Source organism: Carya illinoinensis, chromosome 10 (genome assembly GCF_018687715.1).
Source record: "Carya illinoinensis cultivar Pawnee chromosome 10, C.illinoinensisPawnee_v1, whole genome shotgun sequence".
Taxonomy (NCBI): Eukaryota; Viridiplantae; Streptophyta; class Magnoliopsida; order Fagales; family Juglandaceae; genus Carya; species Carya illinoinensis.
Window position 1 is genome coordinate 29684198 of NC_056761.1, and position 72089 is coordinate 29756286.

Here is a 72089-nt window from a genome sequence, read left to right on the forward strand (position 1 = left end):
CCTATTTTTTTCCTCTTTCTTTTTCCTATTTTCAATTTTGATTAAACTATAAAAGTAGAGTCATACATTTGGCTTCAAAACTTTTGTTTCAAAATCAAATATGCATTAAAGTTAAATCATAAATAGAAATAGAAGAGGATGCGGTGGTGTGATACCCCGTTTTTACGTGTATTTTCACTGAAGGGTTGTTTTTAATTTAAATAATATATTGGTTTATTTATTTTAAATTAATGTGTTTTAATTGGTTTTAATTTATTTGATGTGTTTAATTTATTTTAGTCGTTTTACGGTTTTTAATATCGTTTTCGGCGGATCGGTTTTTGGTCTCCGGAGTGAGAATTGGATCTCATTTCTTTTCTTTCCTCTTTTTCTTTTTCCCTTTTTCCTTTTCTTTTTCCTTCTTTTTCTTTCTTTTTCTTTCTTTTCTTCTTCTTTCTTCTCCTTTCTCTCCCACGTACGCCCAGCTGCCCCTTTTTCTCATTCCCGTCGCCGCCACTTTGACCGGCCAGTTCTCCGCCGTCCGGCCACCGTTTGGTGCGCCGTCACCACCATTCTCTTCCCCTTCCACCAGAGATCATCTCCACCAATTTTCAGAGCTATCGGACCAGCCGTTAGCTTTCGAGAGCCGCCGGAAGTCGCTGCACCTGCTCTGTTTTTGCCCCTGTCGCCGGTTGCTTTCGCAGCCCAAAACCGCCGCTCGCCGGTGGCGTGGCCGACACCACCCACCCAGTTTTCTTCCCCTCTCACTGGTGAACATCCCCACCAAGTTTCACCTCCATCCGAGCCACCGTTAGCCGCCACGAGCTCCTCCAAGCCATACAGTTTTTCACCGTTTTCGGCGCCGTCGCACCACCTCCGGCCACCATCTTTTCACAGCTTCTTCCCCTACCTCTTGCCGACCTAAACCACCCATTTCTGGCCTCGATCCGTTGCCGGAGCAGCTCCCACGAGCTCAACTCCGTTCAGCCCCTTTTTGGCCTTCGATCGCCATTTCCACCACCACCCACTGCCAAAACTCATTTCCCTTAGCTTCATAAATATCTCAAGACCATTCCCTATCAATCCCGAGCCTTGGTTTGTCCCCGTTCAAAAATTGGTAATTTATTACCCACGACAACAGTGTAAATTACACTGTTATGTTGCTTTTTCTCCGCCGTTTGCAACGCTGGGTGTTTTCTAAAATTACCGTATAGCGCTGTAAGTATTTTCCAAACCCTATTTTCAGATTTAAAAATATATTGCTCATTCAATTATTTTATTTGTTGGTTGGCTGATTCCGGACTGAGTCCGAGGAGTTCGGGGGTCGGATGGATGGAGGACGGAGTTGTTTGTTTTATTGATTTATGTTGTTGGATTATTTTATTGTGCATTATTATGGCATTGCATGGTGCATGCACGTGTGTTTTTGTTTATGTGTGAAAAGCCTGTGTATTGGCGTAAGTGGTCTTACGGGTGCGTGTGTATCACGACCCCAAGCCGGGATGGGGTATTATCCCGATGGAGCTCCTCTGGTCACTCGGGAGTGGAATAAACTGAGTGATGTCCCCTGAGTTGTCGCTAGACGACGGGAGCGGGGGCTAGGGGTTGCTTGGCTACGAACGCGCCGGGCGCGGAACCGGGCATCGCTCTACGCACCGACTTCGTGGCCCTTCGCTGGTGAGGGCTAGAGGATGCTTGGCTACGAACGTGCTGGGCACGGAACTGGGCATCGCTCGTTAGGTGTCACATGCGTGGTGGTACTCTGCGGTGTGGCACTGGAGTCAGGGTGTGCGGATGACCCCTAGGGGAGGTCATGGTGCATACGGTTAATATGGATAATGGTTTGAGACGGATAAAGGCCAAATGTGACTTTTGGCGTGTTTTTCGAAAAGGATGTGTTTTTGGGCCAAATGGGTTTTTGGCGTGTGTGGAAAATTATGTTTTTGGGTTTTGTGCATCGGGCATGCTTCATGCATTTTGTTTGAGTTCTATGTGTTTTTATCTGGTAGTGTTTGAGTTTTACTTACCTGCGGTACCATTTTGGTTCCGTAGCTTTTGGTGCAGAGTTGGAGGACGAAGACGAGGAGGCTGAGCCCGAGGATGCGGCTCTGCCAGGTTGCTGATGCTATGCTTTATATTTGGTTTAAAACTGTATTTGTATTTTTGTAATATTTTATCTATGTATGTTTTAAACAGCTTGTATTACGTTGAGAAAAATTCTGGTACTTAGTTATGACTTTCGTTATCCGCTACGTGTTTCTTTGTACACTTATGTTGCCTTGCACACACTTGGCACCCGTCGATAGGATGGTGACCCGGGTTGCCACCATCTGGACATCTCGATTTCCCCGTGTTCGGGCGTGGGGATTTGGGGGCGTCACAGGTGGTATCAGAGCGGTTTGGCTCTGGGTAAAACCATATGTCCCATAGGTGGAGTACCAGAAAGTTTTAAAAGTTGGTGTTAAATTTATTTTAATTTATTTAAGTTGATTTGTTTTTCTTTAACTTGATTCGATTTTATTTGATTTGAATTTATTTTATTTAATTCCATTTGATTTGGTTTGGTTTGATTTTATTTTATTTGAATTGCAAGTATGTTGTTTATTTGTTTTATTTATTTTGTTTTAAGTTGTTTTGTTTTGTTTTGTCCGAAGTTAAAGTGGGGTTGAGGATTGTGCTATGGCAGGAGGACAGTACTATTGAGAATGTCGTTGATAGGAAAGAAAAAAAAAATACTTAGTGAAGTAGGGTTGAATTTTATAGAGGTGGGTTACTTTTATAATATTGTGGTTAAAAGGGAACGACATGGATTAGACAATTTCTTGGGAGTAGGAATGTAAGTTGCAACTAAGGAGGGGAGTTAGCTTTAAGTCGCTTAAGATGGTTGAGGTCTTAGGTTTTGTAGAATTTATGTAATGAAGCTATAGAATAGGAGAGTGTAGGTTCAACGAACTTTAAGGATTGGTTTAAGATAATTTTATCTAAGGTTTGAGGCCTTATAGATTTTAGGAAATAAGATTTTGGTAATTAAGGTTTTAGGTTCGACAAGCTTTGGAGGAAATAATTAAATTTCAAGTTTTAATTTCGCTGATTCGAATGAGCAATTTGGTGGCAATTTGGGTTTTAAAATTTACAAGCTTTTAAGGTGAATGTTTTGGATTAAAGCCATCAATCTTGAGGATTTCAGAAAATGATTTATTATCTATTAATGTTTTAGAATTTGAAAGATTTGGGAGTTGATTTTTTTTTTCTATTATGGGATGTAAGTTGTTTGATCTTAGAAGTTCCGGAAGATGATTCTTATTTGATTTAAGGTTTTAGAATTGCAGAGTAGAAGGATTGACTTATAATAAGAATTGAGTTCTTAGTTTTACAGACTTAGTGTTGTAGCTTGATCTACTCTGGTGAGTGATTAGTTTGTAACCATTAAAATGGGGTTGATTAGAGTTGAGTTATTGATATGAAAATTTTTCTAGAGTAGATTTCTTTGAGAATGGAAGGTAATGATCTAGCTCATATACTTCTTTGAGGATTGTAGATATTGACTTAGTTCAGAAAATGACTATTGTTAACTCGAGGTTGTAGTAATCGATTTTAGGAAATGATTTTTGTCGGTTCGGAAGAAATAGATCCATTGAGGTTTTGGAAGCAATAGTTTAATTGTTGGTATTGAATTCGATTGAAGTTGAGACCTCATATTCCGGAGACTTTTGGGAACGGATTATTAGCAGGTTTAAGGTCATTTTCAGTACAAAGCTTTAAGCGATAACTATTTGCTGATGTTAAGGGTATAAGTTAAGCAGATATAGGAATGATTCATGTTGATTTGCAGATATAAGTCCAGATGATGGAAATAGTAGTAATGGATTACTTGTACGTTAGAATGACTATTGGTTTCGGCTAAGGACGTATGAGATCGACACGTGATAGTGATGAATCGATTGGAGTGTTCAGTCTAGGCGTGTTACTCAATGGAATGTAGGTTGGCAATAATTGTTATAGCTCGAGGTTATAGTGATAAGTTTTAGGATTGATTCATACCGAGTTGAGGATAATAGATGATGCAGGTTTTGGGAAATGATTTTCGTTTATTTTGACGATATAGGTACGGATGTTGGAAATGGAAATAATGGATCACTTATACGTTAGAATGATTATTGATCTTAGCTAAGGGTACATGAGATCCATTTATAGTGGTGGTGAGGGTGTATGGATTTCGGAGAGTACAAATCCTAGTCTCTTTTTGGCTTGAGAGAAGTGGCTTTGGTGAGTACTGAAGTGGATTAGATGTGATAGTATTAAATTCAATAGATCATAACTTCGAGTTCTTGGTGAGTTGATCGGAGTGTAGAGTTGAAGTGGGTTACCAATTGGAGTGATGGTTGGCATTAATTATTGAGACTATCTCTAAGAATTAATTGTGACTTGAGGTCACATAGGAATTTAAATTTTGAGGCTATACTTTCCTTTGGAGTTTGAGTGTCCAGTTGGGAGAGTTATAGACATTTTATTTAACTTGAGAGATTGTTAGGTCGCAATGTGTAGTGGATAATAAAATCTTGAAAGTGGAAGCTGAGGAATCAACGGTGATTAGCCTAAGCAGGTACGTGAGGTAATAAGCAGTAGGAGTTAGGAGGGTAGTGCAATAGTTTTGATGGATTGGAGATATGAACAGCATGGCCTATCTTGAGATTTAATTTTGTATGCAATTGAAGGAAATAGTCGTGCTACTACTAGGGTTATGAGAATGGAAGTAGGTAAGTGAGTTTTCAAGAAGGGTTCATTAAGGTTATGGTGAATTCAATCGTGGTTCGTAGTGTATTTAGTCATCTCTAAATTTAGACGATATTCAGATTTTAGGTGATGATCTTGATAGTGGAAGTTGTTGGGTAGGAGTTATAGGTGCTTTATTAGTTGGTCGGGATGGATTCGAGCCTTATGTTCTTTATCTTAGATGAGATTGGCGTATTTTGAGATAATGTTACTTGTTTTTAATTTGGAAGTTGCAATTGATTGATATTGTCTTTTTGTTGAGGATCATGGGTGTCATTGAGGAATCTTGATTTGATTAAGGTAGCTAGAGATAATTGAGGGATAGGAGTGATGATTCATGATTTTGGGAGATTTTATTTTCTATCAAAGTGTGGTAAAGGATTTTCTTGCTTCCAGGTGTTAGAGTTAGCTTGTACTCAAGGGTGTTAATTTATGAGGATATAGTCTTTTTGTATGTTGGTGAGTTATCAGAGTGCGCGCGAAAGCATGATTTTTGGAGATTCTTAGAAATTCAATATTTTGTGTTGATTTTGAAGGATTAGTAGTGATTCGAAGTTTTAATGGGAGATTAATCTTTTGATTGTGCAATTTGGTTTATGGATGGTTAACTTTGGAAGTGGCTATTAAGTTACCAAAGTTGGAATGGGATGAAAGTTTGGAAGGTAAAGCAGAGACGTCGTGGATATTAGCAATTTATGGTGTGAAGATAATAACCATTGGATTTATTGGGAGTTGTCGATGATATGTATCTCTCAGTTATATTCAGAGTTGTATCCTGTATCTTTTTGGCGCTGGTGGTTGATCTTGCAAATTTCGAGGACGAAATTTATTTTAAGGGGGGAGGATGTGATATCCCGTTTTTACGTGTATTTTCACTGAAGGGTTGTTTTTAATTTGAATAATATATTGGTTTATTTATTTTAAATTAATGTGTTTTAATTGGTTTTAATTTATTTGATGTGTTTAATTTATTTTAGTCGTTTTACGGTTTTTAATATCGTTTTCAGCGGATCGATTTTTGGTCTCCGGATTGAGGATTGGATCTCATTTCTTTTCTTTCCTCTTTTTCTTTTTTCCTTTTTCCTTTTCTTTTTCCTTCTTTTTCTTTCTTTTTCTTTCTTTTCTTCTTCTTTCTTCTCCTTTCTCTCCCACGTACGCCCAGCTGCCCCTTTTTCTCATTCCCGTCGCCGCCACTTTGACCGGCCAGTTCTCCGCCGTCCGGCCACCGTTTGGTGCGCCGTCACCACCATTCTCTTCTCCTTCCACCAGAGATCATCCCCACCAATTTTCAGAGCCATCGGACCAGCCGTTAGCTTTCGAGAGCCGCCGGAAGTCGCTGCACCTGCTCTGTTTTTGCCCCTGTCGCCTGTTGCTTTCGCAGCCCAGAACCGCCGCTCGCCGGCGGCGTGGCCGACACCACCCATCCAGTTTTCTTCCCCTCTCACCGGTGAACATCCCCACCAAGTTCCACCTCCATCCGAGCCACCGTTAGCCGCCACGAGCTCCTCCAAGCCATACGGTTTTTCACCGTTTTCGGCACCGTCGCACCACCTCCGGCCACCATCTTTTCACAGCTTCTTCCCCTACCTCTTGCCGACCTAAACCACCCATTTCCGGCCTCGATCCGTTGCCGGAGCAGCTCCCACGAGCTCAACTCCGTTCAGCCCCTTTTTGGCCTTCGACCGCCATTTCCACCACCACCCACGGCCAAAACTCATTTCCCTTAGTTTCATAAATATCTCAAGGCCATTCCCTATCAATCCCGAGCCTTGGTTTGTCCCCGTTCGAAAATGGGTAATTTATTACCCACGACAACAGTGTAAATTACACTGTTACGTTGCTTTTTCTCCGCCGTTTGCAACGCCGGGTGTTTTCTAAAATTACCGTATAGCGCTGTAAGTATTTTCCAAACCCTATTTTCAGATTTAAAAATATATTACTCATTCAATTATTTTATTTGTTGGTTGGCTGATTCCGGACTGAGTCCGAGGAGTTCGGGGGTCGGATGGATGGAGGACGGAGTTGCTTGTTTTATTGATTTATGTTGTTGGATTATTTTATTGTGCATTATTATGGCATTGCATGGTGCATGCACATGTGTTTTTGTTTATGTGTGAAAAGCCTGTGTATTGGCGTAAGTGGTCTTACGGGTGCGTGTGTATCACGACCCCAAGCCGGGATGGGGTATTATCCCGGTGGAGCTCCTCTGGTCACTCGGGAGCGGAATAAACTGAGTGATGTCCCCTGAGTTGTCGCTAGACGACGGGAGCGGGGGCTAGGGGTTGCTTGGCTACGAACGCGCCGGGCGCGGAAGCGGGCATCGCTCTACGCACCGACTCCGTGGCCCTTCGCTGGTGAGGGCTAGAGGATGCTTGGCTATGAATGTGCGGGGCACGGAACTGGGCATCGCTCGTTAGGTGTTACATGCGTGGTGGTACTCTGCGGTGTGGCACTGGAGCCAGGGTGTGCGGATGACCCCTAGGGGAGGTCATGGTACATACGGTTAATATGGATAATGGTTTGAGACGGATAAAGGCCAAATGTGACTTTTGGCGTGTTTTTCGGAAAGGATGTGTTTTTGGGCCAAATGGGTTTTTGGCATATGTGGAAAATTATGTTTTTGGGTTTTGTGCATCGGGCATGCTTCATGCATTTTGTTTGAGTTCTATGTGTTTTTATCTGGTAGTGTTTGGGTTTTACTTACCTGCGGTACCATTTTGGTTCCGTAGCTTTTGGTGCAGAGTTGGAGGACGAAGAGGAGGAGGCTGAGCCCGAGGATGCGGCTCCGTCGGTTTGCTGATGCTATGTTTATATTTGGTTTAAAACTGTATTTGTATTTTTTTAATATTTTATCTATGTATGTTTTAAACAGCTTGTATTACGTTGAGAAAAATTCTGGTACTTAGTTATGACTTTCGTTATCCGCTGCATGTTTCTTTGTACACTTATGTTGCCTTGCACACACTTGGTACCCGTCGATAGGATGGTGACCCGGGTTGCCACCATCCGGACGTCTCGATTTTCCCGTGTTCGGGCGTGGGGATTTGGGGGCGTCACAGGTGGGGTCCCAGATACAAAAACTCAAGGACAACACTAAATCGGCTTATTACGCCCAAAGAATAATGCGGTAGTTGTAGCACAGTTTTGAGGTATCGATTCCACAAGGAGACAATTTAAAAGAATAGCAGAAGAAACAAAGAAACTAAAGAAAAATATTAAATAAATAATGGAGAACAAAGATTAATTTTAACTGTAAATTAAAGTGAAGCAAATTAATTAATGGAAAAAAGTACTCAAATTTGGGTCCTTCTAGCTCTCGCTGAGAAGGTGCTGTCTTGCTATAGGCAAGGTTGTCTGTGAGGAAAATAGTGGAAACAGAGGAGAAGGAAGGAAGAGCAGAAGGGTGAGATGACAGAAGCCATTCTCGAGCAATGGCATACACTCAAGTTGACGGAAGTTGAATAGGAGGAGGTTCAAGTGGAACTTAGCATGGATGGTGTGGCTTCCCAGAGGGGTAGGAGGTGCTTACTGGGGCTACTAGTAATGGACAAAATGTTAAACCAAGAAGCCTTCAAAACAACCATGCTAAGATTATGTAGGCCAAAAGGGGAGGTACACTTTAGAGTAATGGGAGATAACATGTTCCTGTTTGAATTTCATGAGGATCAAGATTTGGAGAAGGTCAAGAAGGGTAGACCTTGGACTTTTGACCGTAGTCTAGTCTGTATCAAGGAGTACGATGGAATGGTAACAACGAAAGGGGTACATTTTGAGAAGGAAGTTATCTGGGTGCAATTGCATAACATCCCCTTGGGAGGGATGACTAGAGAATTTGGTCAACAGATTGGCTCCAGGCCACAAGGAAGAAGATGATGATGTGGCAAAACTGAGGGAACAGGCTGAGCAGATATCAACCACTCCTGAAGTGATGGTGGACTCTCAGGGTTTTCAATTTGACAGGCTACCATCTCGGGGTGTGGAGGGACGCATAGGTACTCAAGCAGGGTTGGCCATGACCTACTCTGAGGCTCTATCAAAGGACAAGACAGAAGAAGCTATACTAAAAGGTACGTGCAACTACACAAGACCAACACAGCCAAGTGGGAAGTCAAGTACAACTGGAAGACAAAAGGAAATCTGTACCCCTACTCCTGATGTAGGGACACTCAAGGACCTGGGAAGAAAGTCAACAAAGGAGGCTAATGAGAAAATACACGTGCTACAGGAGGTGAATTTGAACATACCTTTGGCTAGCCAAAGTAGAACCTGGAAGAGAAGAGCACGACAACCCTCTTCACCTGCAGTACCAATTCAGCTAAACCAGGAAAATGCAGCAGGACAGAACAATGGTGAAACTGACCAAGTAGCTGGAAGAAAAGGGAAAAGGAAGGCAGTGAACAAGCCATCGACCAAGAAAAGAGGTAAACTCTCACTAGTATTAGAAGATGAAAACTCTATTGACATGGCAGAGGCTGAAATTCAACCCTACCCATCCTCATGAATCTTCTAAGCTAGAACTGCCAAGGGCTTGGGAACCCTCAGGCAGTTAGAATCCTTAATATGATGATTAAGGATAAGCTCCCAAGTTCGGTTTTTTTAATAGAAACCAAGTGCTCTAAGACCAAAGTTGAAGCTGTTAAATAGCTGATTAAGTTTGATAGCTACCTAGTAGTTGATAGTGTGGGGAGTAGTAGGGGGCTAGCCATGATGTGGAAAAACAATCTTGAGATCCAATTGATAAACTTCACTAGATGGCACATTAGCGTGATGATAACTGATAAAAGACATAATGCTCCTTGGATGCTCACGGGTTTTTATGGCCATCCTGTTACATCCCAAAGGAAAATTAGTTGGAATTTACTTGGAGCTTTAAAGCCTTCTTGTGGAATTCCATGGCTTTGCATAGGTGACTTTAATGAAATATTATGCCAAAAAAAAAAAGTAGGGGAAGTACCTAGACCCTATAAACAGATGGAGGATTTTCGTTAGGCTATTGAGTTATGCTTACTAGATTCAATCCCCACCAAAGGCAACAGATTTACATGGTCCAATAATAGAAGTGGTAAAGGGTTCATCAAGGAAAAGCTAGATAGAGCTCTAGCAAATGTAGATTTGAAAACAAGGTTCCCAAATGCCATATGCCAGGTTTTAACAGCAATGAAGTCTGACCATGCTCCACTTAATCTCCAATGGGAAGGACCCCTACCAGCAAGGAGGCACAAACAGGCCAATTTTCAATATGAAGCAGCCTGGACCCTTTCAAAAGAATGCCATGAGGTTATTAAAAAGGCTTGGTCCAGAGTAGTAGTGGGGGAACATGCAAGCTCAATGTTGAGATCCAAGCTGACTAAATGTGCACAGGCTCTAAAACAGTGGAACTCAAGTAGAAAGAGAGAGGCAAATGCTACCATCAGACAGAAAATGACCAGAATTGCAACTTTCCAAGAAGAAGAAACTGGTGACCAGGTCCATGAAATTAAAGCAGTACAGAGGGAAATGGAACATCAACTGGAAGAAGAAGAGCTAAAGTGGAGGCAGCGGGCAAAACAACATTGGTTGAAGAATGGGGACAGGAATACACGGTTCTACCACACGCATGCCAACCAGAGAAGGAAAACTAATGAAATCAGGCAGATTTTGGACCAATAGGGAGAAATCCACAACAAACCAAACCAAATAGCTGGTATCTTCTCTGATTTCTAGACACAACTTTTTTCTACCTCCTATCCTTCTAAATTCACTACATGCCTCCAAGGCATGGACAAAAAAGTCACTAATGATATGAACAATAAACTCTTGCTCAAGTTTACTGAGAAGGAGGTCCATGATGCTGTCTCACAAATGAATCCCCTTGGATCTCCACGACTTGTTGGTTTCCCAGCTCACTTCTACCAAAATCACTAGGAAAACATTGGAAAGGAGACTAGTAGCTTTGCCCTTAAAATCCTAAACCAAGGAGGCTCATTAAAAGGGGTTTATGACACTTTTATCACACTGATTCCTAAGGTTAAGGACCCCAAAACAGTTTCTGATTTTAGGCCAATCAGCTTGTGTAATGTTAGCTATAAAATTGTAGCTAAAGTTCTGGCAAATAGGTTGAAATTAATTCTGCCTGACATCATCTCTATAAACCAAAGTGCTTTTGTTCCAGGAAGATTCATAATAGATAATGTAGTTGCAGCATACGAGACCGTCCACACAATGAACTCTAAGATCAAAGGCAAAGTTAGATTCATGGCCCTAAAACTTGACACGAATAAAGCTTATGATAGAATGGAGTGGAGTTTCCTAAGGGCAGTGATGGAAAAGTTGGGATTTGCACCTCAATGGATCTCTCTTATCATGAATTGTATTACTTCAGTCACCTACTCTATTTTAATTAATAGAGAGGTAGGTCCCTCCTTCACTCCCACAAGAGGTATCAGACAAGGGACCCCCTATCCCCTTATCTATTCATCCTGTGTGCTAAGGCTCTCTCTAATCTATTGAATCAAGCTGAAATCAAGTGGATCCTAACTAGCATCCCTATTGGAGATGGTCAAATCCGGGTGAATCATCTGTTCTTTGCAAATGATAGCCTCCTTTTCTGCAAGGCAAACTCACTAGAGTGGTGTAGAGTGCTTCACATTCTGGAAACATACGAAATTCCTCAGGACAGATGCTTAACAAAGATAAAACCTCAATCTTTTTAGTAGGAACACACCCAAGGACATTCAAAGGAACATCCTGAAAATTTCTAGGATCAAGTCCTCAAGCTCTTTTGAAAAGTATTTAGGCCTACCAACCCTACTTGGTGGATCAAAAGTTGTTGCTTTCCACTCCTTACTAGACAGAATTTGGTCTAGGATCCCAAATTGGAAGACCAAGTGCCTCTCAATGGGCATATTCCTCCTTAAGGCTATGCTTCAAGTTATTCCAACCTACTCAATGGGCATATTCCTCCTTAAGGTTGTGCTTCAAGTTATTCCAACCTACTCAATGGGCATATTCCTCCTTAAGGCTGTGCTTCAAGCTATTCCAACCTACTCAATGGGCATATTCCTCCTTCCTTTGTCCATTTCAAACAGACTTAACAAGCTCATGAAGAAGTTCTGGTGGGGCTTTAATGAGGATCACACCAAAATGCAGTGGATGAAATGGGACAAGCTAAGCCAAGGTAAAACTAAAGGGGGTTTGGGTTTGAGAGACTTCAAAAGTTTTAATGTAGCCATGCTGGCCAAACAAGGGTAGCGGATACTTCAGTCACGCCATTCCCTGTCTGCTCAAATACTAAAACAGAAATACTTTCCTAGTGGGGAGTTCTTAGAAGCTAAATTGGGTTATAGGCCATCCTATGTCTGGAGGAGTATCATGAGTGGGATTGAGGTACTGAAAGAAGGACTAGTTTGGAGAATTAGAAATGGTAGACAAGTTAAAATCTGGGAGGACAAGTGGATCCCTAAGGCCCACACATTCAAAATCCAATCTACCAGAGGGGAGAATGCAACATAGATGATGGTGTCAGAATTAATTGATGAAGATTTGAGAAGCTGGAATGAACCACTTCTGGCTAGGCTTTTTTCAGCCCAGGAAGTTGACATAATCAAATCGATTCCAATAAGCATAGGGGGTAGAGAAGATCAACTAGTCTGGCACTACACCAAAAACAATCTTTTCTCTGTTAGGAGTGCATATTTCTTACACAGGGCTATGCTAACAATATCCACAGGAGAAAAGTCCAATGACAAGCTGGAAGATGGTTTTTGAAAAGGAATATGGAAGCTTCCAATACCTAATGCAGTTAGAAGCTTCATGTGGAGAGCTTGTAATGAAGCCTTGCCAACAATGGTAAACCTGATGAAAAGGAAGGTAGTTGAAAACAGCAGGTGTCCTGTCTGTCAAATGGAACCTGAAACTTCAGAACATGTTCTATGGAGCTGTGGGGCTACTAAAGATATATAGAGCCAAGGCAGTCGACAAATCCAAAAAATGAGTACCCTTTGCTCATCCTTCAAAGAGGTTTGGAAACACTTGAGTAAGAATCTGCAGGATAGCAGCCTCGAGGAAGTGGCAATGATTGCAAGATTAATCTGGACCAAAAGAAATGATTTCATCTTTGGCAAAGGCTTCATGGATCCGAATCAAATAATCAACAAAGCCAAAAGAGAGCTTGAGTTGTTCCAATATGTTCAGAGACAACACGAAGGTGGTTTACAGAGAACAAGGACCAGGTTACTGCTAAATGGCTTAGACCCCAAATAGGTTGGTATAAGATGAACTGGGATGCAGCTATAAGCAAGGCTAAGGGCCAGGTTGGCATAGGGGGCATAATCAGAAACAGTGATAGTCAGGTGTTGGCTACCATACAAGCTCAGAGACAATTGAAATTGGAGGCTTTTAGTGGTGAAGCATATGCAATGATGATGTGTATAAGTTTTTGCAAAGAAGTTGGGGTGAACCAGTTTATGCTTGAGGGTGATGCCTTGCGGGTTGTGAAATCACTAAATGAACCACAGAAAGATTGGAGCTGTGGAGGCCTTATAATTGAGGAAGCAAAGGTGCTGTTGAACAACTTTGTAGAATGGTAGGCAGTTCATACAAAGAGGTGAGGCAACAAAGCAGCCCATGAATTAGTACAAAATGCTTTATCTCTTAGTGAGGATGTGTATGTTTTTGAAGAAATTCCTTTTTTTGTTCAACATGTTGTAATCTCAGATATGTTGTAAGGACTTCTTAAAGTAATGAAAGTAACTTATCTTTCAAAAAATAAAAAAATACTCAAATTTGATGAATAGTAGAGCGTCGGAAATCCCTTGCACAAATCCGGTATTTTAATTATTCTTCATTTATCGGATAACTCAATTAGGAACTCAATTCCTGAAATTCACAATCGGAAGGTATAGATTCATAAACCAAAATTAAATCAAATGTAACCCTTTGAAAAATCATTTACCACTTTTAAAATATGTAAATTACTATCCCTATTGAGAAAATCCAATGACGACAACATACTTAAGGAGTGATCTTGCAGTAAAGAACTAAATTAATATAGATAAATAATTGATCCAAACATAATCAAAAAACTAATCCATTCAATAGAAAAAGCATGACTGAATCCATAAACAGAATAAATTTTATGATTATTCAGAGAAAAACAAATAACGATAAATTGAGAATGATAAAAAAAAAAAGTTTTAGTAATTGAAGATCAAATACATAAATTAAAATAACATCTAATGTACAAGTTCATCCCTATCCCTACTTGAGAATTTAGTTATCCATAAATATACTGTACAACAAAAATCTCCAAAGAAAACTAAAGTGAACGATGGCCATGGAAGTGATTTTCTCATCTCTTCAAATCTGTCTCTTGTGCCTCTCCTCCCCCCTATTTTGTGCTAAGGATATGCTTATATAGGGTAGGCAAGAAACCCTAATGTCTTCTTAATTTCCACATAAAAAAATCGCCTAAATTTTAGGACTCATCTTTGCAGTCACGTACGCCCTTCAGGAGTTCGAATTTGGAAATCCTTATTAGAGATAAAGTTATATCCCTTTAAGATAGCTTTCTAATACATCAAAAATAGCATCAATCCGATATGTGAGTAAAAGGTTACAATCAAAAGACTAAAATATGTTCAGACTGTCTCCTAACGAATTTTAGACTTAGACTTCTTGTGGTTTCCTTTTGTGATTTTTTTTCTTTTTCTTTTCTTCCAAATTGCTCTCAAACCCCATGAATATCCTACTTTGAATTTGACTGGGCTTGATTTTCTCTTTTATAAACTTTGAAATTAAACATAAAAAACTGCTTAGGAGTATCCCAATGTAAATAGAAACTCAATTTAAGAATACACATTAATTCATATGATTTCTATTCAGATTTTAACATTTTAATCCAATAATAGGGTATTTAGAGTGCACTTTTGCACACTCGTCACACCCCCATTTTAACATTTTAATCCAATAATAGAGTATTTAGAGTATACTTTCGCACACTCGTCACACCCCCAACTTACTCATTGCTAGTCCCTAACAATTTTTATGTCAAAACAACGAAAGAGACCAAAGAAAATCACATACAAAGGCCATCAAGTCACACTTTTCATATTCATATATCAAAGCAATCTCAGGAATTCAATAACCTTACCACAAGCAATCCACTTATAGCCATCCACAGAGTGTGTGTGTGTATGTTTTCCAAGTCATAACCATCTTACCACTAATCTTGACACATGCAACATTAAGAATATCTCAAGCAAAAGGTTCAACTCCATAACTCACGGGTATAAAAGTGTTTCGTGTGAGGATTCTCTTGATGGAGTTGACAAGGAGTGTATACACACTCTCATAGGGAATTAGACAATTATGTACAAGCAACAAGCAAACATTGATCTTATGATAGAAACACTAACAAATGATATTTTCACCAGTTTTTCCAAAAACTTACTTAGGATCAGAATGGTCAACACAAAAGGTTGTACCATGATTTGGGTTCGGGGCTATATACCAAAAAAAAAAAAAAAAAAAAAAAAAAAGATGAAAAGGGATTCAAAAACTTCCAAGTACATACAAAAGAAATTTTATTAAATATTTCAATAGACCACACTTCTTATTTGATGTACTCTCCAACTTTTCAGATCATCAAATAATAATACTTTTCTTTCTTCTTCCTCTTCTCTTTCTTTTTTCAACAATTTGATGGACAAACACATGCCACTCTGGTATTCTTTCCATTTCTGCCAACCTTTTCATTTCTTTTCTTTTTTTCTTTCGGAGCTCACTCAATTGAACACTTTGCAACTTGTACTCTTCTCTTTTTTTATGTCTTCTTCTTCTTCTTCTTCTTTTTAATTGAAAATGATAAAATAAAAGAAAGAAATTTCACACCTAGTATACACTTGGAAGTAAAAAAGGTAGAAAAATTAATATATAGGTTATACTTCAATGTTGAGAGGTATGGATGATATGGGCATATGAAAAGAAAAAACTACATGTGTTTATTGGCTCAAAATTGGCTACTAGGGGTCTATGATGGAAAGGGTTAGCTTGAAAGGCTCGAACATTGATTATAAGTTGACATTCGTCATATCCCTAGTATATCCACCATCTTACCACAAACCAGGTAATGATATTCTCAAAAGAAGTGTCCAATTCAACATATCAATAAATGTTTATCACAATTTACTACATTTGTATGCTCTCAATCCTCTCCAAACTCACACGAATACTTAAGCAAAAGAGTTCTCTACCTACATGTGTCAAACCACCATCTTACCACAAAACTTGGATAAGTGCATCAAGGGTTCTATGAATGCTTCAGCAAAAATAATTATAGTGGGCTTGGTGAATTCATGAAGATGGCTATGAATGAGAATGAGTACACATGTGAAAATGATGCACGTGTTATGCAAATTAAAAAAACAATTGACACATGAAAATATGCCACAAAGTTCCAACAGGCATTTTCAATATTGAATTTGCACCACCAGCCCCTAACTTAAATGAAACATTGTCCTCAATGTTTAAGAATCAAAATTGAATGGGGAGTAACTAAAAATGGTAAAATACACCTGATGAGTGACGTTGATAACTCACTAAGCACCAAAGATAGTAACCTGAACTGACAGAATGAAACTAACCTACAAACAAAGAAAAAGAAAACAACAGCAAACAAAAAAAAGACAGAGAAAATAAAAATAAAACAAAGCAAAACAAAATAAATAAAGAAAAACATAAATGGGTGATGTGGTCAAGGTTGATAGACTGGATCCACAAGTGAAATGTCTTCTACTTCCGGAACTTGCTTATCAATTAATAGTTTAAGGCACTGACCATTTACTTTAAAGATCCGACCATCCTTAGGATCTTTTATTTCTACTGTCTCATTTACAAAAACATTCTTTACTACAAAAGGGCTAGTCCACCTAGACCGAAGTTTTTCTGGGTGCTTATGGAATCTAGAATCATATAAGAACACTCGATCATTAGGCTTAAACGTTTTTCTCAAAATATTTTTATCATGAAACGCTTTCATTTTAGCTTTATAGATTCTAGAGTTCTCATAAGCATCATTTTTCAACTCCTCTAACTGGGTCAACTGAAATTTTCTAAGCTTATTAGCTTCTCCCATGTCAAAATTGAAATGCTTGATGGCCCAATAAGCTCGATGCTCGAGCTCTATAGGTAAGTGGCAAGGCTTCCCAAAACCAAGCCTATAAGGTGACATGCCTAAGAGAGTTTTGAAAGTTGTATGGTAGGCCCAAAGTGCATCAACTAGTCTCAAAGACCAATCTTTGCAATCTGGGTTGACCATTTTTTCTAAAATTTGCTTAATTTTCCTATTTGCAAGTTCTACCTGTCCACTTGTCTGGGGGTGGTAGGTAGTAGAGATCATATGTACCACCCCATATTTTTTCATCAAAGCCTCAAAAGAACGGTTGCAAAAATATGTACCCCGATCACTAATGATAGTACGTGGTGTACCAAATCAAGATAACACATTCTCTTTGAGAAATTTAATTACCGTCCTATTATCATTGTTCCTGCAAGCTGCTGCCTCTACCCATTTTGACACATAATCTACTGCTACAATAATATATTGATATCCAAAAGAATGAGGAAATGGTCCCATAAAATCAATTCCCCAACAATCAAAAATTTCAATCACTAAAATTGGATTTAAGGGCATCATATTACGACGGGATATAACTCCTAACTTTTGACACTTTTCACATAAGCGACAATAGATACTTGCATCCTTAAATATGGTAGGCCAATAAAATCTACACTGCAGAATTTTTGCAACGGATTTCTTCATTGAAAAGTGGCCCCCACAAGTTTAGGAGTGACAAAATTCCAAGACACTAGCAATCTCTTCATCAAGGATGCAATGCCTTAAAATTTGGTCAGGGCAATATTTGAAAAGAAAAGGATCATCCCAATAGAAATTACGTACCTCAGTTATAAACTTCCTCTTGTCCTGAGTGCTCTAATCCACCAGTATCTCACCTACAGCCAAATAATTCATAATATGAGCAAACCATAGTCGAGAAGTAATAGATAGTAAATGCTCATCGGGAAAATCATCCCTGATTGGCAAGTGGTCAGAGGTGTCCTCAAATGTTAGCCTCGAGAGATGGTCAGTCACTATGTTCTCCACTCCTTTCTTGTCTTTGATGGTGATGTCAAATTCCCACAAAAGTAAAATCCATTGTATTAATTGTGCCTTAGCATCCTTCTCTGTAAGAAGGTACCTAAGGGCTGCATGATCTGTAAAAATAATAATAGGAGAGCCAATCAAGTAAGCATGAAACTTATCCAAAGCAAACACTACGGCTAGCAACTCTTTTTCAGTGGTGGAGTAATTCATTTGAGCACTATTTAGAGTTCTATTAGCATAGTAAATGACAAAAGGCTTTCCCTCCCTTCGTTGTCCAAGTACAACTCCTACAGCAAAATCACTTGCATCATACATAATCTCAAAAGGTAAAGTCCAATCAGGTGGATGCATTATGGGTGCTGAGGTACGCTTGCCAATTAGCATTTTAAAGGCCTCTTGACAATCTTGTGTCCACTCAAATGGGGCATCTTTAGCTAGGCCGTCACATAGTGCTCTAGATATGGTGGAAAAATTCTGTATGAACCTCCTATAAAAGCCCGCATGACCAAAAAAGGACCTCACATCCTTTACAGTCCTAGGTGTAGGCAACTTAGAGATTAATTCAATCTTAAATTGATCAACCTCTATCCCCTTAGAAGAAATAATATGCCCTAAGACAATACCTGAAGATACCATAAAGTGACATTTTTCCCAATTCAAAACCAATTCCTTATCCTCCCAATGAGTCAACACCGTATCTAAATTCAACAAGCATGCATCAAAAGAAGATCCAAAAATAGTCAAGTCATCCATAAAAAATTCCATGCAATTTTCAACCATGTCACTAAAAATGCTCATCATGCAATGTTGAAAAGTAGCAGGTACATTACACAATCCAAATGGCATTCTACGAAAAGCATAAGTATCGAAAGGACAAGTGAAAGTGGTTTTATCTTGGTCTTCCAATGCAATTTCAATTTGATAAAAACCAGAATAACCATCCAAAAAACAATAAAAAGGATGACCAGCCACACACTCAAGAATTTGATCAATAAAAGGAAGAGGAAAATGGTCTTTCTAGGTGGCAACATTTAATTTTTTATAATCAATGCACATCTGCCACCCAATCACAAGTTTTGCAAGGACTAGCTCTCCCAGGTCATTTGCACCACAGTAATACCTAACTTCTTAGGAACAACCTGTGTAGGACTTACTCATTTACTATCAACAATAGGATATATGATTCATGCATGTAATAGTTTCAACACATCATTCTTCACCACTTCTTTCATAGTGGGATTAAGCCTATGCTGGAGATCTCTACGAGGGCTAGTTCCTTCTTCTAAATTAATTTTATGAGAACAAATTAGGAGACTAACACCTTTTATATCAGTAATGCTCCAACCTAAGGCTAACTTATGCTCACTTATGGTCCGAATTAATTTCTCATCTTGAGACTCAAACAATTCAGATGAGATAATAATTGAAAAAGTATCACCTAGACCAAGGAAAGCATGTTTTAAACCCTTAGGCAGAGGCTTCAATTCAACTTTGGGTGCTTCCACACTGGAATGAATTTGTTTTTCACTTTTCTCATGCAACTCATCAAACTTTGGTTGGCATGCTCGAGTGCCATAATCCTAAGTTTTATAAAAAAAAAAAAAAATAGCACAAATATCAACTACATAAGATGAATCACTGATAGAATCAAACTCAGAATTAACAAGAAAATACTTAAGGGGATCAAAATCATGAGCTAAAGAAACTCCCTTATCCATGAGTGATGACTCATGTATGTCTGTTGGCTCTCGTCATCGTCTTCTGGCTATTTTGCAATATGAAAGATATTCACCTCGAGAGTCATGTTTCCAAAAAAAAAAAAAAAAGCTTCATAAGCTCATTCCTGCAATTAATATGAGCATTAGTAGTGGCAAGGAAAGGCCTACCTAAAATCACAGAAATTTTAGAAGTAATATTAACAACAGAGCTAGTGTCAAGGATTAGGAAATCAACAGGATAATAAAATTTATCAATTTGAATTAAAACATCCTTTACCAAACCCCGAGGTATTTTGATTGAACGGTCAACCAATTGCAATACCACAGTGGTTGGTTTGATTTCTCCCAACCCCAACTGCAAATAAATAGAATATGGCATTAGATTCACGCTGGCTCCTAAATCTAGCAAAACTTGCCCAAACTCATGATTTCCAATGCTGCATGCAATGGTTGGGCAACCAGAATTCTTATACTTGGGAGAAATCCGCTGCTCAACTAGAGCACTAACTTGCTCTGTCAAGAACGTTGTCTTCTTCACATGGTGCTTTCTCTTAACTGTACACAAATATTTAATAACTTTTGCATAAGCAGGAACTTGTTTAATAATATGCAAAAGAGGGAGGTTAATTTTTACCTGCTTAAGGTTCTCCAAGATTTCATTGCTAGAATCCAAAATTCGCATACTAGATTTTAAAGTTTAAGGAAATGGTACCTTAACTGGACTCTTGATTACCTCGGCTTCCTTGGGGAACTCAGTGTTATCATTGTTTTGTTCCTCTTCAACATCCTCTGTCTTATCAGTTGTTGGGATGTGTAAAGACTTACCACTTTTTATCACAATGGCATTGACCTCTTTTAATTATTTTTTTTTGTGCCATATGCTGACCTTGGGGTGCGAATTGAGCTTGAGAATGAAACTTGTCATGCTCATTCACACTCAAGGAGCTCATTATCTTGGATATATGACTCTTTATCTTTTTGTATTCTTCAACAACCTACATAATCAAAGATTCAAATTTTTTATTAGTTTTATTCTGTGCCTTAATAAAAGCATGTAAAGTATCTTCTAAGGGGCTCCTAGAAGATAAAGGTGCAGGATATGATCTAGGGGTTGTGCAGGCTTATAGTTTTCAGATTTCCAATTAAAATTGGGGTGATTACGCCACCAATGATTTTAGGTATTAGAGAAAGGTGCAATGGGTTTCATTTACATACCTAAGGCATTACATTGTTCCTCATACATCTCTATCATCTCAGCAAATGTGGGATATTCTTGTGCAAGATGATATACTCCACCACACACAAAACATGGTCCAAAAGACTCTGCATGATTAGCCACATGTGCTGGCTTTAAGTCCTTAGTCTTTAAAAGCTCTAACTCCCTAGTGAGCATCTCAACCTTAGCATTTAGGTTATCCTCTTCCCTAAGATGGTAAATTCCACCACCATTTAGGTTTCCTACAGGTCGTGACATATTTGTGCTATCAGTAGCACTAGGCCCAGTCTAAGTGTGAGCTTTTTCAACAAACTCATTGAGATATTCTATGGCCTCATCAAAATCTTTTTGTAAGAACTCACTATTACACATCGTTTCTACAAATTGACGCTCTCTAGGTCTAAGTCCCTCATAAAAATAGCTCAGTAAACGCCAATTCTCATACCCATGATGAGGACACATACTCAATAGCTCCTTAAATCTCTCCTAAGACTAATATAAAGTCTCACTGTCCTTTTGTGCAAAAGTGAAAATTTATCTTTTTAAAGCATTGATCTTATGTTGGGGTAAGTACTTATAAAGAAAACCTGAGTCATCTCATTCCATGACCCAATAGATCGTGGTCTTAGCGAGTATAGCCAACTCTTAGCTCTATCCTTCAAAAAAAAAGGAAAGAGCGTAAGTCTCACAACGTCATCAGTTACATTTTTACTATGAAAAGTCACAACTACTTTCTCAAATTTCCTAATGTGCACATATGGATTTTCATTTTCCAAGCCATGAAAAGCAGGAAGTAACTGTATCATCCCTATTTTAAAATCCAATTGGTGAGTATTAGTTTGAAACATGATGTATGATGGTGTGGCTATGTGTGTAAGGTGGAGCTCATCCTGAAGGGTCTTAGTGGGTTGATCTCCGTGTTCACTCATTTCCTCAAAATTAGAAAAATTATCAAACAAATTATTAGAAAAATTAGGCTCTGACTCTAACTCTAACTCTAACTCTAACAAAGGTCTACAAGCAAACCGACCTAAGGCGTCTCTATACCTATGCATGCAAGGTAGAGAAAAACACAACACTAAAAAAAAACCAAAACTATAAAAAGAAAAAGAAAATAAAATAAAGATGCAGCAAGTTAAAAGAGGGAATGAAGTTACCGCCTTTACAAACTGCTGAAAAGAAAAACTATCTAACAATTCTTCTACCGTCTCCCAGGCAACAATGCCAAAATTTGATTATGCCCAAAGAATAACACGGTAGTTGTATCACAGCTTTGAATGTCGATTTCATAGGGAGACAATGTAAAAGAATAGCAGAAGAAACAAAGAAATTAAAGAAAAATATTAAATAAGTAATGGAGAACAAAGATTAATTTCAACTGCAAATTAAAGTGAAAAAATGATTAACGGAAAAAGTACTCAAATTTGATGAACAGTAGAGTGTCGGGAATCCCATGCACAAATTCGGTATTTTAATTATTCTTAATTCATTGGATAACTCAATTAGGAACTCAATTTTCAAAATTTCCAATCGGAATGTATAGATTTATAAACTAAAATTAAATCAAATGTAACCCTTTGAAAAATCATTCAAAACTTTTAAAATATGTAAATTACTATCCCTATTGAAAAAATCCAACGACAACAATATACTCAAGGAGCAATATTATAGCAAAAAACTAAATTAATATAGATAAATAATTGATCCAAACATAATCAAAGAACTAATCCACTTAATAGAAAAAGTATGACTAAATCCATAAATAGAATAAATTCTATGATTATTCGGAGAAAAAAAAACATCAACGATGAATTGAGAATGATAAAAAAAAAGTTTTAATAATTAAAGATCAAATACATAAATTAAAAATACCATCTAATGTGCAAGTTCGTCCCTAACCCTACTTGAGAATTTAGTTACCCATAAATATACTGGACAACAAGTCTCCAAAGAAAACTGAAGTGAACGTTAGCTATGGAAGTGATTTTCTCATCTCTTCAAATATGCCTTTTATGCCTCTCCTCTCCCCTATTTCGTGCTAATGATATGCTTATATATGATAGGAAAGAAACTCTAATGTCTTTTTAATTTCCGCATGAAAAGATAGCCTAAATTTTAAAACTCATCTTTGCAGCCACGTATGCCCTTCGGGAGTTCAAATTTGGAAATCCTTATTAGAGACAAAGGTATAGCCCTTTAAGATAGCTTTCTAATGCATCAAGAATAGCATCAATTTGATATGTAAGTAAAAGGTTACAGTCAAAAGACTAAAGTATGTCCAGACTGTCTCTCAGTGAGTTTCGGACTTGGACTTCTTGTGGTTTCCTTTTGTGATTTCTTTTTCTTTTTCTTTTCTTCCAAATTGCTCTCAAACCCCATGAATGTCCTCATTTGAATTTGAATAGGCTTGACTTGCTCTTTTATAAACTCTAAAATTAAACATAAAAAACTGCTTAAGAGTATCACAATATAAATAGAAATTCAATTTAAGAATACACATTAATTCCTATGATTTCTATTCACATTTTAGCATTTTAATCCAATAATAAGGTATTTAAAGTACACTTTCGCACACTCATCATCGGCCATCGAGGGTTTGTCTTGACAGTGGGTCTCAATAGATTTTTTTTTTACTTAATGATTAAATAAGTGTTTTTTTTTTCTTAAAAAAAATTGTGAATTTTCTTTTCAATGTTTAAGGATATAAAAAACTGTATGAAAAAAGAGTCAAAATAAATTCTCAGGAAAATTTGTTGAGCTACACCCTCGATGGGTCATTTACCAAACCCACATCCACACTTCAAGAAGAATAAGAAGAAATAGTGGGGGAGGAGAAAAAGAAAATGAGAGAGAACCGGGGCGCAACTACACCTACCAGAGGGAGAGAGAGAGAGAGAGATACAATGATGGAGAGAGAGAGAGAGAGAGAGAGAGAGAGAGAGAGAGAGAGAGATTTTAAGTTAAGCCTAACCCTGAGACGATGCGTTTACATCGTTTATTTAAAAATAAAAAATAAAATATTAGATAAAATGACATCATTTTATTAAACAAAATTATTATTTTAAAATTTTTAATGTGTCTATATGGGCTAGGTCAAGGGAAGGGGTAAACCCCTGGGACGCTTGGGCCCAACCAAGGCCCAACCCCAATTCCTAGCTAGCCCGCATGCCCTCCATCCAAGCCAAGCAAAGGCCATATGAGTTGGGGCAGGATGGCGAGTGGTGGAAACCCACCTCCTAGTATTAATTTTGTATTTAAGTGATATTTAAAAATAAAATATCATAAAATATTAAGACACATATTACCTTAAGGTCTAAACTAATCATAGCCTTCGGTACATTTCTATAGGTTTGGATTGGACAATTTTCTTTCTTTTGACATCACATATAGGTTGTAAAACGCCGAAAGCCTTGGGCCAAGTGGCTTGGCCCGTCTCATGGGTGGATAGAACATCTGTCTCGCAAGTCCCCGTAACCCCAAATCATATAGCCTAAAAAAGTGTAGTTGAAAAAAATGCATATGTTCTCTTTATGGGACGTTTGGATAGATGTAAGGAATCCTAATAATCTCAAATCATAGAGTCTGGTTTGGTTATATAGATAAAATTATCTCATCTCATTTTATCTAATATAATTATTATAAATTTCTTAAATTTTTATATAAAATATAATAAATAATTTAAATTTTTTAAATTTCAAAACAAATATAATATTAAAAAATTATATTATAATAATATTTTATTCAATTATCAATTTTTATTTCATTTTATCTGTGTAACCAAACGATATTTAACTGAAGGGATCAGATGCCCATGAATTTGAATTTCCTCTAAAAACTCTATAAAATTATATTATAATAATATAAAGAAAAATTGCTTCTTTATATTAAATTTTATTACGATTAATTTTTTATATATGCTATATGTGAAAGTGAGCAATTGTTTTATTCCATACAAAACATAAGGAAACATGTTTTAGTTGGTACTAAATAATATACAAATAAAATATTTCAAACAAGATATCCAGATTTATATATTAAAAATGTATAGAAAAACCATATAATATAGTTTATATATAATTTTTTATTTTCTATAAACTTTATTTAATTTTTAAATATTTTATACCAAATTTACGGCGGCTGTTATATATACATTTGGGATGAAAATATAAGGATATTTCGAGAATGATAAATAATTTCTATAGGATACCTAGGAAGAAATTATGCATGAAAATATCATATTCCTAGCAATGATATTAGAATCCTATCCATTTCCAAACTTGGGTTCAGTCATATTCCTAGAAGTTTCATATATTCTCCAGCATCACATTTATGAGAACATCACATATTTTATAGATTCCCGAACCAAATGATGCCTTAGTTTTTTAATCTTACCTTTTGGTTTCTGCTTAATCTTCATTATAGTTGTAGCCACTATAAGGATGCAGTTTGTGCTAAGTAGGGATGTAAATTGGTCTGGTGCAGAGGATGATAGACTGAAACTTTCGATCCATCCTTTTCCCGTACCGGACCAGATCGATCACTCCTAGTGAATCAGACCGGAACATTAGCTATCAGTCTGGCCGGCCCATATCAGTTCGGGCCAGTTTCAAATGGGAGTTGAAGTATACAAAAAAGTCCGCAATGTGTATTTTCGGCCCATTAGTATAAAAAAAAAAAAAATCACAATATTTATAATTTTGAATAATGCAAATATTTAACTTTATTTACACATTTTTTACTTAAAAATAGCTTAAAAAAAGTTGTTCAAATTATCAAAATTGATCAATATATATGAATTAATTAATATTAGTTAATTAATAATTATATATTTAACATTTTATATTGTCAATAGTCATACGCTAGATAAAAATTACTCAATAGTCTTGTTAATTCATATATTTAATCTTTTGGATTGGTTTTTTCAATATGGACCGAAAATTTTAATTTACGTAAGAATCTTGATGATGCTGCGTTAGCAATAAACGACTGAAGGAGGAACTAGGTTTGCTAGTCTCCTTGAATAGGGTAAAGGATATCTGACCTTCTGCTCACTTCCATAGATTATCCTTCGATAGCTATTTACCTAACTGATTTATTTCTCTAAGATAAATTATTCTGTGACATTCCTCTGCTGTAGTTTCTTCTTTGCTAAGAGTAACAAAGAAGGATATAACTATAAAGAATGGCAAGGTATGATATTCATTCAAATTGAACTCAGTATCATCATCACAAGAAACTTGTCTGATTCGCCCATTATATGGTTTACAACATAAGGTTATTGTAGATTGTCAATATTAGATATGAGTCATGCTAGGTTGCCCGCCCAGCAATAACCGTTGGGCATGCTGCCTAACACAATTTTAAATTTTTATTTTCTTGTTTTTTTTCTTTTCATATTTTTTTAATATATTTAAATTTTTTAAAAAATAAAAAAATATACCAATACGCTAAAAATTATTTTTTTAATAATTAAATAAAAATAAAATTTAAATTGATGAGCAGTCGTTTGGAGCAGGACACTTGGGACAGCATACCATCATTAGATATTTCAACTATATATCAAACACATTTCAGTACCTACTTGACAATATACTCTTTATTTTATACTATTTTTAATCTTCTGTTGTATTTCCTTAGGATGTAATTCCAAGCTCAACCTTTCACAAGAAATTGCTTGTTATACCCTATATATTGTCCAACTCCAAAATAAAAAATAAAATTCTCCCATTCAGATCATCACTCAGCAAGAAAGACAGCTCAGATATGATGGAATCCATCTAAAATTGTCATCCCTCAAGTTAAAAGAAGATAAATTATATTTACAATCTAAGGGTGTGTAAGTCTCATGTATTTCCTTTGAAAAAAATAGGTAAATATGAAACACATGAAAAAAATTATTTTTTTAACAGTGGACCCTATATTTTTTCAAAAGGAGTGTGTGGAATTTGTACACCCTAAGCTTGTATCTAGTAGCATTACTCTTAAAAAGAAAGCTATAAGCCAGATAAGCCAGATATGATGATTATCGTTCAGAAACTACAGTTCCTGAAATTGAATGAGCACAAACAAGCATACAATCTAAAACTAATCTCGACAATATAATATTGTTAAAAAGTTCTTGTTTTTTTATCTTTTCCTCTATCAAAGATAAGTAGTACAATGTATTTCTCTCGAGTAAAACATTAAAATCAATGGACTCAATCCATTCAACTATACCAATCAAGAAAGATGATAGAGAAGGTAAGTACAAAAAGAAAAAGAATAAGAAAGGTCCTGCTGCTACTATTCCGCTGAATAGCTTGGGTTAACTCTTTGTTACCAAGCTCTACATTCATTGTAGCTTCAACAGCCTGTAAAAGTAAAAGAGCAAAAGACATGACAACAAAAAAAAAAAACACAAGTTAGACTAAACGCCGCATCTAGAATAGCATGGGAAAAACAGCAGTCATCACATTTAGCCGTTACTAAAAAGAACAGTGGACGAAAGGCATGTTGCATTGTTGTGTACAGTTCCATATATTGCACCACACTTGCTGCCCTAGGAAGCTGATAATGCAGTGTTTGGGTGACAACCAAAGTCATGTTCAATACCAGCATGCCTATTCATGTCTTGTCGGTTTTAAATGTTCCTCAGAAGGTTTTGTTATCTATAAGAAACTTTTGAAAAAAAGGGTGGCTTGGATCAATATGTATAAACCTTACGAGGAAGGAGGATTGGGTATTAGGGATCTTCAAGAAATAATTTATAAAAAAAAAAAGTGATCTTCAACAAATAAAAATTGCTCTACATATGAAGCTTGCATGGAATTTTTTGTATCATAATTCCTTGTGCTAGAGCTAAGTACATTTCTGGGTCTCTTCCATTTCTGGCAATTGCCACTTGGAGGGATTCATCCCTGTGGCGATCAATCCTTTCTCTGATTAAAGATGTAATCAATCCTGTCTATGGATGGGTTCAAATGTTATCGCAGAAATGAGAGCCATACTATATGGTTTGAGATTGTGCATTTCAAGGAACATTTGTCCTATTGAATATAATTCTGATGTTGGTCTGGGTGAAGTATATTGGGAACTTTTGGATGTTTGGGATTAAGGGGATGTTTGGAAAAAGTTTCCACCTATCTCATCTTACCTCATTTCATCTCATTTCCTTCCCAACATCATTCAAACACAAAAACTTTTAAACTATAATTCATTACAACTTTTTCAAACTAATCATTACAACTTTCCCAAACTTTCAAACAAAAAATAAAAAATAATTCAACCTTTTCAAATTCCAAAACAAAAATAATATTAAAAAATTATATTCTAACAATATTTTGACTTCATAATATTTTTTATTCAACTTTTTCTCTCTCCCTTTCCGAAACCCAATAAATACTTAACTCAAACTATCTTACTACTATTCACAAACCATCATACTACTATTCACAAAATTCTCATCTCATTCCCCAAGCATCCCCTAGAGCTGCCAAAGTGAAGCTAAATGTTCAATTTCAGCATGTGTACAGAGAAGCTAACCAAACCAATGACTTTTTTTTTTTTTTTTTTTTTGATAAGTGAATACAATAAATGTGAGGAAGAAAACCAGACCAATGATTTTCTTGCAAACAGGGGTGGTAGGGGTTCCTATTTATCTGTGCTAAATGCACAACATGTTCTTAAAGAGGCTATAAGAGTCTTGAGGTTAGAAAGGGCTGATTTTGCCTACCTAAGATTAAAGGAGTTTTGTAGAGGTGTCTCTTGCTTTTATGAGACTGTTTTTGTTATGTCTGTGTAGGGGTTTGATCACACCCTGATGTAGGTTTGTTAATGAAAGTTATCTTTGTTAAAAAAATAGTCACGCTCAAGTATACTTGAACAAATTCAAAACGGCGTCCTTCCCGACTACCTGATACACGATACATGATATTAAGATTGGGCTATTAATAATTTTAACATAGAGGAAGAATGGAGGAACAAAAAGTTAAACCTGAGAGAAGTAAGTACATATTACCATACCCCTGACTGTAAAGCTAGCAATTATTAATCTGATCATATATCAGATCCTGAGCCTAGTCAGTCGAACAAAATAAACCCATGACTATGATTCATACTCAGGTCAGGTCAGGTCAGGTCAGGTATTGGTCTAAACATATCTAGAGTTTATATGATAAACTTGTATTTCAAAGTTTCATGAAAGGATTGATCAGTGGGCTTCTTCTTTGCTAAATATACAATATGACCTGACAAGAGAAGACCCGCAAGAGATCTAACAGAGAAATAAAGTTTGTCCTTCCCTTTTCTTTCTGTTTGGGGGCTCGGCTTGTTGATGAGTTTTTTGCCCTCTAACCAACTAAAACAGTTAAGGCTGACAGAGCAGCCACCTTGGCAGCCTTCACCCACAATGCATGATGTAATGTTTCGTTTCGGACCCAGGGCACCAATGTTTCCTCGGTTACCGCCTTGTAGCTTGATGGCATTTGCTTCTAATATTAGGGATGTCTTACCCCACCCACCCACCATATAAAAAAAAATATGGACAAAATATGCTCTAACCTGGTTGTATAAAAGTTCTATTTGTTGAGATTGTTGCAAAACATGTGTGGACATAAGGTGATTCAATGCCGACAATTCCACCATCTTAGTTTCAGTTTCATGAACAACATCAAGGAGACTTGACAACTCTACCTGCATAAGGAATAGAAACAAATAAATTTAGCCATACAAGGACCTCAAAGTCCAGAATTGAACAAGAGAGGAAACACCTGTATAGAAGCATCAAACAAAATGACATCAGAGAATCAATAAGCTCACTACCTGAAGGGCACGTGTTTCATCATCCAAATGCTGCTGCTGTAGTCTCAGAGGATCAGATTGAAGTTCATGGAGCTCCCTGAGCTCTATTGCATTTGATTTAGATGAATCTTCAGAATTTGAATTTGCATTACGTTTAAGTTTTCTTCTAGGCATTGCTCTACTAATGGCATCCTGAAAGCGTATGGCTCTTAGCTGATCAAACTGTATTGTGACCGAATGAAGTCTCTCACTTAATATTAAAACCTGCAAATCAACAAAGTGGAAACAAAATAAATCTAGCATTCATACCATGCAAAAAACAAAAAAAATGATAGGTAAGCAAAATTTTATTGATAATAGGGATAGGCAATAGCCCAAGTACACGGGACATTTCATCACCTATGCTTGAAGATCTAGTGATACAAAAAAAGAATACAAAGCAGATACTAGAAATTCTTATAGATTGATTAAAACTATTAGCCAGAAAACATATTTATATAAAATGGAAATATATGACAATAGGTCTCCCACATCTAAGTCAGTTAGAAGGAGGGTTTCCATATCAGAGTAGAGAAGCCAGTTTAGGTAAGCATATCAATGAAAATATGAATTTGAACTCACAAAAAGGTTCAAATAAACTAATTGGTCACTTCCAGATCGGGTATGACCAGACTTTTCAAATCCAGCCTTTTCAAGTTGGTCAATTGCTCAAAATCCAGTGGCGGAGGGCAAGGTGGCCATGGCCCCCCAAAAAATCAGAAACCTGCCCCCCTCCCTCAAATTTAATATTTATAAGGGTTAGATACAAAATTAATGCCATGGTATGCCTCAATTAAATTGCTCCCCATCTTTTTGTTTAATAGATAAAAGAACATGTTTTTTCAACTATTTTAATCCTAGAGGTTTTAAGATTGATCAAATTGGTCCCTCCATTAAAATCAGTTAGTAAACCATTAAATATGCTGACATGGCTGCCACATGTCAAAAGACAAAAATCAAATTTTAAAATTGTTTAAACTTAAATATTGTTTAAAAACACATTAATAAAGAACAAAAAGAAAAAGAAAAAGAAAAACTATGTGGCGACCCGATTTGGTGGCTCTCAAACCCACCCTTGTGCATCAGCCTGTGGCGGCTTAGGGGTGACCATCCCAAAGACACCCCTGATTTTTAAGCTATAATATTTTTTTCAGTTTCTGACTGATTTTGAGGGAAACTATAAGGACTAATTTTTCATTTAACCATAATTTTTAAAAAAATATCTTCTAACGCCCTGCCCCCCCCCCCCCCCCCCCCCCCTTCCCTTTTTTTTTTATTGGCACCGAGTGTCTGAGAACAAAGTCCATACTAATCCCAAGAGTGCACAGACCCTTGGCAAGGAGTTTTCTGCAAGTGCACTTTAGGTAATTCAAGGGGACGTTCCCCCAGTCCGATAGCCCTAGAAATTGTTTGCACCCAAGAGGAATCGAACCTTGGACCTAGAGGGAGCATTCCACCAAGACCAAGGTCTTTACCACTTGAGCCAACCCCTAGGGGTTCCCTCTCCCTTTAAACAATAGAAAAAAGAAATAACCTCCTTTGTCCTCCAAAAATCTATGATGACTACTAAAACTCAAAATTTAGCCTCAAAAAATTTCCATAAGTCAAAAGATATCTTTTCCAAAAACACATAGTAGATTAATTCCTTCAACCTCTCACGCATATAGATTAAATTTTTTTTATTTATTATGACATTAGTCCCCTTAGCTTTTTTTCCTGGATTGGGGAGAGTGGGGAGGGGGACATATTACAGCCAACACGAACTCCCATAAGAATAGACAAATTTTAGTAAAGCATGTACAAGAAGCATACCACGCCATGTTTGTGTGCTATGGTATCAACATTTGAATTATCAGCCCTTATGCCAAGCCATCCTTTAGAGTCTGATTCTTCACTATTTATGCCATTTTTTAAAATATCAATTTGTTCCTGGCATGCTTTAATGAAAGCACTAACCTGCAAAGCAGTAATTTGGGAGACAAGGTAAGCATTTCCTGATGACAATGCAGCTCATTACAAGAAATGACAGGTGGATTTACCTACTCAGAATGATAAGCAAAACATATCGTTATTCTGTTCTGGAGAATGAAAGCAAGCGAGACTAGACAATTAATCACTTGCAAAAAAAATTGAAATAGGATCAATGTGAAAGGAACTACAATGTTTCTTAGATGTACAGATAACATACTTAAGAAAGAAGTCATATTGAATAACTGGCAGATCTAACCATGGATAATATGAGAATTGTTTAACAAGTATGAGAAAATGTTAAGACTACTACAAAAACATTAACTTTGCATTTGTTAATGATGATATTAATATTTCATTAAAAGGGTTTCTGAGGACAAGTTTGACAACTTACTTCATGTTCAATGCTGTCTCTCTCCTGTTCAGTAGTACGATGAAGATCCACATAATCCTTTCGATGTTTCAACATAAACTGTTCCAAAGCTTTGATGCTTTCAAGCTTATAGATGACAAGGAAAAAAGTTAACTACAAAACTGTACCTAAACATTCACATGGCCCCCTTCTTTCAGAGGAAAAGATATGTTCTTATAGAACTATTATTTATGATCAAACTCTACTGAACTTATAAAAAGAGTGTGTACCGTCTTCAGTGCAGCTTTTGTGAAAGATGACCTTTGTAGAGGTTTATGAATTATGAAAGACGCCAAAATGGCTGCCAATTTCGACTGCAAAAGGAAACAACACTTGATTTAGAGTGAGAAAAAGGAAGGGTGCAAGGAATTTACAATGGTAACAAAATTGTACTTTGTGCAAAGCCAAGATACCGAATGGGAAAACAAATTATATGAAAAAAGATTTACGCAAGATGCATGTACCTAACATGAAAATAGTAGAGCAACAACATGTAGCAAAATTTCTACAGAATTACAGGAAAACCAAAGAAGTTACAACTTGTATATTTACCCCTACATCATACCAAACCATATTTTTCAGAACATTTATCATGCAAAGCTTCCACTCAAGAACGTCATATTAAACATAACTAGAGAGAAAATGGATCCTAAGTAACGAACCTCATCATACCCCAAAGATAGGGCAGTCTGCCGTACAACATCCTTAAAATCCTCAGTCCTATCTCTTATTCTTGACATTCTTCACTATCAACCAGCTTAGAACAAATCCTCTATAAGCTTGAACAGAACCCAAAGCACACTACAGAGAGCACAAAAAGGCAAATTCCCAGAAATTAATAATAACAATTGATCATAGATTTCACGATAAAGACCGCAGTTAAACTGGATATACGAACCCCACAATTTAATTTGCAATGAATTTGAAATTATGATTTTTGATCATTCGCCATTGCAAGAGAAACAATTCTGGATCAGAGAGAGAGAGAGAGAGAGGACCTTGGGTCGTTATGTCTCACGACGTGGTGGGAGGCTGGAAGCTGGGGACTGTGAAGAAGAGGAAGTTGAGAGAGGCGATCGCCGATGGGCAATGATTTACGGTTCGGGACTTTCCAGCGAGCAAGGCGTGAAATTTGGTTCTTGCCACTGAAACTGCACCGTTTTTCTCATATGGTTTTTTGTTTTTTATATTTTTGCGACCAAAAGGTTAGAACTTAGTGATGATACCTTTCTAGGGGGTTGAAAACTGTATCAACACCTTTGTTGGATTATTTGGACTCGAAATGCCCATATCTTTAAGGTATTAATGGGGGCAAAACCATACCCTTAAGTTTCAATGTTTAGGCTTTGACTAGGTAATGAGAATTGGAAACTTAATGGCTAGTTTGAGAATATAAGTGTTTTCAGATACTTTTAAATATTTTTGTATATTTTCTTTTCAAATATCACTTAAATATAACATACTTTTCAATTTTAAATATTCAACTTTTTCATTTAATCATTACAATTTTCTTCATCTCCCAAACAAAATATAAAAAATAATACAATTTTTTAAAATTTTAAAACAAAAGTAATATGAAAAACTTATATTCAAACAATCTTTTAATTTTATAATATTTTTATTCAATTTTTTTTCTTTTATTTTTTAAAATTCAATAAAATATCGTAACTTAAGCTATTTAACTATTATTCATAAACTATTTAACTATTATTATTAAATATTTGAAGATATTTTAATTGTCCAAACAAACTATTAATATTTTTAAATAAATAAATAGGCAGGTATTGGGCGAATGGGTTTTCGGGTTTTGGTAATAGTTTTTATTTTTAAGTCATTTGTAGATATGATTATTAATCTTTTCCATAGATCTCTATGAGTCGGTTTTTGATAATATATTTACTTTTCCAAGAAATGCCGTATTATTTTCCAACTAAATCCAACCTTTAAAGTTTGAGATCATGTTGAAGTGTGACTCAAGCAAGGGCAAAGTCACATTGTTACTTCCCCCCCCCCCTTTTTAATCTTTTGAACCCACTAAATATGTATCCTCAATAATGATAATCCCTTTTATAGCGCCTAGCAAAAACTCATGTGGGGTGAATTATGAGAACCCAATCTAAAGATTTAACCATTTTAAAGAATTTTAAAGAAAAATTTATATACTTAACAAGTGATCTGATATCTAAAGATAACAATAAATAACTAATCCTAGGGGTGGATCGAGCCCCACCACCCTTTGTCCACCTCCTCCACCTTGCAGCCTGGGCTATGTAGGCAACCCTGCCCGTTGGAAAAACACAAAGTAAGGGTGGGGGGCTATTTGGCCCCCTCAACACCCCAAGCCTAGTCTTAAGTCCAATCCAAAAATATATAATTATATGAATATACACACATATATATTCGTTACTAAACTACATCGTTTTGGGGTAGTTAAGTTAAACCTAAACCCCCAAGTCTCTCTCTCTCTCTCTCTCTCTCTCTCTCTCTCTCTCTCTCTCTCATCATGGCGGCATTGCCCACGTGCTTTTCATCTCATCCTCCTTCTCGACTGTCATCTTCTTCTCAAATCTTCTCTCTTCGAGTCCCTCTCACAGTCGCTATGGGTCCGTGACAGTGGCTTTTTGTTTTTTTGTTATTTTTCGATTTTATGTGTATTGTGTTGTAGATTTGATTTGTATTTTATTCATTGTTGTGGATTTTTAATGGATTTTTGTTGTGAATTTTATCTTTTCTTTGATTTTTGTTTTGTTTTTTTTTCCCGTTGTGATAGTCATGGATAGGCAATGGATTGGGGGGAAGGGGGCAGGGGCAAGGGTGAACTGGCCAAAGATTAGCCCCTACACCCCAACACACGGACAGGGGGCCCCGCCCCTTGGATATGGTGGTGGTTCCCCCTGGCCCCACATGGGCAGGGTGTGGGAATGGGACAACCCCGTCCCGTAAGATGCAAGTAGTAACTCTAACTGATCCTAGCTCTTAAAACACCATACCCAATTCATTCTCTACTAATTAAAAAATAAATCTCTACTCAATACAAAGAGTACCACTTAACACCTAAACCCAACATAAAAATTCTTCAACCAAAACATTTTGTTTTATTTTATTTTTTATTTTTTAAAAAAACTTCGATTTGTTAGTTATAAAGAAGAATAGGGAAAGAAAAAGGCTAAGAAGAGTTAAAATGAGGAGGGGAAGAATAGAAAAAAAAAATGAAAAAAAAAATAAGAAGTTGTAAAAATTCTTAAAAAAAACTCCTATAATCCTTTTTTTTTTTTTTTTTTACGTACGTGTGGTTTGGATAATGAGATAAGATGAAATAATTTTAGATAAACATTGAAAGTTAAATAAAATATTGTTAAAATATTATTTTTTAATTTTATTATTATTTTAAAATTTAAAAAAATTGAATTGTTTACTATATTTTGTGTAAGAATTTTAAAAAAAATTTAATGATGAGATAAGATAACATGGCCTAACCATTTTTATTATATATAATTTCTACCAACATACGCCTTGCACTTGTGAAACCTCAATATGCACTTTCTCCTTTTGTTATTACTAAATTCATTTTTATGAAGCCGCATCATCCCTTCCGTTATATTATTTCTGAATGGAAAATAAATAATATATGCAATTAAGTTAAACTTATTAAATAAACAATAGCACGTCAAACTAAATCAATAACTTTTATTTAACATAAATTTTTGAAACGGAAAATAATATATTTAATCAAGTTACAAATTTATTATTTAAAATTAGTAGTCTTTTATTTTTCAAAATGTGTTTCTTTTAAAGATAAAACCAAACTTGTCAAAAAGTATAGAGAAATGGTTACCTTCATTATCTAATTATAATACAAAAAATAAATGATTTCACAAACATGGATTCCTAGTAGGGGTGAACACTAACTTAGTCGGAGTTGGATTCCCTTCAATCCGAGTCTAACTCCGGCTTGTCAGAACAGAGTCGGATTTGAGTTTTGTTTGGGCATTTATTTTTAGCTTCATATTTAACCCATTAAAAAAAAAAATTCTCGGCTTTGAAATTTCAATTTTTTCAAAAGATTAAAAACTAAAACTAAATAATTTACTGCTAATTTACTTCTATACTAGTATCTAACTTATTTTTTATTAGACTTATATTATACTGTAATTACACGTTATCATACTATAGTATTACATATTATTTTTAGTGTCTAATTACATATTATTATATTTATAGTTGCATGTTATTATATTATTATAGTGTCTAACTAATTTATAACTTATTTCTACACTATACTTATTTCTAGTGTCTCATTACGTGTTATTATACTTTAGTAAATTAGTATTATGTATAATTAACTTATTATACTAGACTTATTAGTTATTCATATACTAGTTTCTAACTGATGGGCCCAAAAGCGGACCAAATCTTAAAGATCAATTACAAGATCAAGAGTTAGGAAGATCAAGGAAGTTATGCATGGATGGGGGTGCAATCCACTTGAGACGTGTTTAGCAAGAGCCCAACATTCAAGATAGGCTTGAGAGGATGAGATTCAGTTTTCATCCATGTGATATGCTACGGAAGACACGACTTGGATCTATTATTATTATTGAAGGCCTTGGACTTATGTATCTCATTAAAAGAGCTTATTTGATTAGTTTAGAATAAGTGAGCTTGAGGATGTCAGCCCACACATGTCTTATTTTTAATAAACTAGGATTTTTGAGAAGACCTTGTATTTTGGCCAAGGGCATATTTGGAAAGTTATTATTTTATTTGAACTAGGGTTTTAGAACTACTGTAGCTCGGCACTGTTCACGCTACAGTACCGCGGCACTATTCCTTTAGGGTTTTGGGGATTATTTATTTAAACCACTTGTAACCTCATTTGAGGAGGTAAGACATTTTTTATTGAATTTTCATTGTGAGTGAGTTTTCTCCTCTTGTTCTTAATTGAACTCTTGAACTTATCAAAGGTAAATCACAACTTTTGTGGCGTTCCTTCTTGTAATTTAGGTTCTTGAGACGGGATTTCATTGGGTCTAGATTTTAATATAATCTAGGTTCTTGGAACGAGATTTCAACGGGTCTAAATTCTCCATCCATAGACTTGAGTTTGGCGTTCTTGGGTTTGTTTTTCAATATTGTTGTTGGGTCTCAAAGCGAGTCGATTGGGATTCACATCACTAACGTATTTCTATATAAGACTTATACTATAGTATTTAATTACATGTTATTATATATTAGTATTACATGTTATTAGACTAAATGTCTAACTTATTTCTATCCTTAATTATATATGGTAGTAGCACTACAATGTTTACATATACTAAACTATCATTAGTCTATTTATATTATAGTATAAGTATATTATTTTATAATAATTAGCTCATATTAGTATCTTATTGAATTTAACTATATAAGTGTTAGTATATATGATTAGTATATAGATAAATACATATTTTTTTAATATATGTACAATATTAGACTCGAAGAGCAAAGTCGAAATCGGAGTTAGAGCATAAAGTCGAAGTCAGAGCGGATCAACACTATGAGGAGGGAACAAGATGTGGAGGAAAAGTAGGGTACTCATTCACTCACACTCTCCCTTGCTCACTACTTCTTTCTTCCTTTGCTTTGTCCGAGATTCTAACTTTGGTATTAAAGACTACAAAGTCGCATCCAGCCACCACTTCTTCCACTCTCGTAGGTACCAGGAGCGTCGTCACAACAGGTGGCTACAAGACAGACATTAACAAAGGCTCTAGGTTGCAAGAAGCATGACTTGTCCATGAGCTATATACATTAGATGCAAACTATATTATATATAACAATGTTCTGAGCTACAATTCTAGAATTTAGATATAAAAATCATAAACCATACTATATACAATCTTAAATTACAAGCAATAATTTCTATAATATATTTATATAATTATATCTTAAATGATATTTTTGATTGATTAATAAAGTTTATAACAACATATGTTTTTTATTAGACCTCACCATTCTACAACCAAAATAGCCAAGAGACGACCTTCGATAATGAGCATAAGCTCAACTCACTCTATGGAGAATTCGAGGTTAAGGCGAGCATCAATTTTAAGCGACATACCAAGAGGATCCATATATATTTTAAGAAATGTTTTAGCCATAAAAATATTTTACAAAAGTAAATTTACAAATTAATTAAACTTGATGTGGTATGGTAGATTGTAAAATTATTTTTATTATAAAATAAATCTAGCGTATCATATGAAGTTATTGTGAGGGGATTTCCCCCTTTCTGTAATAAGGCCCCTCGGTTACCAAGGACCTAAGCACTGGCCCATGATAACCCGAGTCAAGCAGCAAATACCCGCTTACGAGTATACAGCTGGAAAGGGAATGGATGTGACAGGCCACCCAAATATGATACAGCCTACCCCCGTTGGGGATTGAACCCAGTAAGAAAGAATCAAGAGAAAAGGGGTCATTGATCATTCTACCCTAGGAAACGAATGGACAAGAGAGGTAGTTCATAGTAGGGTCAGTCGAGAAGTGACCGCATTAATGATGGTTCCACTTGAGCCATACACCGCATTAATGGGGCCGCCATTGAGACACACCGTATTAATGAGAGTAAGCAAGGAATCATGAAAAGGGAAAGGGTCTCATGGAAACAGGCAGGATTGGTTCCCCTTTCTTTAAGGCAAATAGCCACATCCAGGTACGAGGAGGCTCTCTGACTCTCCCCATCTCTCTCTAAAAGCTTATTGGCCAACACTCTGCAACTCTTATTGACTTTGGCATTGTAGGATCCCCGGCCTCAAGTCACCCTCCTCAAACTTCTTTTTCTTAGTGTTATGAAGGCCCAGTAATGAAAGCCCAAGTCCCTAGAACCCGGCCAAGGGCGTATGAAACACAACGTTAACAATGGAGTTGTCTGTGGGATCTGTGGGGTTAAAGATCTAAACAGGTCTTGTGTGGACTTCGTATGCCCGAGACGTTTGGTTCCAGACTTCTCGAGTGTCGAAGGTGTCTGCACCTAATAAGCATGGAGGTACCCCTGCAAGGAAACGAGATTCTGGGAAGAGAACAAGGAGACACCTCAGGGGTGATTTCAGGCAATAGGATAGAAGCCATCAACCCTCCAGTCGAGAACAGCACATAAGAACCTAGATCCGAATGAGCCATTGGACCTCGTTCATATAGATCCTAACAGGCTAGAAGCGACCACAAGGATTGGAAGCGAGATGACACTGGAAACGCAAAACGCCCTATGGCATCTCCTTATCGAACATCGAGATGTCTTCACCTAGAGCGATGAGGACATGCCCAAGATTGCTCTCGAGATCGTCTAAAACTATCTGAGCGTGGACCCGAGGACAAAGGAGTCCATAAAAAACGTTGAAATTTTAGCATAGAAAAAAAAGTTACCATTGCAGAAGAAGTCGACTACTTGCTATCTGTAGGTTTATTCGTGAAGCACAATATCTAGAGTGGTTGTCCAATATAGTGCTAGTAAAGAAGCCCAGTAACAAGTGGAAGATGTATGTCGACTTCATCGACCTCAATAAGGCGTGCCCGAAATATAGTTTCCCGCTTCCTTGTATTGACCTTATTGTTGACTCCATGGTGGGCCAACGGATGCTAAGTTTCATGGACGCATACTTTGGGTATAACCAAGTTTGCGTGAAGCCCAAAGACGAGGAAAAAAACCTCGTTCATCACCGACCATGGTCTATATTGTTACACCATGATGCCCTTTGGTTTCAAAAATGCAAGAGCCACGTACCAACAGTTGGTCAACTGTGTGTTCAAAGGTCAGGTAGGCCGCAAAATGGAAGTCTACATAGACGACCTGCTGGTTAAGAGTGGAACCATGGAGCAACATCTAAATTACTTGAGGGAGGCCTTTTCTATATTGAGACAGTACCAATTGAACCTAAATCAGGCAAAGTGTGCTTTTGATGTAGGATCAGGAAAGTTTTTGGGATTCATGGTGTCCAAGCGTCGAATTGAAGCCAATCCCTAGAAGGTTAGAGCCATTCTCGAAATGAACCCACCCTGAAGCATTAACGACGTGCAAAAGCTAGCGGGATGGGTAATAGCTCTTAATCGATTTGTATCAAGATCCACTAACAAGTGCTGGCCTTTCTTCAAAGTCCTATGAAAGGCACAAATGTGGGTTGAAGAGTGCAACGTGGCCTTCACGGCCCTTAAACAATACCTAACTAGTCCATCACTTCTCAGTCAACCCTAATGCGTGGAGACGCTGATATTATATTTGTCAATCTTTCCCCAGGCGGTATCTTCTACACTAATGCATGAGGAGGAGGGGCTGCAAAGGCTGGTTTACTCTATACCAGCCGAGCATATCGTGAAGCCGAAGCCAGGTACCCCCTTATAGAGCAACTTGCCTTTGCCCTTGTAGTCACCTTGTGCAAGCTGCACCCCTTCTTTCAGGCTCACCCAGTGAAGTTCTTCACGGAGGCTCCCCTCAAGAAGATACTACAACGGCCAGACAAGTCGGGTAGACTCTTGAACTGGGCGGTGGAGTTAAGCAAGTTTGAAATTGAATATGTGTTGCGCACTGCTATTAAGGGACAAACATTGGCAGACTTTGTGGCTGAGTTTACTGGCATACCCAGGGAAGTTGAGAATGCACCACCCTTAAAGCCTTGGCAAGTTTTCATTGACGTCTCATCTTGTCGGGCTGGAGGGGGAGTGGGGGGGTGCATATTGTCACGCTAGAATGATAGGAGCATAATTACATCATTAAGTTGGCATTCAAGACTATGAACAATGAAGCTGAGTACGAGGCCTTGTTGTCGGGATTAGCAATCGTCAGAGCTTTAGGCGCCACAAAAATAGAGGTGCATGCCAATTTCCAAATAGTAGTAAACCCAGTGCGGCGGGAATTCACTGTGAAAAGTGACAAGTTGAGAAAGTATTTAGCGTTGGTGTAGACCGAGTGCTCCCACTTCAAGTACTTTCAAATTCAACAAATACCGAGGGCCGAGAGCAAGAAGGCGAATAAGTTGGCACGTGTGGCATCCGGGGCAGGAAGATCTCCCCCTACCAAAGTAGATGGTAATGCAAACGATCAAGATCCTCGTGGTGGGAATTGAGGTGATGAAGGTGCAACCTGAAGCTCCCGACTGGGCAAGGGACATCGTCAGATACTTTGGATAACGATGAATTACTCAAGAATCGAGAGGAAGCCAGGAAAGTGAGAGAAAGAGCCGCGAGGTATACGTTGATTGAAGGGGTTCTGTACCAAAATGGGCACTCGGCTCCCCTCTTGAGGTGCATCTCCCTAGAAGAAGCCCAGTATGTGTTGTCAGAGATGCACAAGGGAATTTACGATAGTCATTTGAGTGGGAGAGCTCTGGTAGGGAAAGCAATAAGGGCGGGATACCACTAGCCCCATGCTCTTCGAGACGTAGAGGAATATGCTATGAAGTGTTGAAAGTGCCAAGAATAAGCCGCGGTACCCCACTGCCCACCCGAGGAATTGACATCCATTACCTCACCGTGGCCATTTGCCTAATGAAGGATAGATTTGGTCGGCCCACTCCCATCGGGCAAAAGAGGTGTGAAGTTCGTTGTCGTGGCCATGGATTACTTTACAAAGTGGGTTGAGGCTAAAGCCTCAGCAACAATCATGGCCAACAGCATTACGCAGTTCCTATGGAAAATGGCAATTTTTCGGTTTGGTATCCCGCGCACTATCATATGGGATAATGGAAGGCAATTTGATTCGAAACACTACAGAGGTTGGAGTCGAAAATTGAGAACGAGTTTGGATACTCATCTCTGGGCCCCCTCAATCCAATGGTCAAGTGGAAGCCACCAACAAAAATCATATGGCGATGCTCAAGAAACGGCTTGATGATCGAAAAGGTGCTTGGGAAGAAGAGCTCCCAGTTGTACTATGGGCATACTGCATCACAGTAAGGACGCCGATGGGAGAAATTCCCTTTACCCTCGCATATGGGCATGAGGCGATGCCTCTGGTGGAGATTGGGATCCTTACATACTGGGTGCAGCACTTTGATCAACCTTCCAATGATAGAAAACTTGAAGAGCAGTTAGACCAGTTAGAAGAGGTCAGGTTGGAGGCCGCAGTAAGGCCAGTGGCCAGCAAGCGGAGGGCAGAGCGATGCTTCAACAAACGGGTACATCCAAAGACATTCGCAGTTGAGGAGCTTGTGCTTAAGGAAATAGGAACAATGATGTGGGATGAGGAAAAATTGGGATCTCGTTGGGAAGGCCCATACGTAGTCTCCGCCACCAACCGCTCAGGCGCCTACAGGCTTAAGGACTCCCAAGTTAGGAACGCAATTGTCATCAACGTGACTCTCTTCTAAGGAAACGTCTTTGAGTAATTACCTTCCTCGCAAGCGACAACAGGCAAGAGCGGGTCCAGTAACAAACTGCCCGAACAACTTACCTCACCATAGAACAAGGAAATAGGTTGAGCCAAAGGCCACCCTATTTTTCCTGCAGCAGAGAGAAGGATCAGCCCCACGGCCACCTAAATAACTTACCCCAACCTTTGCTATGACAGAGTGCGATCAGTGCCAGCCTGACCCAAACCTATCATTTCCTAAGATGTCAACGAGATGAAGCAGGTTTAGTAACAAACTGCCAGAACAACCTGCCTCCCGGCAAAGGATGATAGGTGGGCGCGAAGTCTGACCTCCTTGTTTGAGATAGTAGGACCTGCCCCATGGCGGCCTGAATATCTACCTCGATTCCCATCATGGCAAAGGAGCGGATCGATCGCAAGACCATTTGAATTACCTCCCCTACAGGGTACCAAAAGGAAAGGTAGGCCTAAAGGATGCCTTTTCCCTCCTGCAGTGGAGTGTGGATTAGTTCTCAGCTTCTCAAAGGAGTAGATTTACCTTCCTTGCAAGCGTCAACAGGCGAGAGTGGGTCCAGTAAAAGACTGACTGAACAACTTACTCCCCGTGGAACAAGGAAATAGGTTGAGTCAAAGGTCACCCTATTTTCCCCATGGCGGAGAGTGGGGCCAACCCCACGTCCACCCGAACAACTTACCCTGACCTCTGTTGCAGTGAAGAGTGGGATCAGCGACAGTTTGACCCAAACCTACCATTTCTTGCGATGTCAACGGGTGTGAATGGGTCTACTAACAGACTATCCAAACAACCTACCTCCTGACGAAGGATGATATATGGGCAGGAAGCCCAACCTCCTCATCCGAGAGAGCAGGACCTGCCTCATGGTGGCCCGAACACCTACCCCGATCCCCATCGAGGAGAAGGAGTGGACCGATCACAGTACCGTCTGAATTACCTCCAAGGGGAGAGTAGAAGGGGCGGTTTGGCTTGAGGCATTCCCCTCCCCAATGGAGTATGAGCAATCCTTAGCCATTCAAGGATGGAGACTTACCTTCCTTGCCAGTGTCGATAGGCTGGAGCGAATCCAATAGTAGATTGCCCGAATAACTTACCTACCCGCAAAATAAGATTGAGCAGAAGGCCTCCCTACTCTCCATTGTAGGAGTGCGGACCCGACCCGTCGGCCGCAAGGAGGAAAAATCAAGGCAATGGCATGACTGAGAGTCGCAGACCTCACCCCACTGCAGCCTGAGAAGCCCAAAGTAAGGCTGGGGCCTTAGTAATCCGGATAAAGGGAAGGAAGCATGCATGTCGGCCCGACCCTTTCCTTAAGGCCTCTATAGGAATAACCACATGTAGGGTTCGGCGACAGTCAACAACCAAGAGTTCCAAAGCCAACAGGGTAAGCCATGACACCCGGAAGGACGGCAGCTCACTCCCTATCCGACGTGAAATCCATGCTGTTCACTTCGCCGAAAAAAAAAAGAGCGACGGGGAAGAAAGATTTTTATTAACGAATAATGTACAACAAGAGAAGAAAACGTCAAGCCATGACACCAAGTTGCAAATTCTCTATACAACAAGTTACTACAGTCGACCAAAAAGCAACCAAAGACAAGATGACATGGCTAATCACAGGAAGAGGAAGAGTATGGTGTTCGAGGCCCATGATAGCGACAAGAAGGAAAGGCCACACTCATCACCTAGGGCTGCTAGTGGAATGGTTCCCGAGGGCACTCCAGATTAGATCCTTCCCAAGAAGGGAGCCCAGGCACCAGAGGCTTCTGTTGTAGGAACTTCCTACATGGCGAGGGAACTTACATCACACTGGGGATTCTGAAGGATGTACGACTTCATCCTCTTTAAGCCATTGATGTAACCCAAGTACCAAGCATCGTCACAGAGTCCTCAGACATGCAATAGCTCCTCCCGTAACCCCTTGACATTGGTGTCTTGGGCCTTTAGAGCACGCGTGACCTCATTGGCCTTGGCCTCCAAGTCCTCCCTCCGCTTTCGCTCATCATCCAGGGCACTCCTTTTCTTTGTCAGAGCCTTTGAGAGTCGGTCTTATTCCTTAGATAACCACTTGTATTGACGCTCCTTAGTTTCTCGCTTCTCGCGTACCTTGGAAAGGTTGGCCTACAACTAATCAATCTCTTGTAGATAGTTGTCTAGTGATCTCTCTAAACTATCCCTTACATTAGAAGCCATCAACAATTCCAGACGAAGAGCAATAACTTGGGCTGGCTCCAGCAGGTCGGCCAGTGCCGGCCTTTTCCTTATTCTTCCTTTCCACTCCAGCATAGTCCCAAGGTCGTCCATGCTAGCAAGTGGAGTGCCCTATGCTCACCCACCATCTCTTCCTGGGTGTCCACGATGATCGCAGCCAAGCATTCTAAACCTTGTTGCGAAATGCTAAGTTAATAACCTGGCAAATGAATTTGATATAGGGTGTAGGAAGCTTCAGAGAAAAGAATCACCTCAGCGAAGTTCTTCTCAAGTCGACCTTTGGCCTTGTGGAGGTGCCCCTCACGACTCTCTAGAACCGCCAGCTGGGTGTCTACCAGAACCACATCGATAACCTCTTTTACGCCAACCTCGTCTCCTGCCATCTCGTCATTAGCTGGAGTGATGGTCTTTACGGCACAATGCACCTGAGATGGAGGGGTTGCGGGCAACCCACCCTTACTCTGGGAACGTGACCAAATCGAAAGGACAACCTCCTCCACCCCCTGATTCAGCAACCCGGGATAGGGTAGAACCGCAATATCGCTTGGTCCTGTCGGGATGAATGGCCCAGGCCGAGTAACGAGTGTTATCATGGAGGGCTCCCCCAGGGGAATTGGGAAATCGTCAAAGTTGGCCTTAGCAAGGGACATCACCCTAGGTTTCTTATCTTTCCCCTTGATCAGCAGGCTTAGAGGTCGATCGCACACCGAAGGTCTAACCTCCAGCAACGGAAAACCTACATCAAAGCACAGATTAGCAGGAGGAGCTAAGTACCGATGGAGACTATCCTTGACCAGCAAAGCCTCTAATAAAATTTTAGTCAGGTGGGCGTTCGCCCAGGCCCAGACCACCTCGATTCGAAGAGATTCTTCCAGGGTCGCTTTGGGGCGGAGGCTCTCATTGTCACCCAACACCCCCCCCCCCCCCCCCCAAAATGGCTTGAACAGGGAAGAGATGCCAAACCGCTTGGCCCACAGAGAATTCCAATCCCCTACCGGACATAAAGAAAAACTCACAACCCCAATCCCTTGCTTGGCCACAACTTGCCTCTAGTTTAATCAGTGGAAGAAGGGGTCTAAAGCTACAGAGAGAGCGTCGTAGTCCCTGAAGCTCGTAAGTTATGAGAAATTCGCGCGCCATAAGATTTGGGTAGTCCACCCCAGCCTCCTCTAGGGCTCGATGCTAGAGAATAGAGCACGCCACAAGGTTCCTTCATGCCTTGGGAATCAGCTGAGACCTCGAGCATTGGAGGACAGAGGCAATCCAATACCTCGAGCATTGGAGGACAGAAGGGCACTCTGAGACCGTTGAAGAACATGGCTGAAAACACCGCCACCTTGTAGGTGAAGCCCTCCAAATCCACCATCCCCTCGATTGAAGGGGGCACCTCAAGCATAGCGCCAGGACGGATGTTGAAAGGTTTCCTTAGTGACTCCAATTCTTCTGAAGTCACCGTCGAGCACCACCAAAAGCTAGTGAAGTCGGTAGGAGCGCTATCTTCCCCCTCAGGGGGGGGCTAGAGAAGTAGTTGGAGGGCGGGGAAGTTTCTTGGGAACCATTAATCAGTTGGGAAGGTGACAGGGTATAACTCAGAAATGGTAAATGGGAAGAGACCTAGAGAAGCAAGGAACGAAATACAAGGGCTAAGGGATTGGAGAGACTAGAGTGTTCCCGCCTTGACGAGAGATATAGGCCAAGGAAATGGCTGTAAGCTTGAGGTAAAAGTAACGCTACTTGCGGTGCGTGACCTTCTGATGTTTCACGATTGTCTAGATCTTCGCAGCGAGTGACAAATGATGCGCCATAAGGGATTTGAAACTGACTGAGGTACATCATGGGAACGATACAGAGAAGGGCATCCCCCCCCACCCTCTCCTCGCGGGCACAATTTTGAAGAGTCACTCGGAGATGGCCAAGGGAAAGCAACAAGGACCCATTCTTGAGTCCACAAGAGGAGAGCAAGAATTCATATCGGATTCATTCGATTAAAATTGGTGGGGCAACTATGAGGGGATTTTCCCCCTTTCTGTAATAAGGCCCCTTAGTTCCCAAGGACCTAAGCACCGGCCCATGATAACCTAGGTCGGGCAGCAGATACCTGATTACGAGTATATAGCTAGAAAAGGAATGGATGTGACAGGCCACACATATATGATACAGCCCGCCCCCGTTAGGGATTGAACCCAGCAAGATCGAATCAAGAGAAAATGAGCCATTGATCCTTCTACCCCAAAAAACATACAGACAAGAGAGGCAATTCAGAGTAGGGTCAGTTGTACGCCACATTAATGGTGCCGTAGCTAAGACACGCTACATTAATGAGACTGATTAAAGAATCATAAAAATGTTAAGGATCCCACAAAAATAGGCAGGATTGGTACCCCCTTCTCTCAGGCACCAGTATAAATAGCCACATCCAGGTATGACGAGGGCTCTCTAACTCTCCCCATCTCTCTCTAAAAGCTTATTGGCCAACACTTTGCAACTCGTACTGACTTTGGCATTAGAGGCTTCTCGGCCCCGTCGCCCTCCTCAAACTTCTTTTTCTTAGTGTTGTGCAGGCCCAGTAATGAAGGCTCGAGTCCTTAGTACCCGACCAAGGGCGTACGAAATACGACGTTAATAATTATATCAATTTAAAATTTTATTTTTACCAAATCTTTTTATGGCCGTAAATATCTCATATTTCATTAGCAAAAAAAATCCAGAGGAAAAGAGGGCAAAAAATTATCCTCAACTCAAAATAAGGAAACAATTATACTTGTAGCATTAACCATAACTGTTGTAGACCAAAGGTGGTGCTAGTGTGCCCCCAACTTTGACAGTTGGGCATGCCCACTATTACAAACTTTTCTTTTTTAGTTTTTAATTTTTTAACATATTTAATTATATTTTAAAAAAATAAAAAAGTACAATAATATATTAAAATTCACTTCCTTAATTATTAAATAAAAAAATTTAATTTTTTTTAAATATATGAACAGTCAAAAAGGGGGCAAACTTAGGGGTATACTAGCATTTTCCTTTCACTAGAAGTAATTTCAAGATACCATTTGTTAAATAAGAAAAAAGATGAGAAGAGAAATTTTTAAAATTTTTCATAATTTTATTTCTAAATATTACACAAACACAAAATACTACTCAAACCTAAAATACCTTTTAATATTAAATATTCAACATTTTTTTTATAATTATTATCTAATCATTATAATTTTTACAAATTTCAAAACAAAACACAGAATAAATATAAGTGTTTTCTAACTTCAAAATAAGAATGATATTAAAAAATAATATTTAATTTTTTTTTAACTTTATAACATTTTTATTCATTTTCCTTTCTCTCATTTCTCAAAACCTAATAAAACATATTAATAATGGTGTAATTGATCCAGTTTGATCCAATTTTATACATTTTTTATAACTATATCGGTATATACCGGCTTTGATAATTTATGAACCGATACCGTACCGATTCACTACTGAAATCGAAACTTCTTATTTTTCTGATTTTAATCTGGTTCGATTTTTTCGATTAAATAAATTATCTATATTAGTAATAATATGATGTTTATATATACTAAACTTTTAGTCTATTTATATTATAGTATAAGTATATTATTATAAATATACTTGCATAATATTGAATTTAACTAAGTCTATATAACTTCTAGACTTTTTCTATAAGTGTATATGACCAAATGTATAAAAACATATTTACAAAAAGAATATAAATATATATATGTACATACAAAAATGCATTAATCATTGATACACACATATATATATATATATATATATATACATATATATCAAAAGTAAGTTTAAGATTAAAATTTTATGTTATATTATTCATTGATCATTACATTATTGTTCATAAAATTTATACTCCAAATATCCAAACTAGTCCTAAATCAACAATTTTATCTTTAATTCTTATTCATCTTGAGTTAATGCATTTTAAGTAATTTTATAAGTTAATTAATTAAAAACCATTTTTGACAAATAATTATTTAAATTGAAACTTAGTAAATTGAAAATAATAAAATTAATCAAGAACAGTATTTTTTAGTGCCGAATCTAGATACACGATGAATTGAGACTTTTTAGAATTTTTTAATATAAACATTTTATTTAATTCTTGACGGAATTTACTGTATTAAATATTTATCACCGTAAATCTCTTATAAAAAAATTTAGTTGTAAACATAATTTTATATTAATATGTGTATTAATTTAATATGATTAGTCAAAAAATAAATTTTATTAAAAATAATATTAATTTAAATTTTAAATATAAATAAATTAATATTAATATATGAATTAATATATCATTTTGGTTACAAGTAATAAACCTGAATGTTCATTAAATGCTAAGAAATCCTAACAGTGACATAAACGGTGGACCATTGTATATTCGGCGAGAACCAACTATAAAACGCTTCTTCGTTCACTTGAGAGTTCCGAACCGTAACGTTGCCGAGAACTGTAATCTTTGCCTCTCGGTAATCTCCTATCTCTAGTCCTCTTCATTGTCTCGGTGGCGGCGGCGCCAAAGTCCCGAACTTCCAGCCCTCCACCGCGTCATCGACCTCAACGAACCAAGGTCTCTTTCTCTCTCTCGGTCTCCGTCTCACTCTCTAAACCAGATTTGTTTCACTAGAAAATTAACTTATCCGGTTGGTGCATCAAGGTTATCTGATTTCTGGGATTTGATCATAGGCATGGGGAGTGCCAGTGAAGGGAAGGTCAGGTTTTGCATTGACAGAGGGGGAACCTTCACTGATGTTTATGCTGAAATCCCGGGTCAGCCTGAGGGTAGAGTTTTGAAGCTTTTGTCTGTTGATCCATCCAACTATGATGATGCTCCGATCGAAGGTATTCGGAGAATCCTTGAGGAATTTAAGGGAGAGAAGATCCCTCGGGCTTCTAAAATACCCACTGATAGGATTGAGTGGATTAGGATGGGTACAACTGTGGCAACAAATGCACTTCTAGAAAGAAAAGGAGAAAGGATTGCTCTGTGTGTGACTCGAGGCTTCCGGGATTTGCTACAGGTTGGTAACCAGGCTCGGCCCAACATATTCGACCTCACCGTATCAAAACCATCAAATCTTTTTGAGGAGGTCATAGAGGTCGAGGAAAGAGTTGAGCTTGTTCGCAATGAGGAGGTCGATATTCTCGGTTCTTCTGTACCATTAGTTAAGGGTGTTTCGGGTGAGTTTGTCAGGGTTGTAAAGCCTCTCGATGAAGATTCTCTAAAGCCTTTACTCAAAGGATTGTTGGAGAAAGGAATTAGCTGTTTGGCTGTGGTGTTGATGCATTCCTACACTTATCCACAGCATGAAATAGCTGTGGATAGGCTTGCTGAGAGTTTGGGCTTCAGACATGTTTCTTTATCTTCAGCTTTGACTCCCATGGTTCGAGCCGTTCCTAGGGGTCTGACAGCTAGTGTTGATGCATACTTGACCCCTGTGATCAAAGAGTACTTATCCGGATTCATTTCCAAATTTGATGAAGGGTTGGGGAAGGTCAATGTTCTGTTTATGCAATCGGATGGAGGACTTGCACCAGAAAGTAGATTTTCAGGACATAAGGCAGTCTTGTCTGGCCCTGCCGGCGGGGTTGTTGGTTATTCTCAAACTCTTTTTAATCTTGAAACAGAGAAGCCCCTTATTGGGTTTGACATGGGTGGTACATCTACTGATGTGAGCCGTTATGCTGGAAGTTATGAACAAGTTTTGGAAACTCAGATTGCTGGTGCCATAATACAGGCACCTCAGCTTGATATAAATACTGTTGCTGCTGGTGGTGGATCAAAATTGAAGTTCCAATTTGGAGCTTTCCGAGTGGGACCGGAATCAGTGGGTGCACATCCTGGTCCTGTCTGTTACCGGAAAGGTGGGGAATTGGCAGTTACAGATGCTAACTTGATTCTAGGGTTTGTGATTCCTGAATATTTCCCATCCATCTTTGGCCCTAATGAAGATCAGCCTCTAGATATCAAGGCAACCAGAGAAGAGTTTGAGAACCTTGCAAGGGAAATAAATTCCTACAGAAAGAGTCAGGATCCTTCTGCAAAGGGCATGACAGTGGAGGATATTGCACTGGGATTTGTAAATGTTGCAAATGAGACAATGTGTCGTCCAATACGGCAGTTAACTGAGATGAAGGGCCATGAAACAAGGAACCATGCTCTTGCTTGCTTTGGAGGTGCTGGGCCTCAGCATGCCTGTGCTATTGCTAGGTCTTTGGGTATGAAAGAAGTACTCATTCACAGGTTATGTGGGATTTTAAGTGCATACGGAATGGGATTGGCAGATGTCGTAGAAGAGGCACAGGAGCCATATTCTTCTGTTTATGCTCCTGAATCTTTCCTGGAGGCCTCTCGCAGAGAAACTATGTTGCTGAAGCAAGTAAAACATAAGTTGCAAGAACAAGGGTTTACAGAGGAGAACATTACGACAGAGACATATTTAAACTTGAGGTATGAAGGTACAGACACAGCTATCATGGTTAAGAGGCAAATAGCTGGTGATAAATCAGGATTTGACTATGCTGCGGAATTTGTGAAGCTCTTTCAGCAGGAATATGGATTTAAACTACAAGACAGGAACATTTTAATATGTGATGTAAGAGTTCGTGGTATAGGAGTCACGAATATATTGAAGCCAAGGGCTCTTGAACCTGCTTCTGGTACTTCTACAGTTGAAGGCCACTACAAGGTTTACTTTGGGAATGGGTGGCACAATACACCTCTATTCAAGCTTGAGAATTTGGGGCATGGGCATGTCTTGCCGGGTCCTTCAATAATCATGAATGGGAATAGTACTGTGATAGTAGAACCCAATTGTAGAGCTATTATATCCAAATATGGCAACATTAAAATTGAACTTGAGTCTATTTTGAACACCAGGAGTTTAGCCAAAAAAGTTGCAGATGTTGTGCAGCTATCAATCTTCAATCACAGGTTTATGGGCATAGCCGAGCAAATGGGAAGGACCCTACAGAGGACTTCTATATCCACAAATATCAAGGAACGGCTAGATTTCTCATGTGCTCTCTTTGGTCCTGATGGGGGGCTAGTTGCCAATGCTCCTCATGTCCCTGTGCACCTAGGAGCTATGTCCAGCACTGTTCGGTGGCAGCTCAACTACTGGGGTGACAATTTGAATGAAGGCGATGTTTTGGTTAGCAATCATCCTTGCGCAGGCGGTAGCCATCTTCCTGATATTACTGTTGTTACTCCTGTTTTTGATAAGGGGAGGCTGGTATTCTTTGTTGCAAGCAGAGGGCATCATGCGGAGATTGGGGGTATAACTCCCGGAAGCATGCCACCTTTTTCAAAGTTCATATGGGAAGAGGGGGCTGCCATAAAAGCCTTTAAGCTAGTGGAAAAGGGCATTTTTCAAGAAGAAGGAATTGCGAAACTTCTCCAGTTTCCCTGTTCTGATGAGGTGGCTTGCAAGGTCCCAGGATCACGAAGGCTTCAAGATAATTTATCAGATCTCCGAGCACAAGTAGCTGCAAACCAGAGAGGAATCTTCCTTATCAAAGAGCTTATTGAGCAGTATGGGTTGGAAACTGTTCAGGCTTACATGACGTATGTGCAGCTGAATGCAGAAGAAGCTGTGAGAGAAATGCTCAAGTCCGTTGCTATGAGAGTTTCATCTCAGGCTGCTAAGCTTGGAGATGGAAATTCAGTAACCATTGATGAGGAGGATTACATGGATGATGGATCCGTTATTCATTTGAAATTGAAAATTGATTCTGACAAAGGTGAAGCAAATTTTGATTTTAGTGGAACCAGCCCTGAAGTTTATGGGAATTGGAATGCTCCCGAGGCAGTGACAGCTGCAGCAGTCATTTACTGTCTTCGCTGTTTGGTGGATGTTGATATTCCTCTCAATCAAGGTTGCTTGGCTCCTGTTAAAATCCATATTCCAGCTGGTTCTTTCCTCTCTCCAAGTGATAAGGCAGCTGTGGTGGGAGGTAATGTTCTAACGTCACAGAGAATAACTGATGTTGTACTTACTGCATTTCAAGCTTGTGCATGCTCCCAGGGTTGTATGAACAATCTCACATTTGGAGACGATACTTTTGGTTATTATGAAACAATTGGAGGTGGGAGTGGGGCTGGTCCAACCTGGGATGGGACTAGTGGAGTCCAATGCCACATGACCAACACCAGAATGACTGATCCAGAGATTTTTGAGCAGAGATATCCTGTTCTTTTGCACAAATTTGGACTACGAGAAAAAAGTGGAGGAGCTGGACTTCATAGAGGAGGTGATGGGCTAGTGAGGGAGATAGAGTTTAGGCGCCCTGTTGTCGTGAGCATTTTATCGGAGAGACGAGTTCATCCACCCAGAGGATTAAAAGGTGGAAAAGATGGGGCTCGCGGGGCTAACTACCTAATCACAAACGATAAGCGGATAGTCTACCTTGGGGGTAAAAATACAGTTGAGGTGCAGGCAGGGGAAATTCTTCAAATTTTAACTCCTGGTGGTGGTGGATGGGGTTCTCTTTGAAGCTTTTTCTGCCGAGTTTCAATCCTTGTATTGCTTTTGCTATAAATGGCGATTTCTTCTTCCGAGCAAATGACATTGATCTACAATACGGATATATATATATATATATATGGAGTCTATGATGTATGGAAACCTGTTCTCTGAATGAATAAGAAATTTACTTGTTTTATTGAAATCTAATTGTTCTGTTAAAAAAGAAAATCTATTTGGTTTCTTCTGAAGAATAACACTTCTCCCCTTCCCCTATTTAATTTAGATGCACAGTTTTTGGTGCTCTTTCACGTTTTAGATTGCTTTTCATTCCAATGACTCAATGTTTTGAAATCTAGTTATGTTTGATCATCTTACTCATATAAATGGTACTAATCAGTCGCTACAAATCTCCTTTACTTTCATTTCTCTCTCTCTCTCTCTGCCCTCCTATTGCTTCTTCCCACTTTTGAACTTGTTTGTACTTTTTATGGGTTGTTAGGATGATGCCTAGGAATCAATGCTTCTACTTATTGCTTTATCAACACAGTTATTACATTGTTTATAATATGTTTCTTTCTGCTAAAAAAGAAAAAGGAAGTTCTTTCTTCATTTATGAAACTAGTTATTGCTTGATTCTATATATGAGTAGACTACTAGAAAAACTAAAAATTCACATTCTTTTCTCTTGATTTATGCGGAACTGCGTATAAACGAGGATGGTTCTTTGATTTAAATTTTTTTTGTTCCACTTTTTATTCGAATTCTGGAATGATTTTCACTCTCTTCTTCATGTTATTGCTATTTTACGCTGGGTTTATTGCTGCTACCAGGGGCCACCAACTCTGATTTACTACGGTGATAACCCTATATATTTTAGTCATTTGTTGGTATCCGTTTCGGTTTTTCTAAAATCACTCTATATTTGCTGGTTTGGGCTTTTCCTAAACAAATGTTTGTACCCTTCAATCAACAGCAAGAAATTGGTTTAATTGGAATTTGGAAGAGTGAAAAAAACTATCTCCATGATCAAAACAAACAGAAATAGTTATACAAAACATTGTATTCATGGTTAAATCCAACATAAGTTCTACAATAATCCTCGCAAGTAGGGTTTTCTATGACATGGGGGGTGACTTCAGGAGTGGTTAAGGGAAGTGCAGGTGCCTGCAGAAAACCACACGCAAATCAATGTAGTGCTCTACTGAATGAAAATGCAATATTCGGCAATTGTCTTGTTCTATATATGGCCCCAGAAGAAAAAAAAACACAAAAAAGCAAAAATCTAGCTCTTGTTTGGACTATGATTTTTTTCCTCTCTGCAAAACTAAAAGGACATGGCTTGAGATGTATGCCTCACTCTCCGACAACCATTTTAATGGCAGTCTGGATTTACAAAATCAAGGAATATGTGGAGGTGAAACACTTCATTCAATTGCTTGGTTTTAGTACATTCCAAAATCTCAACTGTGGTGGCTGGCTCACCAGACATTATCCCTGAAGTGATCTTAAAATACAGCCCCACTAGCATCCCTTGATTTACTTGTTTGGAGACAAGAACAGTTTTTTATTACTCTTCTAACTGTCATATTTTCTTCACAGAGATATAAACTGCATTGGGTTATGATTTCTTCTTAATTTGAATGAACCCCAAATTCCTCCAAGTTGATTAAGATCACTACAGAAACTATATGTACGACCATGAAGTGTTATTCTTGACGGTATTGTCATCCCTTGGGTTTACAAAAAGTGTATCTCTAAATCCCAACTCAGGATGCTAAAATCCAATACTAGAAAAATATAAAACTTGAAAAAAAAAAAAATTGAATAAGCAAAAACAAACCAGCAAAACTTCAACTCTTACAGCGCTGACAGTCTCTATACCTTGCATCCTAGTTGGGGAAACCTTGCTCAATCGACCTTTAGGGTGCGGTTTAGATAGTGAGTTAAGATGAGATGAGTTGAAATGAAAATTAAAAATTAAATAAAATATTGTTAAAATATTATTTTTTAATATTATTATTATTTTAAGATTTGAAAAAGTTGAATTGTTTATTATATTTTATATGAAAATTTGAAAAACCTGTAATGATAAGATGAAATACTTCTTATATCCAAACAAAGATCTAAGACATTAGGCTCGCTTTTCACTAAAGCCAAATATCCACTTGTGCCTACGCCATCAACTCCTAATCATGAAACCTCGTTTATTTTTGCAGATGAGATGAGATGAGTTGATATAAAAGTTGAAAGTTAAATAAAATATTATTATAAAATATTTTTTTAATATTATTTTTATTTTAGAATTTGAAAAAGTTGAATTGTTTATTTTATTTTGTGTGAAAATTTGAAAAAATTATAATAATTAGATAAGATGAGATGAAAAGTTTTTGTTATTTTTATGTTTCTCCAGTTTATTTTATTTTTTAAAATTTTATTTATGGTTATTTTTATATCTTGTATATAGGAGCTTTCTATGTTGGTTACATGCGTCACGCGTGCTTTTTCTTGTCTATATTATATTTTTATATTTTCTTTTTTAGATTTCATCAATAATTTTTACTGTCTTCGTTTTTTTTTTAAATCTTTATTTGTTAGTTAATTGTGCCTTTTTAATAACTTGTGAGCTTGTATTGATTAAATTCGAATTCGACTCAATTTATTTATTAAATGAGGCCTTAGCGAATATAAAGTTATATTCAAGTATTAAAATACACAAACAAAAGTGGGTTTCAATTAGTATAATTTCGAATAACTTCACATTTATTATTTATAGTATTATTTTTAAGTTTATAGCGAGCATATACCAAGTAATTAAAAAATTAAAAAATATTCCTAAATATATCTTGTTTGAATTCTTATATATAATTCTTGTTATATCAATATATAAAATTTACATTAAATCAAAGTTTGTTCTTAAAATTTATGGTTGAAGTCATAAGATATAATATAAATAATTTATGTTATCAAAATTAATTAGGCCTTGAATAATTTCCAACTCGCTTGAATGATAAATGAGCTATTTGTTAAACATAAAATGTAAAATAGCTCAATGATAAACTCGAGCTCGCCTTCTATTCAAATAAAAACTAAACAAATGAACTTAACACCTCGCTTGAAGTGGACTCGTTTATGAGTTACCGTTTAAGCCCCTAATTTTGGCCTTTTAGCTATTTTTGTGTTTTTATCATCTTATTAGCATGACTCTGTAATTTGCGAATTGGCATAACCATTCTTATTGCTTAATACTAGTAGTTGACAAGTAGATTAAGATTGCGTTTGGATGTTGAGCTGAGCTAAGTTAAGTTCTTTATAAATAGTAGTGAGTTGAGTTGGTTGATTGAGTTATATTGTATACATCTAAGATGAATTTAAATATTTTTAGATATTAATATAAGTTTAGAGATATTTATGGAAAGTTGAAAAAGGTTATGAGTTCCACGTACAAAGAGATGTTGAGCTAAAAAAGGTTCTAGGTCCACATGTATAAAGATTTTGAGTTGAAATGAGTTTAGTAATTTGACAGTAGGGTGTTTGAAAGTTAGACTCAACTTAAAATTAGACTGAACTGAGTTGACCTCAATTGAGTTTAACAACCAAACAGGACCTAAAAGAAATTTTAAAAATCCAGTGACTATTTTTAAGTCGGGACTATTAAATTATTTTGCCAACTTGTGATCCCCATTTGAAGAATGTCAGGAAGGTCAACTAGATTACTTGCTCGGGAGATGTATAGAGATACACATATATTCATTTAAAGGATAAATTTTTATCTTACAACATACCATTTGACGCTCAACTTTGAAGACTAGAGTTCTACTCTAGGCTAGCTTGATTCTCGACCACTTTCAAGAACCACAAACTGTAAAGGCATACGAGAAGCATAACAGTATAATAATGTGAAAACAGCACCTTAGGCCGATTCTTTCAACGGCTAAACAAGCAATTCTGTATATGCCACAAGTCCTTCACTACCGAGGCACTGCTTGAGCCTATGCAATGCTCGGGTCTCCAGCTGCCGCACCCTCTCCTTTGACAACCCAAACATGTTGCCAATTTCTGACAATGATTTCTGTTTCCCATCTTCAATGCCAAATCTTAGCCTGATTATCCGCCTCTCCCTTGGGCTGAGAATGCTTAGCAGGTTGCGCGCATGCTGCCTCATCAGCTTCTTTGCAACACTTACTTCTGGGATCTCGACCGTAGTATCTGCAGTTATCTCCTGCAGATTTAGAGGGATAATGAGTAGTCTCGTCACTTTGAGCATTTTTCAGAAAGCTTCTTTGCTAAACCGGTGGACATAAAACTAAACTCAAGGTCTACAGATGTAAAAACTTGATATCCTATTGACCGTTAGTTTTGGATTCATCTATATGCTTTCTGAGATAGAATTTCCTCCATAGCCAAAAATGACAATGTATGAAATCTGGAAAATGTAATATTCTGGAATCATAATAAAATGGCAATGAAATGAGCTTACAGAATACAAATCTGAAAATATGTCAAAATCTGGAAGAGTAGCAGAAAGGGAGAGAGAGTTGCGCATTAAATTTGAACAAGTAAATCAAAAGAGCAACCCAAAATCACTACTCATGACTACTTATTATTATTATATGTCGAAGTGATGGCTTCCTCTCACAAAACCTTTTAGACCTGTTTAAAAATATTCCCATTACTTTTCTGAAACTTTGTGGCAACCATTTTCTTCCAGATTTGTCTGCTCCAATATTTGTTCACAGCTCACAGAAGATGCAGAAAAAATAGGACACATCAAATTGAGCAATGAGACACTGCAGCTCACATTTTTAGCTGGCCAAAATGTACAAGGTTCTGAAATATTTGCCTCCAATATTTACATATAACACAAAGTGTTATATCTGATCAAAGGAAGCTGAAACAACACAAAAGCATTACCTGAAAAGTGGTATCTTGGTCCGCCCAAACTGGTCGTTGCATTGAAAGTGGTAGTCTGGTTGTATATAGCAATTTTTCTAACTTGTTGACTGTAATCCCAACATGTTGTGCTAATTCTTCTTTAGTTGGATGATGGTTTCCTTCCTGAATGAGTACTCTCTTTGATTCCATCATCTTGCCCAGTAGGGCATGTACATTCTCCTGCATTTAACATATTTCACAAGGTGCTAAATTTCTCCTTCACTTGGACACTTCAGCATATCACATATCTTCAATGAATAAGTCTATTTGCCATCCCCCAGCCATGTCATCCCGGGACATCCCTTATGCGCATGTGCATGGGGAGTGAAAATAGTTTATAAACACAGGACTTTCCTCCAATGGAGGTGTGCCACATCATGGGATGGCTGGGGTATGAAACAAGAAAGGCTATTGTATGGAAGTGATCATCTTCAATAACGTAAAAACGACATGATCCATACAACATCTATAGCATGTTAAAATCACCAATAAGCTATAAGAAATCAAGCTGTTAATTTCAATTACAAGACTTCTTTATTTGTAATCAACATCGAAAAGTTAGTGAACTTCCATCATTTCCAGAATTTAATTAAAATACAAGTAATTTTGTGCAAGCATAGGGTCATAATAATTGAAACATAGATGGATGCTCCCACAATATTCCAAGCACAAACATTTATTGAAAAACAGAAACTAGAGAAACAGAATGATTTACAATACCGGCAAACGGATTGTCCTGGAATGTTGATATATGGCCTTCCTAATTGATTGCCTTATCCACCAATAGGCATAAGTAGCAAACCGACAACCGGATTGGGGTTTGAACTTCTCAACACTTTTCATAAGACCCATACTGCCTTCCTACAGCAAAGATATCAGCAAACTTTTAGTAGAGATTATCATTATATTTTCACCCTTACAGAGCCATACTTCTGTAAATAACACTGGTTGATGCCCTACTGTAGATTGGAATGAAAACTAAATTCACTTTTTTTATATCTGAATATTTTGGTGAGCAAAAACATTTCTTCTATATCATATGAGCACTTGTATAGAGCACATGAAATGTATTTGGGACCAATAGATCTAAAACTCAAGATTATTCATCCAAATAATTGTAAGGCGTTGGGATACATAAAGCAGCCCAGCGGTACATATGGAGTATGTTAAAAACTATAGCATGTTGGGATCTTAATGCAAGAAACAATATTAAATTATCTCAAACAATGTTCAGTGTGGCTGTCTCAATGTGTCATGATACAGGGGCAAAGGGAAGGCAGGCGAAAAGGGGACCACCCCCTTTTGACATGGTTAGGTGGGATAGAACCAGCGCTTAGTAAGCAGCGGCTGCAGCCCGGTTGGAGCAACGAAGCTTACCTTATTATTATGAAACGGAGAAAAGAATTTGAAAATTTGGCACCCAATAAGTTTGAACAAAATCCCACTTGGCCCCTTCCACCTCCCAAAACTGTGAAGAACCACAGAAACGAAAAAAAAAAAAAAAAAAAAAAAAAAAGACCATAGCTCCCATAAAAGCTGAAAACCCTCAAAACTGTGTCACATTCTAGGAATAAGACATCTGGATTTTATTACTTTTTTTTCTATAAGCAAAAACTTTGGCCTAGAAACTGCTTTAAAGAAATATCTAGAATATTTTAACCCCTAGGGGTTGGCTCAAGTGGTAAAGGCCTTGGGCTTGGGGGTATGCTCCCTCCAGGTCTAAGGTTCAAATCCTCTTGGGTGTAAATAATCTCTAGGGGTCATCGGACTAGGGGATTTTCTCCTTAAATTATCCGAGGTGCATTTGCGGAAAACTCCTTGCCAAGGGCCTATGCACCCTCGGGATTAGTCGGGATGTTGTTCCTGGACACCTGGTGCCAATAAAAAAAATATCTAGAATATTGTTTTTAAAAAGAAAAAAAAAAAAAAATTTAGCCTCCAAGAAATTTTGAAACCCAAACAAAGGTATCTTTTCAAAACCCATAACACAAGGCTATCCAGCATCCTCCCCTAAGTCCTCTCACCCCTCCCTCTTACCACAAAAAAAAAAAAAAAAAAGAAAAAAAGAAGAAAAAAGAAAAAAAACAAACAAACAAAAGATTTGGGATAAAAGCATCTTAGTCTTTTTTATTTAAACAAGAACTTTTTTTTTGATAGGTAATAAGAAAGCTTTATTAATAAAAGATGGGCATAGCCCAGGTACACAGGAGGTATACATGAGCATACACTTAATTAAGTACTAGAAACAGAAATAAGAAAATTATGGAAGCTTAGGCCATTAAAATCTAGAGCAATAGCCCACAGAAATAAGGTCTTCCAGAAGAAACTCCTAAACTCTTCCGAGGATCGTTCATGATCCTTGAAAATTCTCTCGTTCCTCTCTCTCCAAATACACCAACAAATACAGATTGGAGCCATCCTCCATAAGGCTGCAATTTGCTGAGTCCCAGTAATTCCTTTCCAGCTTGCTATTAGGTCCTCCACCCTACCTGGCATTACCCATACTAATCCCATTTTGTTGAAGAAGTAGTTCCATATCTCACTTGCGAACTTGCAGTGTAGAAGAAGGTGGTCAACTGTCTCACTAATTGTGAAGTTTGCTAGATATCTTTTTTCTATACATCTAATAGGTTATGAAGCACTTCATTTGCGTATTTAATTGTTTTACTTTGATAAAAAATAGGCATTGCACTCCCAAACTGTTGCCCTTTTATAATGTGGTACTCAAGCTACCAATTTTGGCGCATTTACCCTAAAACTTTAAAAAATTTACAATATGCATCTTCTGTTAAAATCCAATTTGCAAGATTTTGCCACATCACCCATTTTCTGTCCACTTTAACAGCCGAAATCAGATGGAGGCTTATATTGAATGAAAAACAATAAATTTGAGGGTTTAATGTCTAAAAAATGGTAGTTTGAGTTCTACAATGTAAAACAATTGATTCAAAATCTATTTTTCCCTTACTTTTTCCGTATTATTTGTATTACAAAATGCATCATAATACATAAGAAGCATAAAGAATATCTAATCAACGACAACCCCCCCCCCCCCCCCCCCCCCCCCCCCCCCAAACCCAAAAAAAAAAAAAAAAAGAAGATACTTTTTGCTTTGAATTGGGTAGGAGATAGTTCAAAACCCTCAGCAATGGAAACTGCTGTAAGCATGTCCTATTCATTATATTTGACAAATATTTTATGCATTCTCTGCTCAATAATGTTTTTTTTCCCTGTTTTCCTTGGTTGACGCAGGGTGGGGGGAACTTTAAAATGAGGAAAGGAAATAGAAAAGTTAATTGTGTTAAACCTGCAATAAGTCCTGAAAGCTGAGACCACGCCCTGGATATAGTTTAGCAACGTGAACCACCATACGTAAGTTTGCATAAATCAGCTTTTCCCGGCTGCTATTACCAGAATACAGTTTTGACTTCAGGGCCCTATAACTGATACCCACTCCTTCAGCCCATTCAACCAATGTTGGTTCACGGCCAAAATGAGATTGGAGCCTAATCTTCACTTCTTCTAATTTCATTAAATCCTGTACAGTTTCAAGCCAAGCAAGAATAAGACCTCTATATACCAAACATCTCTCACCATCTTGAATGGAAAGGTTTTCGAAATACACCTGTACTTGGGCAATCAATTCAGACTCTTCTTCAAACGTCAAAAGTTGTTTTGTTTCAGGACCCCACAAGAACAATCGAAGGGGATCATTTGGATCAAAACCTTCACTAATCTTTCTTTTCACATCTACATTTCTAGAACTTAGAGTCTCGTGAACATTCGACTTTGGCACTCTTCTTTTCTTAGATCGCCTCTCTAAAATTCGTGTAGACCTTACCACTTTCTCCTCCTCGAGTGGTATATTCACAAAAATCCTAGACCCAAAACTGAAAAATATATTTAGGTGTTAGTCTGCGAATAGATTGCTTAATATGAGGACTGCATAATAGGGGAAGAGAACAGTTAAGATAATACTAACCCAGAAGAAAGTGACTCATCAAAATCAGATCCTATTAATTTGGAGTCTTCGGCTAACAAGGCTGCTTCTTGAGAGGCTGACAAAGCTTTCTTAGCAAGAGCCACAATATCACATTCTTCAACATCCATAGGATTCTCTGTACTAGCAGTATTAGGCTGCATAATCAAGGAGGAAGACATTGTTTTTCCTGTTTGCATAGGTGGTAACCTGCAACACAAAATTTCACAAAAGAATACATAGGATGCAGTTCAGGAATAAGATTAAAACAATAAGAAATCGAGGCAATAGCAGAACTGATTCGGCTTAAGATTGCCTGAACTTACAACTGTCCCAAACCAGGCCAGTGAAGCAACTGGCGCTCAAAGTCGTGCAGCAATTGGTTAGAGTTTCCAGGACTTTTCTCTTCATTGACTGAGGCCCCAGCCACCGTCCGGGTTCTCTCTAAAATTCCCTTTAACAAAACAGAAAGAATAGAAAGAAAATAATTGGTAATGGATCAGTTCGGAGTTGCAAGAGAGACGTAATGTGTATTTTTACCAAAAAATTACACACTCTTGAAGCATGAAAAACATTGATCAACAAGAATTTTATGAAAGTGATAGGATTTTCAATTAATGTATTAGAAATAAATTGACAATCGTAAAGTGAGGATGCATGTGCATTGTAGGCAAACAAGAAAGAGCCCAACCCAAGACGTTGCGGCTTCCTTAAATACGTGCAACAGAGGGTAATTTTCATCACGCTGCTCTTGCAATGGAATTGAGGCACAGTGACGTTGAGGTGTACAAGTGCTTAGCATAGAGGTGACAACAGAAGCTGCTTGTTCATGAAGCATCAAAGCTGCAAAATTATGAGCACAAGCATACATGACGAACGAAAACACAAACACAAGGAAATAAAATGATTATAAACTCTGGGCAACCTAGAAGATTTTTTCTTTTGTTCGATTGTGGGTTCAAAGAGTAAAAATTAAACAGCTTAAACATAGAGTACCAGATGAGACTATTGACAGGAAGAGTTCAATGCAAAAAGGGCTCGCAAACTCACTCACCGACAAATAACAAGTCTATAAAGACGGTAATATAACATATTATACAAATTAGTTAAATCAAAAAGTACTATAATACAATTCAACAAGTACATGCACACATTGCAGGATAGTAGGATACAACTGAACGGACAAAACATCAAACATTAACGGCGCGTCTAGGCTTCCATTCCGCTCAATCTAAATTCGAAGTATTGTTTTGTTTTCATTTTTAAACTAGAATCAGTCCACCAGAGGAAAAGTAACGAGGTCTGTGCTATAAAATTCACACTACCATTACGCTTTTGATATATTACAGCATACGGTACATTACAGCATTTGCAGCAAGAGATATATACAGAGGAAACCCGCTAGTCAAATGTGTGGTATAACCGCACTTCAAAGGAAGAAGGGACGAAAATAAGAATTGAAAGGCGTATAAGCTTACCTGAAGTAGAAGAAGAAGAAGAGGAAAGACAATTTTTAAGGTGGGTTCCTGAAGGAAACGACGGCTTTGAAGAAAGCAAATTCCTTCCAACTTCCATGGATAAATTCTACAGTAATTATACTGTCTGTACACTATATCAGCAGCTTATCCGTAAGGTTGTCTATGAAAATCGATGTGTCTCTTTGTAGATAAAGAATCAGAGATGGGTCTGCAATGCAGAGCAAAGGCACTATTTCACACCACAAAATTAGTAAACCCCTTCACCGAAATGGATTAGGTTGTTGTTACGGTGGGCTTAACTGCATGTCTCCATGTCTCCCTGACACCATTCTCGTATCTGTTGCCTGTCTGTCGACAGCGGTTCTCCCCACGATGTTCAGCCCAACTCGCTCAACCAAGCCCACATTTCACACTCTCAAGTCGATGTTTCTCAGACTCGGACAATCTATCATTTGGTGGACCGTGGGCCGAATGTCAGCACAATACATGGATGTCAAGACCGGCCGACTGCACTCGTGAATATTTTAAATTTATAGTTAATGGCAAAATTATTACAAGATTTTTACGTTTCTTTAATTCAATACCTCAAGTTATAACTTTTTCAAAATTGATAGATAAATGTAAAGAAACTTGCAATTCAGTATCTTCCTTAATTTTATAGTTAAAAAATTATTGAAAAATCACATTTCGATCTCTTATTAGTTGACACGTGGCATTAATAATTACGTCATCCAATAAAAGACTATCATGTTGTGTATGGATGTTATGTCTCAACTAAACAGTAAAATTAATTAAGATACTGAATTACAAGTTTTTTAAAGTTTAAGCATTAATTTATAAAAATTAAAAGTGACACATTGAATTGCGAAAATACGGAAACTTAGATATTAATTTTGCAATTAACCATAATTTTTATTAGTACTTGTCGCACATCTGCGCTATGCATTAGGAAAAGTCCTTAAAGTTTGACTAAAAAAGGGTCCTTAAATTCATTATAGAAAATAATAAGAAAAATATTTTTTTTGAAAGTATGACATGTATATTTCATTTATCAACAATTAATCATTACAATATTTCTCCCTCAACACAGCATTCATAATTTGTGGAGGGCCCTCCTCTATCCATACAATTTCTTCATCACAAGTAAGAGCCATTTTGGCTAATAAATGAGCTACATTGTTAGCCTCCCTATGACTGAAATTTACAGACCAACACCTATTATTCTTTAACAAACTTCTAACATCCTCAATTACTACACCATAATTTGCCCATATAACAGCATCACTGTTTGTATCCTTCACTACCACCTAGGAATCACCCTCCAACAACACTTTCTGCAGTCCCAGCTCCAAACAAAGAAATAATGCTCTTCTCAGTGCATATGCCTCAGCCACTACAGCCTTAACAGTAACAGAAAGTCTTGAGCATAGACAGGCAAGAATCTCACCCTCCGAGTCCCTTACAATGATCCCAATTCCCACTTGTTTGTTTTTTACATCCAGTGCAGCATCCCAATTAACTTTGCAGACCATAGCCTCAGGTTTTTCCCATTTAACCAGCCTCCTGTCAACTCGATCAGGTTTTGAAGAATTGTTTATAGTATTAAAATCTTCAATATTTTGCATGGCAGCAAGAATTAAAGCTTTTGGACTCTCAAACTTTTTCTCAAAAATAAAAGAGTTCGTTCTCAACCATATTCTTCTCATCATGCAAGTCACAAGACTTACCCCATCCTCCTCCAAACAGCTGTTGATTTGCTTCCATAGCTCCATAAAGTGACCTGCAGAACAAGCCCACTTATGAACTGGACTACCATTCTCTGCCCAGACATCTGAAGCAGCTGAACAACACCATAAAGCATGTGCAGTGGTCTCCTCTTCCTTTTCACAGATAGGTAATAGGCTATTTTCACCTATTTTCTTCCTTTTTAAGTTCAGATTGGTTGGAAGTAAGTCATGGCAAGCCTTCCACAGGAACTGTTTCACCACACCCTGCACCTTCAGCTTCTATATCGACTTCCATCCAAACTCATCTGCATTCATAGTTGAGGATTCACCCTTTTCAGCCCTTATCCTTGAGTGTTCCAGGTGATATGCACTTTTTACAGAAAATAAGCCATTCTGAGAACAGCCCCATCTCATTTTATCCTTTGTACCCATCTTACTTAAAGGAATATTACCAATGGCCTCAGCCTCTTCTTTGTTGAAAATCTCTCTAATAAGCTCTTTATTCCACTCACCACTGCCCTCCTTAATTAACTGCTTAATAGTTGCCTCAGCTGGAATCATTTTCACAGGAGATTGCAATAAATGGGAAGAAGATGAAGGTACCCATCTATCTTTCCATATTTTTATCACATTCCCATCTCCAACCCTCCATGATAAGCCATCTTTTATCAATCCAACAGAAGAAAAAAGGCTCCTCCAAATCAGAGATGGAGAGTATCCCAAATTGGCATCTAGAACACTCTTCCCCTTGAAATACTTCTCTTGCATTACTCTTGCCACCAAAGAGTGAGGATTATTCAGGATCCTCCATACTTGCTTGGCCAACATGGCTTTATTAAAACATTCAAGCTCTCTAAACCCCAACCCCCCTCTACCTTTAGCATCACCCATCTTTGACCAGCTCCTCCAATGGACTCTTTTATCATTTTGCATATGACTCCACCAAAATCTTGCCATTACAGCAGTTATTTCTTTGCATAATTTTCTTTGGAGTAGAAAAACACTCATAGAATACGTTGGTATTGCTTGGACCACAGCTTTTAACAGTGCTTCTTTCCCTGCCTGTGAAAGGAACTTATTCTTCCAGTTATTTACTTTCAACCAAACTCTCTCCTTTAAATGCTTGAAAGCATTATATCTTGATCTACCTACAATAGAAGGAAGACCAAGATACTTCTCAAAATTGCCACAAACAGCTACCCCTGCCACTTCCTGAATCTGTCTTCTTACAGCCATAGGTGTATTGGAGCTAAAGAAAATGGTGGTTTTTTTGTCTATTTAAGCACTGACCCGAGGCCCTTTCATATGTGCCTAACAGCTTTTGAATCTTGTACCACTCTGTCAGTTTTGCTCTTCCATAGATGACAGAATCATCAGCAAAGAGTAAATGATTTACTCTTATACCTCCTCTGGTTATAGCAACCCCCTTTATTTCACCATTTCTTTCAGCCATATCCACAAGTGAACTCAGACCCTCAGCACAAAGGATGAACAAATAAGGAGAAATAGGATCTCCTTGATGAATTCCTCTTGATGGCTTTATAATACTACTTTGCTGTCCATTTACTAAGGCAGAATATGTTACTGAAGTAACACAATCCATAACCAATTTAATCCATTTTTCTCCAAAGCCTAGCTTCCTCATCACTCCCTCCAAAAACCCCCATTCAATTCTGTCATAGGCTTTGGATATGTCCAGCTTCAAAGCCATACTTCCAACCCTTCCTTTTTGCCTTGTTTTCATGGTATGCAAAGTTTCATATGCAACCATGACATTGTCTGTAATGAGCCTGCTTGGGATGAATGCACTTTGGTTCTTTGAGATCACTTCCGGCAGCACCTTCTTCAATCTGTTAGCTAGCACTTTTGACACTATCTTGTATAGCACATTACATAGGCTTATAGGACGATACTCACTAGCTACAGCAGGTTTTTCAACTTTAGGTATTAAGGCAATATAAGTAAAATTAATATTACAATCAAGTTCACATTTGCCATTCAAAAAGGATAGGACAGCTTGACATACCTCCTGCCCAACGACACTCCAGTAGGTCTGGTAAAAACAGGCTCCATAACCATCTGGTCTAGGAGACTTAAGGGGCCCCATTTCTTTAAGTGCAGCTTCAACTTTTGGCAATACAAAGACCTTCTGCAGTTCTGAGTTCATAGCATCAGTAACTCTCCTTTCAACTCCTCTTAATCCCTCTTCAATATCTTCTGGTGATGGATTTGAAGAAGTGAAAAGGTTTCTGAAATACTGAGAGAACACCTCCTCAATGCCTTTTTGATCAGCCACCCTTACTCCATTTGCATCCTGAATTTCAGAAATACAATTCTTCTTCTTTCTCTGAGTAGCACATTCATGAAAAAACTTGGTATTTCTATCACCAAGTTTATACCAATTTCTTTTTGCCCTTTGCTTCCATTTTAAATCTTCCTTTTCAAGAAGTAAGCCAAGCTTCTTCTGTAATCTTCTTATGATCAATGCATTATGGGCCCCTTCACATTTCTGCTCTTTTTCCAGCAACTCACTCAGCTTTGAAATCTCCTTTTCCCCTTCAGAAACTCTTAGTGAGTTCCACTTAATTAGTTCACCCCTGCATCTTTTTAATTTTCCTTGGACCTCTTTTAATGGTGTTTGGCCTGCATTATCTCTTGCCCAAGCAGCTTCAACAACATTTGTTCCCTCTTCCTCCAGAGTCCATTTGCTTCAAATCTAAATAATCTTCTTCTGGGAGCAGCAAAACAATTAACCTCCTTTATTATCAACAAAATAGGCTTATGGTCAGATTGCCTAGCAATCAAAGTCTCCACCCTCCTATCTGAAAATAGATCCATCCATTGAGGGTTGGCAACTGCTCTGTCAAGCCTCTCTTTAGTAAAAGACTCATCATCATGTTTATTGGACCATGTGAATTTCATTCCCCTCCACCCCAAATCATACAAGTTGTTACCCTCCAAACAATGTCTAAACTCATCCATTTGTCCCTCTGGCCTTTCTTTCCCCCCCACTTTCTCAGATTGTGCTACAATTTCATTGAAATCTCCAATCACACACCATCCTTGATTATTCACTGGTTTCAGACTTGACAGCATGTTCCAAGTTGATTTCCATTTTGAGGTCTCGGGATGGCCATAGAAACCAGTCAAAAGCCACTTTGTCTTTGATACATCCTGCCCCACCATCACACTAATATGGTGCTGAGTGAAATTAGTCACTCAACACTAACATTCTTTTTCCACAACAAAGCCAGCCCCCCACTACTACCTCTAGCATCCACCACAAAACAACCCTCATAGTCTATTTTCTTTTTTATAAACTCAAACTTCTTTGTCAATAGCCTTGTTTCCATGATAAAGACTATCTCGGGCTTCTTTTCCTTTACCAAAAGGTATAGGTCTTGAATTGTCCGAGGGTTCCCAAGCCCTCAGCAATTCCAACTTAGTATTTTCATAATGATTGGCGGGGCTGGTTAACAGCCTCCGCCAAGTCCTTAGCAACCATATTCTCTCCATAGTCCCCCTCATACTTCCCTCTCTTCACCTGGTTTTCTTCCAAATCAGGATCCTCATCAATCAATTGTAGACCACGCTTGCCTTTAGAAGACACCACAATCCTGTCAGAGTTTCTGAGTACCCTGGCCCTTCTTTTCCATCTTCCTTTGTTAAATACACCACCACTCTCATTTACCTCCACATCATTCAGTGTATCTGATGGCCTTTCATTACTAGCCATTAACATACACAAACCTCCTTCACTTTTTTCATTTTCCAGCTTCTCAGTCATTTCATTAATTGTTTTATTGACCACAGGAATACTAGTCCTTTTTTCTTCCAATTCTGGCTTCAAAGCATGCTTACTCTGCTCTATAACCCCCTCACTTGCAACACACACCTCATCACTACCTGTTGGCTCAGATTTATCAGGATCTGATTCATCCTCCCCTTCCCCCTCATTCTTTTTATAACCTTTCCCCTCCCTATGTTCAGCTTCATGATTAACATAGCCAGAACCTATTTTATCATCACTTGGAATCCCACTCCTTCTCCCCATCAGATTGCTAGCCCGAAGCCAGGTTCCATACTGTTTTTCATTTACACCAACACCTGGCTTAGGACATCCTTCTCCCCCGTGAACAATCACTCCACAATTAAAGCACATTCTAGGCAGCTTTTCATATCTTAGAGGAATCCTGTATTTTTTTCCAAGCAGGTTCATAGTTCTTCCACGAGCAATAGTTCTTTTTAAATTTAATTCAACTTTGACTCTCATAATGCCCTCCCAACCAGATCCATCTCTCCACTCATCAATCTCCTTAACCACACCAATTGAATCTCCAATCTGTTTCCCTACCTCTCGGTTCATACAAACAAAATGTAGATTGACCAATTGGATCCAAAAGTCTTCACTGTCAAAATTCATTTGCTTCGGATGAGTAAATCCATCAAACACCTTGAGGACCAGGACATAACTACTGAATAGCCATGGCCTACCCTTCAATACACGTCGTGCATCCTCTTTACACTCAAATACAATCACAAATAGGTTTGTACTCACTTCTTGGAAAGAAAACGAGCTACTTACCTTCCAGATATTAGCCATAGTCGATCTGACCACCTCCTTTCCCACTCGACGATCAGACCACAACTTACAAGCCAACCTCCTTTCTTCCTTCTGTGCAGCATCCTCCAAGTCGATCGAGTCCACTTCTATGACTGAATTCTCATCTTCAGTCAAGCTGAATTGATCCCATCGAGTTTCCAGGTTAACAGGAAACTCCCATACAGGTTAAAGATGCATGCATAGCAGTAAAAGCATGAATGCATAATTAAAGTAGTAAGTAAGCATAGCATAACTTGATATATAGCATGTCATAACTGACATAACCTGAACTGAAACATGAACTGAACTTGACTTGACATGACATGAACTTGTACTTAAAACATAACATGGACTAGCAACATAACAAGAATGTAAACTTGAAACATAACATGGACTTGAAACATAGCATGAACGTGAACATACATAACATAAACATAAGCTTGAACTTAACATAAACCTGAGCATAACATAACATAAACGTGAACTTGAGATAGAATGTGAGCATGAATGTAACATAACATGGACGTGAACTTGAACATAACATGTACGTGAACATAACATGACATGAACGTGAACTTGAAACATAACGTGAACATGAACATAACATAACATGAACATGAGCTTGAACATAACATAAACGTGAACATAACATGATATGAACATGAACTTGAAACTTAACATGAACATGAACATAACATAACATAAACGTGAGCTTGAACATAACATAAACATGAACATAACATGATATGAATATGAACTTGAAACTTAATGTGAACATTGACATAACATAACTTGAACGTGAACTTGAACATAACATAACAGTAGAATTTTCTCCTTCACCATAGTACTCGGCAATGCATAGCCTTGACCGCAGTACCAGATAACGCGTATCATCCTTTTGTAGTATGGCAGATTATACTCCTTCACCATAGTACTTGGCAGTGCATAGCCTTGACTACAGTACCAGGCAGCGCGTATTATCCTTGACCGTAACATATTGCTTATTCTTAACTTCATGACATAAACTTGGAATCTTGTTCAATAGACTTAATTAATATGGGTGCTACACGGGTCCCCTTGAGCCGTGTGTCCCTACAGATTACCGCATCACAATACATGTATCTACACCAGCTATGAGTGCGTTAATACGTATTCCACAGTTGTTGTGGCCCTACGTATTCTACGTGTCACAATTGCTGTGTCTCACGTAGTGTATGCTCCACAGTTGTTGTGGCTCCATACTTCATGCTCCACAGTTGTTGTGGCCCCATGAATTGTTTGGCACCATCGGCATTAGTGCTTGGCGCGCTCCCGTGACCAGCTAATTAGGCCCCATTTGCAACCTGTTGACTATATTTCGTCAACCTAGGGAATTTCACACCTATTTAGACACTCCAGCTTGAACAAAGGAGTTCCACTAGGATAATACCCCATCCTAACACTTAGGGTCGTGATTGACATCAATAACTTAACATAAACGTGATCTGAAACTTGACTTAACATAAACTTGATCTGACTTCTTTACTTAACATGACATACTTGTAATGGTGAATATTACATGATATGACATACATGTAACATGTGGCATACTTAACATGGCATACTTATAACATATAACAATACGTGACAGAATAGATTATGTAACAGATAAATATTCATGATAGAATAAATCATGCATAATAGATAAACATGTAATGACGTGGCATGGCATGACATATATGATAACACACATATATAAATTGTAGTTCCCTTACCCATCATATATACACAGTAAACTGATAGTAAGTTAGAAGCTAACTTATCTCGATCGTCACGTTCTACGAGAATAAAATGCGAAATACGAGGAACTGTAAGAGGGTATTTTAAAAGTTATAAATTTAATTACTAACAATTACAAATGTGTAAAAGAGACAACTTAGAGTAAAATGACCATTTTACCCTCTATATGTGGAAAAATGACAATTTTACCCATAACTTAAGGATTTCACATCCTAACTCCAAAATTTTCAAAATTTACATTCCTCATATAAATTTTGTCCTAAACTCAAATATCAACTCAGAAAAATTTAAAACAAAATACAACTATGGAAAACACACTATGGCCAAAACATCCATAGGCCATTTCTCTTGATTTTTGTTTCAATTTTTTCCAACTTCAAAACTCATGCTTAAACCAAAATTTTGCAACAAACGTCTTCCTATCCTAAGTTTAAAACAATACTTAAAATATCCATTTAGAAAAAGCTAATAATCAACACCAAACTTTTTTTGTA

The 72089-nt window shown here is 38.0% G+C and overlaps 3 protein-coding genes and 1 non-coding gene across 7 annotated transcripts; 2 read left to right on the forward strand and 2 right to left on the reverse strand.

The window, feature by feature from the left end:
- The first annotated feature begins 21269 nt into the window (after positions 1-21269).
- LOC122280199 lies at positions 21270-21377 on the forward strand. The gene has a single exon (XR_006229785.1). It is a non-coding gene; the product is annotated as a small nucleolar RNA R71 (small nucleolar RNA).
- Positions 21378-26906: 5529 nt separating this feature from the next.
- On the reverse strand, positions 26907-33260 carry LOC122279187 (syntaxin-81). 2 transcript variants are annotated; one of them, XM_043089593.1, is made up of 8 exons: positions 32923-33260; positions 32687-32825; positions 32255-32338; positions 32007-32111; positions 31457-31600; positions 29627-29869; positions 29366-29497; positions 26907-27177 (listed from the first exon to the last, which is right to left on the reverse strand). In XM_043089593.1, the coding sequence occupies exons 2-8, from the start codon at positions 32762-32764 to the stop codon at positions 27034-27036; spliced, it is 930 nt and encodes a 309-aa protein (XP_042945527.1). In that variant the 5' UTR covers positions 32765-32825; positions 32923-33260; the 3' UTR covers positions 26907-27033. The 2 variants fall into 2 exon arrangements, with proteins under 2 accessions (XP_042945527.1, XP_042945526.1); XM_043089592.1 differs by having other exon boundaries at positions 33023-33258.
- Positions 33261-49011: 15751 nt separating this feature from the next.
- LOC122279185 (5-oxoprolinase) lies at positions 49012-53299 on the forward strand. Of its 2 annotated transcripts, none has more exons than XM_043089588.1 (2): positions 49012-49199; positions 49287-53299. In XM_043089588.1, the coding sequence occupies exon 2, from the start codon at positions 49318-49320 to the stop codon at positions 53122-53124; it is 3807 nt and encodes a 1268-aa protein (XP_042945522.1). In that variant the 5' UTR covers positions 49012-49199; positions 49287-49317; the 3' UTR covers positions 53125-53299. The 2 variants fall into 2 exon arrangements, with proteins under 2 accessions (XP_042945522.1, XP_042945523.1); XM_043089589.1 differs by having other exon boundaries at positions 49316-53299.
- Positions 53300-56825: 3526 nt separating this feature from the next.
- LOC122279186 (RNA polymerase sigma factor sigF, chloroplastic) lies at positions 56826-63764 on the reverse strand. 2 transcript variants are annotated; one of them, XM_043089590.1, is made up of 9 exons: positions 63487-63752; positions 62700-62851; positions 62335-62462; positions 62012-62218; positions 61655-61919; positions 61337-61567; positions 58750-58890; positions 58009-58209; positions 56826-57316 (listed from the first exon to the last, which is right to left on the reverse strand). In XM_043089590.1, the coding sequence occupies exons 1-9, from the start codon at positions 63581-63583 to the stop codon at positions 57029-57031; spliced, it is 1710 nt and encodes a 569-aa protein (XP_042945524.1). In that variant the 5' UTR covers positions 63584-63752; the 3' UTR covers positions 56826-57028. The 2 variants fall into 2 exon arrangements, with proteins under 2 accessions (XP_042945524.1, XP_042945525.1); XM_043089591.1 differs by lacking the exons at positions 56826-57316; positions 58009-58209; positions 58750-58890 and adding an exon at positions 60208-60579 and having other exon boundaries at positions 63487-63764.
- Between the last annotated feature and the right edge of the window lie 8325 nt (positions 63765-72089).

Coding starts and splice junctions, on each gene's coding strand:
- LOC122279187 (XM_043089593.1), bottom strand. CDS start 32,764: ATGTCAAGAATAAGAGATAGGACTGAGGATTTTAAGGATGTTGTACGG. Junction 32,339..32,686: donor TATCTTTGGGGTATGATGAG/GTTCGTTACTTA, acceptor TTCCTTTTGCAG/TCGAAATTGGCAGCCATTTT. Junction 31,601..32,006: donor GAGACAGCATTGAACATGAA/GTAAGTTGTCAA, acceptor ACTGCTTTGCAG/GTTAGTGCTTTCATTAAAGC.
- LOC122279185 (XM_043089588.1), top strand. CDS start 49,318: ATGGGGAGTGCCAGTGAAGGGAAGGTCAGGTTTTGCATTGACAGAGGG.
- LOC122279186 (XM_043089590.1), bottom strand. CDS start 63,583: ATGGAAGTTGGAAGGAATTTGCTTTCTTCAAAGCCGTCGTTTCCTTCA. Junction 62,852..63,486: donor TTCTTCTTCTTCTACTTCAG/GTAAGCTTATAC, acceptor ATAATTTTGCAG/CTTTGATGCTTCATGAACAA. Junction 58,891..61,336: donor GCTTTCAGGACTTATTGCAG/GTTTAACACAAT, acceptor TCTTTGCTGTAG/GAAGGCAGTATGGGTCTTAT.